Source organism: Lactuca sativa, chromosome 7 (genome assembly GCF_002870075.4).
Source record: "Lactuca sativa cultivar Salinas chromosome 7, Lsat_Salinas_v11, whole genome shotgun sequence".
Lineage (NCBI taxonomy): Eukaryota > Viridiplantae > Streptophyta > Magnoliopsida > Asterales > Asteraceae > Lactuca > Lactuca sativa.
The window spans coordinates 18,295,210-18,358,138 of NC_056629.2; the positions used below are offsets into that span (position 1 = coordinate 18,295,210).

Genomic DNA, 62,929 nt, shown 5'->3' on the forward strand with positions numbered 1-62,929 from the left:
TATGTCAATCCAAACTGCTATGGGTTATCAGAAACCCTGGGACTATCAGCAATCTCGAGGAATATCAGCAGTCCTAGTGTTATCAACAACTCATAAAATACTCACAACAGCCATCAACTACCAACACTCAACTAGTCTAGCATGCACACCACTATGACATTGGTAATATAGGGAGGGATCTCACATTAAACATCACCATAAAATGAACACGAGTCCATTAGGAAGAATCCTAGTAATGAGCTGCTAATATACCACCATGACTTTCCCAGCAGATCAACACTCTGCAACTAGCTAATTCAACCTGTCAGTCACTGAGACACCAGTGACAACACTATACTGATCAAACATCTACATTGCTACACAATTAACAAATCAACACACCGGTCTCTGCTACACCATTGCCATCCCCACTCACAAAAGTGAAATACATGATGACTCAAGGCACGCCGTGACACTATCCAGCCATTGGGGTGAGAAGTTCACGGTTCCTCACCATCCTTTCCATCACCTAACCACAAACATGAAGACTCCCAAACAACATCCAAATGACCGGTAGGAACCCAGTTAACATCCCACACCACACATACCTAACTACAGGAGCCATACCGTTCTAAAACACAAACTCTTTCACAATCCAACTACCACTGACACATTGTCAGGCGAAACATGATCGCGCACAATCAGGAAACAAAATAGATAGACAAACTTCTGCTCCAACTTGTAAACCCAACATGACACACTCCCCAGGAGAAAACATAATTTTCCTCAGGAAAACTGTGTTCCTTCTTAATCGTGACCCTACCCAAAAGATGACATACCTGGGAATCGAACGAAACGACGAACTTCAACCGCTATCAGATACATTCTTCTAGCAACCACATCAAGATCCCACACCTTGAAGAAGTTGAACAAATCCCACTTATGTGCAAAAGACCAACAAACTTCCAATCTAAGGGAGGAACTCCAAAATTATTCTAAAATGCTACCAAAATCCTGGTCGAATCAATTCAAATAACATTCCAGCCGATGTGACCTGCCAAAACCGAACTTGTGTAATACCTAAAAAACTAAACAACGTTGTTCCTATACCCACTCTTCCGATAATTAAGGTCAACTTCCATCTCAAACCCACTGAGAACAACAATTCCATAACCAAGAAATCGAGAAAACACATACATAGAGATCAAGATACAAACTTTACTGAATTTGACTAAGGGTTGAGGCATAAAACGCACTTCGGTTGGTACCGCATGAAACCATCAAATATCCTCAGCAAACTCCGAGGTCGATCAACAATTTCCCATCTCATCCTAAGATAACTAGCTCATATTGTGGCAACCATTCTTTCTATACTCGATGCATGAATAGAGAGGACTACTGACCATAACAAACTCCTTACCCATCAGCTTCCTGTTGTGAGGGCGGCAGACACGGCTAAAGGCAACTTGCTTTGCACCTACGATCTTACCAAACCTTAGATTCTTCGTTTCCATGGAGGACTCCGACGGATCCCTGAGGAACGTAATGAGAACTTCCTAACCACGAACACTTTGATAATATCCCACTTTCTTTTCCCCCATGCAACCATAAACCCTGAACCAAAAAAATCTAACTTTCTTGAACTGCAGATTACTTTGACCCAACATGATGAAATCATAAAAATTAGACCAAAGAATGATCCTCCAAGTAGAATACCCAGTTCTCCCCCATTTAGGATTTGAACCATCATCGACTAAAGCCTGCAACACCAAAGCCTCAGACCAACTTAACCATGATCATAATCGACTTGACTCTCAGAATGCATAAAACAACACAAGATGATCTTTCGAACAAGAAAGCTCTTTCTCAAAGGGAGAATTCGGAGACCTATCTCCCAGCATCACCAACTAAACTTAGTGAAATCGATCAGAAACCATTGGATAGACTAAGCACCTTCCGAGCTGAACTTACGCACATAAAACCTTACACTTGGAGATTTGAGCTACAACTTCATCCTCCTATTGGGACTTCAAAAAACCCTTATAGATGCTCAAACATAGCTCTAAAAAAACCCAACACATCGACAAAACTCTCTTACCCAAAATAGGAACAACTCGATGTCTCCCCGGTGACATCGGATCTTCTCGAATCCGCGATTCGGATTCCAGTTGCGACATGGCCTTCACCTTGGACATCAAACTACAAGAACACTAGAGTCTTAAACATCCCTTTGTTGTGACATAGAGACGATTTACTGCGAACCAAACTTTACATTCTTACAGCAGAATCGTTGAGTAGATTACCATCTCCTATCTTAACCATCAATTGACCCACATCCAATTTCTCCTCCCTCAAGCATAGGAGGAAGCAAAAACACAAACCCAATGCAGAAGGTAACATCCTTTTCCATTGGCTGACTGCTTAACCTCAGGCTGCGATCCATGAGTCAATCATCACTGCGGCTTCATTCTTGAGTATGTCGACTATAGTACTACTTTGAGAAAACTCCTCGAGGTCTCTGAATCAGCTAACTCTCGCAGGTTTGCACCAACCAGACCCAAACTGACACACACACTAAGGCCCAAACGATTATTGGTCTTATTCCGAACAATCATATCCGACATGCCAACAACTTCGGGGACGACTACAATTAACGCTAATGTTATACCATATTATATACAATCTACTAGCTTCTTAGAAACCTTTTTGATCCTTCCTGATCCCCATATGGATCTTGTGCATTCATTAGTACGGGCCAATACTACCTTCCACACATATCCGTACATGTCCAAAGAATTGCCTCAAAGTCCCTAAGTCACTACACAAGACCACTGTCAATCTCTGATACCCGTGCCACCACAGACACACACTATCACTTTTCTTAGACTCTCTCTATGATTCTGCTCACACATGAGAACGCACTAGAACTTCTTTCTAGGAACTCCACCACTGCCAGGTATATCAACACACCCATATGCTTAGAAAATCCACCACAAACTTCCTAGATTCCCAACTTAGACTTCCTCATATGCAAGTGCTCACACCAGAACACTCTAGCATTCCCCCAAGATCACTAGGAATACTCACCCCCACCCTGCTATCAATTGTGGAAGAAACTTCTATCAATTTCAACTAACTATATTACAAATACAATTACATGCAACAATAATTAAACAGTCCTTTGACTTAAAGATCCTGCACTATAACGATTGGACTTAGAAAAGAGTTGTGCAATATGCCAAATCATACATTCTAAAACTATTTAATCCCTGTGGCATGGAACTTAACATATTCGCTTGATATCTAACTAAAACTAATATAGGTTTCACATAGCACAAAGCAAGCAGCATTCAAGCTGAAAAATCAGCAGGCAAAATGGCATCATAATGATGAGGAAATTCTACCATGCAATTCCTAAGAATCCTTAGCCTACACTGTAACATCCTGTTCCAGATTGTTTTGTGATTTAAGGACCGTGGGCTTAATCCGAGTATGAGAAGGTTTTGAGTATTTGAAGGAGAAAGGTTTAGGCCTTTTTGGGATATGGGTAAGGTAGGTTGTGTGATAAATGAGTTCGGTTTGTGCTTTAGAACCCAAATGTATTGTAAAAGGATCTGGTGTGGGCTTTTCATGAATTAGTTCGATTGGGCTTCAGGAGGAATAAATTTTATAGAAGTGTAGGGCTTCTCATTACCTTTTCGTGGATATAAGGATCGTCAGAAACGGATTTATAACAAAGAAGTTATGGCCTTCAGAAGTTTTGAGGTTTGCAGGCTTAGTCGAGTACGCTGGGCATACACAAAGCGTATGTTGGGCGTAATTTTGGAGTACGTTGGGCATACTGACCAGGGGTGGTCGCGAATGTTCTATAGAGTATGTTGGGCATACTATATGAACATTGGGCGTACACCAATCAGACCTGAATGCTATTTTAGGGTCTTGGACCCAATTTAAGCTCCTTATCTCATAAGCTAACCCTAATATCTATGTTCTTCTCTTGTTGGTGCATCTTCCATAGGTAGCAAGTTTTGAATTTGCTTATTGTTGTGCTAGTTTTTATTTTGGGTCAATTTTAGGGTTTTTGGTCCCAAAGCTTGAAGCCTTATGAGTTGTTGAGCTCCAAATCATAATATATGTCCCTTTGAGTATGTTAGGTGGTGTTATGTCACAAAAATCCAATCTTGGACGTTGGAATCAAGCCATGCATGAGATAGGAGGTTTTTGAGATTAGGAAGTGAGTTTTTTGGGTATTTGTGACCTTTCCAGCCAAGCAAAGGCTTAAAGTCACTGAATTTAAGGAGTAAGCGCCATTAGGGAGTCCAGATCTGGGGATTAAGGTAATGTCTTAACTATTTAAGACCAAATGAGTAGAAAGAGTGAATCTGGGGAGTACGCTGAGCGTAATTCCTGTACGCCCCGCGTACCACCCCAGTGTCCCCGATTGCCAATATGGATTTGTGAGTACGCTGAGCGTACCAAGAGGGGTATGCCCCATATAACCTCACTGTGGAGTTTTGGGCTTAGTCTTATTTTGGGCCTTGAGTGTTGGGCCTGGAGTTTGGACTTGTTGCAATAGAGTCTTGGACCAGAGGATTATATATATGTTCTTTGGGCCCTTGAGTTGGGCTTGCCATTAGATGTGAGAGAGTTAGGCCACGAGAGAGCCCATTTATTATTGGGCCTTGGTGGGCCCAATGGGTTTTAGGTCATTGATGGGCTGGTTAGTAGACTACCTTTAGACCTAATGAGTGAGAGTTGAGAACTAGTTCCTAATTGGGATAATTGTGGGTTTGGCATAGAGTTAGAGGTCGGTGCGTGGCAACAACGTTTATAGGGACTATTCATCATCCGAGGTGAGTCTTCTCACTATACTTTACCTAGAGTGGTAATTATGTGTGACCAGAGGGTCTTATGTGCTTGCCTGAGTTATGCATCTGATGTGTGATATGTGATGTGTGCTATATTATGTGATATTTAGACTGGACCGGAGGGTCCAACGAACTATGAGACCGGAGGGTCCTCACTTAGACCGGACCGGAGGGTCCAACGAGTAGTGAGACCAAAGGGTTCTCACCCAGACCGGACTAGAGGGTCCAACGAGCCATGGGACTGGAGGGTCCCACTGAGACACATCGGACCGGAGGGTCCTACGGAGCTATAGCCTCGAGTGGCTAATATGTGTATGTGGTATTTTGAGGAACTCACTAAGCTTCGTGCTTACCGTGTTATGTGTTATGTGTTTCAGGTTCTTATCAGGATCGCGGGAAGGCGGCGGCTCGATTGTACACACAAGAGAAAAGAATCATGAATGAGGATCCTTGATTTTGATAATTACTTTTGAACACTATTATGAAATATGTTATGACATCGACACTTAAGATTTTGAGAATTATTATATGTGATGTTGGTAATTTAAAATCAAAAATTTTGTTTGAAAATTTACGGTGTTACAAGTTGGTATCAGAGCCTTGGTTTGAGGGATTCGGATACACCTTCGTATGCCTGGACTCAAACTGAGGATTTGAGAAAAGTTTTCAAAATGAACGATTTTTCTAAAAATGAGTAAGAGAATTTTAAGAGAAAGAGGAAACGAGCAGTGTGTACAATCAGCCAGCGCCCGAAAGGTGATTTCCCAAAATACCCTTACTTATGTGTTATAAGTTGTTATGAGATATGTTATGTATGCTAGAGAGTAGGCTAGGTATTTCATATTTTAGGACTAGAGTGGCCTGATTTGGGATGCCTTAGCCTGGGAGTTACTGCTATCTGTGATTTGCTTTTGAGTATGTGCAAAGTAAGAGTATCCAGTATGAATCCTTTTTAGAGAGGGATTTGAGTACAAGAGTAATCTAGGAGAGATACCTAGATGAGCATTGAGCAGCCTACTGAGAGAGTAGTCAAATAACCACGAGGGGTGGAGTTGCTTGAGCTCGGTGATACCTTTTGAGTACGAGTATAGCAAGCTGAGTTGTAACCTAAAGTGGTTATACGTGTTGATAGAGAATATTTGATGCCTGAAAGTTGTTTGCTTCGTGCTTTATGGAACTCTTGATGATGGGAGTCAACTACTAAGTGAATATGATGATATTCAGGAGGTAGATGGTTGGCATCATGAGGAGTTCTTCAGCAGCTGATGGCGGATAAGTATGAGAGCCTAGGAAGAGCCTAGGGAGTGACCCTTGTCAGATAAGTATACTGATAGAGGAAGAGTATTTGGAAGGGAGCAACCAGGTATGACGGGATTAATGATTTAGGAGGTTGAGCAGCTACTTAGGAAATATAGAATGATCCATGTGGAAAGTATGGGTAGATGTGGCAGGTAGTATGGGCCCGTACTACTGAAAGCAGAGGACCCATACTCGATACAGGGAAAATTACAGAGGATCTAAGTAGCAGATAAGAGGTGATCACATGGTTCGAGTACCATGATACGTAGCAGATGAGAGGTGGTCGCATGGTTCGAGTACCATGATCTGTAGTAGATGAAGGGTGATAACGTGGTTCGAGTACCATGATTCGTGGCGGTTAGTTCTTATGGTGTTATCAGTTATTCCGTTGTGATTAATTAGATTGAGATCAGATGTGATAGAGTGTGGGGCCAGAGGGCCATGTTGAACGAGTTTCAAGGGGGCACACCTTGAGGGGGAAATCGAGTTGGTTTCCGAGAAAGTTAGATGAGATGACAACTGGAGTTGCAAGACTCGAGAATGAGTAGAGGTGGTGCTTCATGGAGGATTACGGGTTGAGCTACGCAGTCGGCTGATAGTGGGGATGCCACTTCCTGTGATCGTAGTGTGCTATTTTCTGTGAGGAGCAGAAGGGATATGAGTTTCTGAGTTGGAGGTAAACCTTGCGGGGTAGCAAGTGTGGTGACCTTTTCACCAGAGTATGTGGGCAGTATGTTTGCTGCGAGGTATCCTTATACCAGGAAAGATTCATTAGTGGGACTAAGATGGATGAGAACAAGGAGGTGCCTTGTTGTGGAAAAAGTACTTTTATTAGCAGTCTCTAGTGGATAAAAGGGGTATATTGGGGCGGTGGCCCTCGTGATCTATGTTGTGTATGGACAACGAGAATCAGGTCTGTGCTTTTATGATTATTCCCGATTTGGGAGGTGGGTTGAGGATTTAGAGTCAAAGTGCTTGAAAGGACACTATTTCCGAATTAAAGACAGATTGGATTCGGAACAGTGGGGTTTTCGGCGGTGTGTCAGTTTGAGGCCTCAAGATTCCTAGAGGCAGTCGCGTGGGGAGGATTCCAAGATTTTGTCAGGGACGGGATATATGGAGATTGATTGGTTTCCTTTAGGAAAGCCCTGGGATGATTGTGTAATACGTTCAAGAGTCAAGTGTGACATAGCTGGTAAGACAATCTACTGAGTAGATTGTGGATGTGCCAATTAGTGATTGTTCGAACCCTGAGTGAGGGAGAACTGGTTTTCTAGTAAGGGGATCAACGATTCATTCAAGTGCAGTTAGAGAACAATTATCGAGACCTGCAATTCGAATGCATGAGACCAGGGTTATTGGTGGCCGAGGCGAAGTGCAGATCAAGGTAATGCAGGATGTACGTGTTCAGGAAAGGACAAGTGTCCCCACGGCAGGTGGCCATTGGACAGATACCATGTGGTGATTAGAAATTCTTCAAGGTTGTAATGGTAAATTTTGAGGCGATTTAGTCAAAAGGATAGCTTCGGTGGTGAAGAACTTCGGGCTTAGCGTACGGGTTGTTATGTGCATTTTGGGAAAGGGTAGAAGTGGATTGGGCAACCAACTCCAGGGTCGGTATGTGTATATTTGCATGGGTTTGGAGAAATAGAGGAGGAAGTTTCAGATGTTCGTCAACGTGTTCTGAGTCGTTGACGATTCGTCCGTAAGAGTTGGAATATTTCGAAGTTGTGTGCTGTGGGGAAATGAAGATTAGATAAGATATTATTTAAGAATGTGAATTGCAGTGAGAGAAGGAGTTTTGTCATGATGGTAGCCGTCAGGAGTAGTGAGGTTTATTTCTAGATGGGTGTGTGATCATCTTTCTATGATTATCCACAGAACATGGGTTAATGGATGCAGAGTGTGGCGTCGACTGGAGAATGAGACCGGGGGATGGTAAGAGAAAGTACTGTAAGGCTGCAAGAAGCTGCAGCATCCATGAGTTAGTACGAAAGGGTGTGGTGATATTGCGGGGAGTCGTAGTATTCACCAATTAGCGAGAGGGTGTAGTGACACTACGGGGAGTCGTAGTCTTCACCAGTCAGCAAGAGGGTGTGGTGATACTGCGGGCAAGCAGTGAGGGAACATTATGCAACTGCGGGGAGCCGTAGCTTTCACTGGTCAGAGGGAGAGCGTTTTGGAATTACGAGAAGTCGTAGTTTTCACCAGCCAGAGGATGACGCACAAGAGTTCTTAGGTTGGTGTAGCCTCGTCAATTGAGTCTATAGGATCTTGGTGGTTGAACCAAGGGGGAGACCGAGGTCTCCATATTTGTCAGGAATCATTATATTTTGAGTTGAGTCGTGGTTATCGCAACCAAAGGGAATTAGAGAAGTGGTGTATGCGTAGATTGCAAATCTTGGGTCACGAGTTGAGTACCAGATTGGAATTGAGTGGTTCCAATTATGTTGTTGAATTCGACTCTCTAGCTTGAGTCTGGATTCGTTTGTGTGTTTAGTAGGGAAGATGAGGTTTCGGATTCGTAGATGGGTTCATTTTGTGAAGTATTGTTCTCCATTAGATGTAATAGACCAAAGTGAGTTAGTTTGTCGGTATTGGAAGAACCGCAAAACGCATGGAATCAGTGGTTGGTAGACAATAGAGGTCGAAGGTGAAACGATTTCAGATAAGTTGTAGTATTCTCTTGGGGTAAAGCGAACTATGTAACTTATGTGTCGCAATGAGCTGAGATAGCTATTGTGAGTAGGAGGGCTGTAAAGTCATTTTATTGGGTGTGCAAGGGGTAGCCCTTAGAGGTTCAACCATTGGATCGGGAACTGACCTGATACTCAGAATTAGGAGTGTGTTATCCGAGTCTGTTATTCGATGAGTGATTATCAAGGTGATATTCTGCATGGGCGGTCTGTCGGGGAGACAGACCATTATAGTTTCCAATTCAGTAGTGTTAGAGCAGGTACCTTCACGGAAAAAGGGGTCCGTCCTTCTTTGGATTGGGGAATTTGTATTTGGTTTCGGATGTATTGGGAGAAGGATCGTTGAATGTTAAGAGATTTCCCAGTTGTGCTTGTCGGCTTATTTGTTTCGATCTATGCAAAGAAAAGGAACGATTTCGAGGGCAAAATCTAATTTAAGTGGGGGAGAATTATAACATCCTGTTCCAGATTGTTTTGTGATTTAAGGCCCGTGAGCCTTAATCCAAGTATGAGAAGGTTTTGAGGCTTTGAAGGAGATATGTTTAGGCCTTTTTGGGATATGGGTAAAGTAGGTTGTGTGATAAAAAAAGTTTGGTTTGTGCTTTAGAGCCCAAATGTATTGTTAAAGGAGCTGGTGCAGGCTTTTTGATATGAGCATATCTAGTTAAAAATTCATGGATTATCTTAATACTTTATGTTGATTTTATATCATTTAATGAAAAAAAGGTGCTTAATTAGTTTATAATTTCATTTTTCAGCAACAATTACATGCTCGGATGGAAAAGGAAGCGGAATTGGTGATTGGACGCTTGGATCTTGGATTTTGAAGAAAGAAGGATGTTGCTGGACAGCTTGACCCCTCGTCAGTGTTTTGGCCATATCTCATGAACCGTAACTCCGATTGACTAGATTCAAAATGTTCTGAAAACTACACACAAGTTCGGACGACTTTCGTGTTTTGAGAAAATGCTGATTCGAAACGTACTCGGCGAGTAGGCCATCAACTCGCCGAGTTGGTCAGAAGTTTCGCGATTCTGGACGCGCTGACTTGCCGTACACGGGTTTTAAGTGATGGACTCGCCGAGTAGGTCACTGGACTCGCCGAGTAGCCTCTGTTTTGTGAAAATCTATATAAAGGGACTTTCAAATCAATACCCTAGCATATAGATGAACCGTTGGAGGCCAATTGTCGACTAAAGGTGCTGCTGGAGCGTGGGAAGCAAGGGAATCAACCCTACATTCAATTTTAAGGAGAATCAAGTCAAAATCAAGTTTACTCTTACCTAATATCTTGTTTGAACTATGTTTTTACCAATTGATTTCGTTTTTGAGCTTGTTTCTGTTGCAATCATGAGCTAAAACCTTTAAACTTTTGTTTGGGGAGACAAAATTCATACTTTGGTTTTATATATGGTAGGATTGATTTAATATTGGTGATTTTGTTGATTCTAGCTTGTTAAAGAACCTTATGTGTGAATGATAACTATTTTTCTGTTAATAGGAAGATAATTGAGTTGCATGAACATCTCTTAGTTGTTAACCTCACATGTTTATGTGACCACTTTATCATATGTCTAGGATTAATGAACATGAAACTAGAATTAATAAGAAAAATAGGTAAATTCATGTGTGAGCTTGTGTGGTGACCATCAACAAGAGGTTAACTAAAGGACCAAATTAGTTAACCATTACAAGTCTAAATTAACCCGAATAAATAACCTAGTGAATTGAATTAAATTAGACAACTGGCCACTGTTTGAGTTAGTTTGTTCTCTAAGGATTAGTGCAGCAAACGTGAATCTAATCACTTGAATCAGTAGCAAATAAAAGAATTAATCCATTGCACTATTACCATAATATCAACCATAGGATCAATTGAGTTGAACTAAACAGAAGTTCCCTTCGTTATTGAATTTAGTTGAATCTTTGTTTATCTAGTTTTTAGTTTCTTAGTTTAAATTTTAGTTAATTGTTTAAGTTTCTAGTCTTGCAACACTAGAGAAAACCCATTTTCTATTACTTGTTTTATTTAGATAATATTAGCATTTATTTTAATTGTTTACCGTTCCCTGTGTACGATACCCTACTTGCTTGAACTATATTACTAATCGATAGGTACACTTTCTTTCGTGTGTTTATTTTGTGTCTAAGTTATTAGGATTAAAACTAGTTGGTTTTACACACATCAAGTTTTTGGCGCCGTTGCCGGGGAACGGTTCTAAATAGTTAATTTTATTTGCTAATTCTTATCATTTATTTTATTTGTTGATTAATTTTTTATATTTAGTTTAATTTTTATTTTTATTTTTATTTATTATGTATTTTCCAAATCTCGATGCTTTTGATGCTTTTCTTGAGGAAGTAGTATAGGAAATTGAGTAAGAAGATGAGGAGTGTGGATCAGATGAAGATTTGAAGAAATTTGGAAGATGGTTAGATAACATCTCGTCTAACGAACAAGAACAATCTGAGTCACAAGAGCTAGATTTACAAGATGATGAATTTAATCCAGAAAGAGATTTGGAGGAGCTGGAAAGGTTGCTGGCAGAAGGGTCAGATGAAGAACAAGAACAAGCTGAATTGCAGGAACAAGGCAGTGGTTTGACCATTACCATGACATGGTCTGCTGTTTTAGGGTCTTGGACCCTATTTAAGCTCCATATCTCATAACCTAACCCTAATATCTTCAGCTTCCATCCCTCTAAGCCCTAGAAATCGACCCTAAGCCTCTATTTGAGTGATTCTTGAGCATTTTGGTGATTTGGTGAGTTTTTTGGTGCATGTTGTGGAAGAAGGAGTTTCTTGAGGAAGCATTGCTTGGCTTGGAGCTTGTAGATCCAAGCCCTAATCATGTTGATCTAGCTCCAGAAAGAATAAAGTTTGAATCTTGGTGGCTTTCTCATGTGGATCTAGTGGGGTGATCACTTGTTGTCTTTGGCTTTTGAAGAAGGAGCTTTGAAAGAGAATAGCTTGAGCACCTATCTTTTGGATCTATGTTCTTCTCTTGTTGGTGCATCTTCCAGAGGTAGCAAGTTTTGAACTTTCTTATTGTTGTGCTAATTTTTGTTTTGGGTCCATTTTAGGGTTTTTGGTCCCAAAGCTTGAAGCTTTATGAGTTGTTGAACTCCAAATCATAATATATGTCCCTTTGAGTATGTTAGGTGTTGTTATGTCACAAAAATCCAATCTTGGACGTTGGAATCAAGCCATGCATGAGATAGGAGGTTTTTTAGATTAGGAAGTGAGTTTTTTGGGTGTTTGTGACCTTTCCAGCCAAGCAAAGGCTTAAAGTCACTAACTTTATGGAGTAAGTGCCATTAGGGAGTCCAGATCTGGGGATTAAGGTAATGTCTTAACTGTTTAAGACCAAATGAGTAGAAAGAGTGAATCTGCAGAGTATGTTGAGCGTAATTCCTGTACGCCCCGCGTACTGCCCCAGTGTCCCCAATTGCCAATATGGATAATTGTGGGTTTGGCATAGAGTTAGAGGTCGGTATGTGGCAACAACGTTTATAGGGACTGTTCATCATCCGAGGTGAGTCTTATCACTATACTTTACCTAGAGTGGTAATTATGTGTGACTGGAGGGTCTTATATGCTTGCCTAAGTTATCCATTTTATGTGTGATATGTGTTGTGTGCTATATTATGTGATATTTAGACCGGACCGGAGGGTCCAACGAACTGTGATATATTATGACCGGGTCGGAGGGTCCAACGAACTATGAGACCGGAGGGTCCTCACTTAGACCGGACCGGAGGGTCCAATGAGTAGTGAGACCAGAGGGTTCTCACCCAGACCGGACCAGAGGGTCCAACGAGCCATGGGACTGGAGGGTCCCACTGAGACACATCGGACCGGAGGGTCCTACGGAGCTATAGCCTCGAGTGGCTAATATGTGTATGTGGTATTTTGGGGACCTCACTAAGCTTCATTCTTACCGTTTTATGTGTTATGTGTTTCAGGTTCTTATCAGGATTGCGGGAAGGCGGCAGCTCGATTGTACACACAAGAGAAAAGAGTCATGAATGAGGATCCTAGATTTTGATAATTACTTTTGAAAACTATTTTGAAATATGTTATGACATCTACACTTGAGATTTTGAGAATTATTATATTTGATGTTGGTAATTTAAAATCGAAAATTTTGTTTGAAAATTTACGGTGTTACATACACACTATCATGCATCTTTAACAACTCATATATCACAAAAAAGGAATCTCCCCTAAGCAGACACTCTAGCATGCAACCCCGACTAGTTCCTTAGCCTACCCTATAACATGCACATCATAATATAACACATATAACAACAACTCAAATACAACATATACAACAAGTATGAATATTTTGGGAAATTACTTTATGAGCTTCGGATGACTGTACACATCGCATCTTTACTTTTCTTCTCTTGATATGAATTTTTTCCAAAAAGATTTAGTAAACTCTCAATTCCATGGTTTGAGTTTGGAATTCCAAGAGTGTTCATCCAAATCCCTCATAACAGGGCACTGATACCAACTTGAAACATCCCAAAAATCAGGATAAATTTTTCATTTTTAAAATAATAAAACATCCATTTAACAAAATTACATTTAGGACAAGCCATTTGTTCATAAACCGTTATTCAAAAATCAGAGTTAACAAGAAAACAATGCGGAATCTCAAATTATGAATCTGTTGATGTATGTGTACAGTCCTGCCTTCACAATCTGATAAGTACCTAAAAAATGGTTAATCCACAAGTGTAAGCACACATATTAGTGAGTTACCCAAAAACATTGCATACAACAAAACATAATAATCAGCTACAGGATTATCAGCAACCCTAGGAACTATCAGTGGTTCCATTGGGCTAACAACACACCGTGTGGATTAACAACATACCTCACATGTTATCATCAACCCTAGGTACTTTCAACAATCCCATAGGCTTACAGCAGTCTAGGAGTTATCAGCAACTCGGTTCGCATATAACAACAATCAACAAAATAAGACTCAATTGGTCAACAAACATATACTACCACACAAGCAAGTATAGTGAGAAGACTCACCTGACTCACGAAGCCACTTAAACCACAACTCACTGCCTCGCCACCAGTGCTACACCATACCTCTCAAATCATACAAGGTCCAACCTAATCTTATACCCTGAATCTAGAAAATTGACCAAAGGTCAACCATGCAAAAATTCAGCGGTCAAAGTCACACTCAACATCCAACAATACTAATAATTGACCCTTACGTCGTTACCAGTCCTTGCTTATGTCATGAGAACGCACTCATCCCAATTCCAACTCAATCTCGCACCAACTCAGTTAACGTAGTCACAGACAACATAACAACAGACACTACGACGTAAAACTTCCATGGTCACGTCGTGAACACATCTAGAAAAACTAATCGAGGGATCATCCATCGTCACGTCGTGACACTCTCCTGGTTATGACGTGACCACTCTTTGAAGCACATTCTTAATGGTTGAGTCCTTAATCCATTAAGTCTTCCACTTCAACTTTCCAGAAAGATTTAAGGGACACCAAAGGTATATAAAAATGACAACTTTATGGACATACATGCTCCATGCATGTCCTATGCCCAACCCAGGCAAAAAAAGGCAAGAAAATGACTCAAACCCATGCTAGGTTCACAATTCACAAAAAATCCTTAGATCCATATGTTGGATTAGTGTCTAAGTCCATAACTATTTTGGTATGTACTTGACCCGATGGTGCATGGTCCTTTTGGGTTGCCTTCACCAAAGCAACTTGATTGGAGAAATAACTAGAGAGAGAGGTTATTATGATTTATTAATATGTTATAAGAATAATATATTAAAGGAGAAATCATATTTGTTTAATTAATATTGGTCAATAATTAATTAAGAATTAATTTTGTGATCAAGTGTTATTAATTAAACTAGAGGGGCTGAATTGTAATTATGTGATAGTTACATTATAAGGTAAGGATTATCTTATTAATAGGTTGGACGAATTTAAGGTGATAAGGCCTTAGAATTCGACTAGGATAAGGGTTTTCAAGACTTATCTTATGGTTACTTGGTGGGCAAGCAACTAGATAAGGATAAGGACTAAAACCCTAATCTCTACACCTATATAAAGACCCTCAAGGCTCATGAATTCGTCCATGCCTTCCCAAGAGGTCCTAGAGACGAATTCTTATACCTCTCCTCTCTCTTTATACCTTCTCCATTTGCTCTTGGTGTTTGTAAGCCATTAGAGGAGTGACACTTGTGACTCTAAGCCTTCCAAAGTCAATACAAGGAGATTTGGGATTGTTATTGCTACATAACAATCAATGTAACATTATAAACCTATTCTCATGTTAATATGATTATTTGAATGCTAGAGTTAGGGTTTATAGTCTTGGATAACTTGCATGTACAATAGAGAAACCTAGATCCAAGCATTAGGGTTTGTATGAGCACATAGGATGTCTTATGACCAAAACTCATCTGTGGTATCAGAGCCTAGACTGGTTTCTATTGTATTGATGCTTGATATGTATGAAAAATTCAATTGTATGAACTTGACATATTAGGGTTTATTGCCAATAAACCCTAGGAGGCTAAGGTTTTTTTTTTCGAGATTAGGGTTTGCAAACCCTAATTTGCAAGAGTTTGAATAAGATCTTCAAATCCTTTCCTTAAACCCTTAAATTTCGAAATCTAGGGTTTGTTTTAATCCCTTGATTTTCGAAATTAGCCTCCTCCCCAAGATAAGATCCTAAATTTTAGGGATTTGGATTATCTCATATCTTGTAATTATCCTCTAATTGTTAAATATGGTAATTATAGATTTTGCATTATCCTATCCTTATTTTCGAAATCTATAGAGATAATTAAGGGATTAGGATATCTTAAATGTATAAATGGTAATTATCCTCATGATTTAGATAATCCCTTATGATTTAATAATTAAATTAATAGTCTAATTCAAGATACTTATTAAATCAAGAGTTTTAATATTTATTTTTTTTTTTTAATTTAAATGTCATAAATTCGAAAAAAAGTTTAAGAAAGATTAAAACTAAATTGTTTTGAAAAGTTTCAAAACTTGCCCTCAAGTTTTGGAATTTAAATTTTGATTAATTGTTTAATTTTGATGTATATTTAAATTCTAAACCCTAATGTTTTGAAAATGTTTCAAAACTTGCCCTCAAGTTTTGGAATTTAAAAGTTGATTAAAAGTTTAATTAGGAATGTTAAATTCTAAAACCTTATTATAGTTTTGAAAAAATTCAAATCACACCCTTATGGTTTTATTAATTAATTAAGGTGTATAATTAAAAGAGGTTTAATAAATCCATAAAGTTTTTGGTTTAAAATTTAATTGAATTAATAGTATAATTGTTAAATTTGACCACCTAATATTTTAAAAGTGTAAAATACACCCTATACTATATATAACATTAAAAGTCTAACACTATATATATATATATATATATATATATATATATATATATATATATATATATATATATATATGTATGAGTAAAAGTCAGTCTTACCGTTAGTAGGCCTCATTCACGAAGCTAGTCTATAAGGGGTGTTTAAGGAAATTGCCTATAAAATGGCGATTGAATGGATATCCACTCTTACCCACCGCATTCTTGAATAGTGGAGGGTCGTTAGCCGAACGGGTAGGATGGGACAAAACCTTCCATAATAAGTATAATGAATTACTAAAGTAACTAAATGTTTTCATAAAATTCTCAATCTTAGTTACTTAGGCAAAAGTGAATTGATGCAATTCCATGAAATTACACTTTGTGCCCTTGCGAAGACGTTAGTGGAGCGTGTGTGGTTTAGCGGCACACTAAATGGTTCTAAGCAAAGGTAGCAAAGGGTGACTCAATGTTTGTCATAGTTCGGTGGAGCGTGTGTGGTTTACCGGCACATCGAAAAGATGACTGCAACATGTGAGGGCACCGTGTAAGTTTGCATGGTTATTCACACCCGCTTTGTGATCCTCGGCATCCCAGTCACAAACAAGAGGGGCATATCGAGATTTAAACATACCATTGAAAGTTCAATGAATCTCAAAGGATCTAGGAGTTTTCATAGATTTAAAACTTAAATTTCTTTTTCGAATTTCATGGTGGAAATTAGTGAATCGTCATTCACTTACCTTCAAATATTCTGCAATTAGGGTTACGGCATCCCTCTCCCGAGTTGTAGAATATTGTGTTGGGTCCTAGCCTTAGTATCTCATTTGGGTGATTTACTAAGGACTCAATCAATCAACTAACTTGAATTCGTTTTCTCCCGTTTTGTAGATGTCAAATTTCGACAACTATGGTCTTCCTAAATCCCGTGGAACAAGCTTTCCACATGAAGATGATATTCCACGATTCGATCGAGGAACAAGAAATCATGCTTCACTTCCTCCACCTCCTCCAATTATTCTCCCTAACCCACAAGTTCAAAGGCTTGAAAAGTTCAAAATCAATCAAGCCCTTTTGGCAAGTAAACTAAAGAAGGAAAGTCGGTGTGTGCACACGTCCTAGGGATGAAGTCACACATTGATAGGTTAAGAATGATGGGATCCGTTGGTGAGGAGATGGCTGTTGATTGGGTTCTTCAGTCACTTCCTAACTCGTATAGTGAGTTCTTAAGAGAGTACTATATGAGGAACCACGACGTGACCCTTATAGATCTCACCTATATGCTTATTGCTGCTGAATCAGCAATGGTTTGGCGCAATAGAAAAGCAAAGTCGATTGGTGAATCTGCCTTCAAGACCTCTATGGATATAGACAATGGCAACGAAAGACATGCTATGATCGAAAAGTTTGATCATAAGAGAAAGGCAATGTCTGAAGTAGTTTCATGTCATGTTCCAAAAGAGTCAATTTTCTTTTATTGCCAAGAGAAAAAGGGCAATGGAGACGAAGCTGCCCCATTTACCTAAGAGATCTAAGAGATGGGAGAGTCGAAACGTATGGCTCTAATATAGGTAAAATCCATTAACTAACTCTTTTAAGCTTCTATTCTAGATTCTTGAAACATAATGTGAAAAGATTACAATTGATGTTTTGTAAGATCGAAGAAACGAAAGGAAGCTTAAAGGAAGAAGTGAGCAGAATCTAACCGTGAAGGAATGGATTTCGATCGCATTTCTCGAAGATTAGATTCTTGAGCTACTACTTAGAGTTAGAATTAGATTGCTAAGAAAGATCTATTAGCATAGTTTTTCAATGAATTACATTGTAAGGACAAAAAATTTCCGCAATAAAATAAATTTTGATTTTATATTATGAATTTATCCTTGCAATGGCGTATATGAAAAATTGATGTTTGAATGTTTCTATTATTAGAAATAATGGATTTGGTTCTTATTTATGTTATTCATGGAAAGTCGAGAATTTACCACATAGGGAGAGTGTCTCATCGCCCAAGTTTCAATTGGAAAGAAATTTGGAATCACGCAACTTGGTTCCATGATGAATGAGAAATTTCATATTTGGAAATTAGACTAATTCGTTGACAAAGTGTCAAGTGAAGAACTAGGAGATCGAGCACACAAAGTTGCGTATTGATCAAGTTCACCATAAGAGTAACAAGATATTCGTCATGGTTTACTAAAAGTTTAGTAAATATGATTACACTTATAAGATTAAGTGTAATTCGGAATTGATTAAAAAGGTTTAAATCAATAGTAGAATGAATAAGAAGAATCAAGTAGGCAGAAAGATAAAAGTTTCTCCATTCTAAGAAGAAGGGAGAGTACCTTCTATGCTTTATGATGGGTCTTAATGATTAAGAACCATATCTCAATTGATCCTCTAAGTAAATCTTAGCACAATCGTATGTTTAAGAAGAGGAATCAAGGATTGAAGAAATGGTTAAATCAAGAAGTCTATCATACTTCGTTCCAATGACAAGTCTTAAAGTTAAGATTGTGACAATGAGTGAAAAGTATTAAAGGTTTATAACATTCATCAAATGTGGAAAGTTGTGATGTCTTGGATAAGACAAAGACCAACTAGAACCAATTTATGAAGAGTCTTGATAAAAGCTACACTAACTCTTGAATATTTGTTTGTCAAGAAATGTTTATTGACAAAAGGATCCTATATGTCAAGGAGTCAGTGGGAGTCTTAATGGTCTTGAAAAGTTTCAAGAACAAATCAAATAGACCTTATCAATCATCACTAGCACACGAGTTGAGGTTTACGACCTATCGTGTTGACATCATTTTGTTTCTATGCCGTTCCAGTTGAGTTAATTATGCATATGAGTTCTATGAGTTCTCATTTGAATGCATAAAAGGAAAGGACCTTGATCAATGGAAAGTACATTGATAAGAAAAAGTGAGCTGCTTAATTACTTGGAAGACATGGTGGGCAGCTGTGCTACCATAAAGGCAAGAAATCGAGATCAAGAAAGTTCGATCCATATAAGTTTGAATTTGTCGTAAACCTTGGTTTTAACAAATTCACATGGATAGGAACACATACACCGTTTAAATCTAAGTGTCATAAGATTTCCTCCTTCATGAAAATGATCGCGAGAAAATGCTTTCACTAAGAAAGATTTTAAGAAGATAGTAATTGTAAAATTGCATTCTCGAATTCAATTATGGTTACGGTATCCCTTTCCATAATTTGAATTGTGAGGTTTGGCAATTAGTCTTAATTGTTTAGACACACATATGAATTATCGAAGGCAAAGGTGTATAAGTTCAAGAAGCCTTGATAAAGGATTATCATAGCACTAAGTATTAGAAACATAAACTTAAGAAATTCAATAAGTATTGTTTTCTGAAAGTTAAGATGTTTATGAATACATGTCGAAGCTAGTGGGAGCATAAGTGTTATGTTTTATAGTAATCATCATGATAGTGGGAGCATAAAAGTTATGATTGAATGAATATTAAGGAAAGTATTGCAAGGTTAGCAATATTAATTATAGAAAACAAGAGTCATACTTTGCAAAGTTGTAAGAGTTGAAAGGTTGTTTTGCTATAATTAAGGGAGAGAATATTATGCTTCATTTCAAATCTAAAGGATTAGGTTGAGAAATGTTAATAAATTTAGTCAAGGGTACATAGTGTGTTCTTAAAATTTTGATTATGATTACGGCATTCCTCTTCACAATTCGAATTTTGAGAACATAGCAAATAAAACATTATGCGTCATGTCCCATACGCTTCGGGTATAGGATCGATTGCAAATGCTTTAATGTTTGACCATTCTAAAATTTTCCAAATGTCTAGCACATTTAGAGGGAAAAGGGACTAGAATCGGTTTTGACTAAAATAATTAAACAACTATCAAAGGACAATCCAAAGTTTGACGAGAATTGGTCGCTTGTGAGTAGTTGGAAGCATGGTATTGGATGGACCATATCGACATTATTATTATAGAAAAGATTCTATTAAGAATGAGTTGTCATATGGAAATTATGGAAATGTTTCCATATTGGATGGACCATATCGACATCATTACGAATAGATAAGATTCTATTAAGAATGAGTTGTCATATGGAAAATATGGAAGCGTGTCCATATTGGGAATTGAATATTGAAAATCTATGTCTAGATTAGAAACTTTTATGCAAAAGGATGTTCAAAGGAATGTACTTTGAGTGAGAGACATCATATCTAATGAATCGTCTTGTAACAATGTCCGATAGTGGACTTTGTAATATCATTGGCAATAGTCTTTGTGACTTTGGTGCAGTGAAATCACAAAAGGATCATTGCATAAAATGTTAGAATCTAGCATATTCTACAAGTAGCAAGAATTTGATATTCTTTCACTTATGAAAAGGATTTGGAGTTGTGAAATGAGAATGATTGGAAATGTGTTCAATGTGATCTATTTCACAAAGTAAGAACCATAGGTAAACATTGTGTGCATGCTAGGAGCATGGGACAAGTGTTGTAATTCAAGTAAGAAGTTGATTACCCGAAACGACAAATAATGAGTAATCAATATGGTGATAAATAAAAGGCGTTTTATTTATACTCAAAGGTTTGAGGCCATATGGGATTAGTATTATTCTTGTGTTTCACATTTGCATGTTTTGACTTCCAGAATAATTAAGTTTATTAAGAATAATCGAATTATTCGAATGGGCCACAGTCGTTCATATGTTGGAAGTAGATATGAATGAAGACTGTCGTGAATTGGTGTGTGGATTGTCTAAAGAGCATTAGACATAAGCAAATGTTTGCTGCAATGTTCATGAGTGCTTATGAATGTGATTTGAGCATTGGATTAAACCCACGCTCACTTGGATCACTCCATGAATTGTATCACGAGTGATTGGTGAGACGATAACATCTTATATTCTTGAAACCAAGATGTGTGAGTTGTATCTTGCAAATTGGTTGCACATTGATAATATGTAAACGCACTAGTAACTTGGTGTTATAAAACATATTGTTGTGTGTAATTCGGTAAGTGAGTGCAAGCAAGCATTGTATCAAAGTTTATCCGTTCCTTTTATCCAAAGAAGGATAAAAGCGATATCTTTGGGCCCCTCGATGATTTTGTGATGACAAACGTAAATGCTCGGCCGGGCTAGGGCTAATTTGATTTGTTCAATTAGTCAGTCGTCATAAATCGGGAATCGAGATATAGTACAAAGAGAATGATTTGAAATCATATGATATCTAGAATGGAGGAATATATGATCCCTTATCTAAGGACACGCGTATCTGATAGGATCAGAGTTGACAGCGGCTTTGGAAAGCTACGATTGCAGATCAGGATCTGAAGTTATACGCAGAATAGTTATTAGACTTATCCAAGTGGGAGACTGTTGGATTAGTGTCTAAGTCCATAACTATTTTGGTATGTACTTGACCCGATGGTGCATGGTCCTTTTGGGTTGCCTTCACCAAAGCAACTTGATTGGAGAAATAACTAGAGAGAGAGGTTATTATGATTTATTAATATGTTATAAGAATAATATATTAAAGGAGAAATCATATTTGTTTAATTAATATTGGTCAATAATTAATTAAAAATTAATTTTGTGATCAAGTGTAATTAATTAAACTAGAGGGGCTGAATTGTAATTATGTGATAGTTACAAAATAAGGTAAGGATTATCTTATTAATAGGTTGGACGAATTTAAGGTGATAAAGCCTTAGAATTCGACTAGGATAAGGGTTTTCAAGACTTATCTTATGGTTACTTGGTGGGCAAGCAACTAGATAAGGATAAGGACTAAAACCCTAATCTCTACATCTATATAAAGACCCTCAAGGCTCATGAATTCGTCCATACCTTCCCAAGAGGTCCTAGAGACGAATTCTTATACCTCTCCTCTCTCTTTATACCTTCTCCATTTGCTCTTGGTGTTTGTAAGCCATTAGAGGAGTGACACTTGTGACTATAAGCCTTCCAAAGTCAATACAAGGAGATTTGGGATTGTTATTGCTACATAACAATCAAGGTAACATTATAAACCTATTCTCATGTTAATATGATTATTTGAATGCTAGAATTAGGGTTTATAGTCTTGGATAACTTGCATGTACAATAGAGAAACCTAGATCCAAGCATTAGGGTTTGTATGAGCACATAGGATGTCTTATGACCAAAACCCATCACCATAAGATAAGATGCTCTAGGTACTCTGGAGGACCATAAAGTTGCCAACTTTAATCCATCCATTCACTCGAATCAAAACCATGAACCAAAAAGGGACTAAAACAACTTATATCTAAGATACTAGCCAACAAAGGTAGAAGCTTTAGTCAAGACAAATGGGCTAGAAGATGATATCAAAGATGATAAGATGTTGCTTGCTTGATCCTTGCACCAATCCTCCTTCTACTTCCTTCAAAGAGCACCAAAACCACCAAGATTAGCTAGGGTTAGGGTTTGTGAGGTTTGAGAGAGAGATGGAGGCTGATAAATGAACCCTAAATCCAAGTTTAGGGTGATTAAATATGAAGGAAACCCTAAAAGATCATGGGATTGGGCTACAACCCTTTTCATTTTGTGACCAGTTATATGTCACGTCGTGACTGCTCCTCCAGATATGTGTTCTCATTCTTGAATCGTCACGTCGTGACCTACTTATGGTCACATCGTGACTCATGGATTTTACCAAAAACCATGCATTTGACTCGTTAATGCCCTACACTGATCCATTCTGAAAAATGGGTGTTACAATATAGGTGTATAGTACAATCATCTAAAGCATAAAATGTGGTGTATTGCCAAAAACATTGTAACACCCCGATTTCCTGGATGTGGAAACTTGAAGATTTAGTGCAAGTTCAAGGGCCTAATCGACGAGTTGGTTGGCCCTAACTCGTCGTGTAGGAGTTGAGCATGACGCGTGGGTTAGGAAGCCTACTCGTCGAGTTTGAGCGATGGACTCGACGAGTTGAGGTTGTGTGATGAAACCCTAATTTCTCGGATGTGAAGCCTATTTAAAGGACCTTAAGTCCTTTACCCCGCCTCCCTTACCACCTTTCCTGTCCAGAGAACAAACCTAGCAAGCTAAGTGTATGTGTGTGAGGCCAAAAGTGTGTTTTTGGAGCATTCCTTGAAGAGGCTTGAGGACCTAGAGGCTTGGAACAAGGGAAAGCTTGTAGATCCAACATCTACATCGTGTTGGCATCTTGTAGGAGGTAAAAAGTCTCTACCATGGCTTTTCATTCCTTAGATCTCTTCTTATGTGAGTTTGTGGGCTTTTTGGATGCAAAATGAGGGTCATTCTCGAGTTAAGCTTGCCTAGATGGTATGAGTTTCAAATCTAGACTTCCCTAGGTCCCATGTACACTAAGCTTCAAGCTTTATGAAGCTTTAACCCGTCTTCATGTCCTAAACCCCTTCCTGAGCTTAGTTTTGGGTGATTTAGCCTAGGGAGGCCTTGCATGATCGTAAAGTTAGCAACTTTATGTGGTAACTCCATCCTAGGAGGTTGGATCTAGAGTTTGAAGCATTGGAATCGACTGGAATGAGTTTAATGAGAAATGGTTGAGGAACTCGATGAGTTAGGCATCCAACTCGACGAGTTGAGTTGGGTTTTCCCATTTCTGGTTTCAGAGTGAACTCGACGAGTTGATGAGATAACTCGACAAGTGGTTAGGGTTTTTCCCCAGTCTTCTGGACTCTGCATGGACTCGGCGAGTTGACTCGGGTTGTCATGATTTCTAAGTACTGAGGACTCAACGAGTTCATGAGCTGCACTCGACGAGTTAAGTCAACATGGACAGTTGACTTGAATGTTGACTTCCGTTGACTTTTAGGGTTGCATCAAGTTGTGGACTTTGGAGAGAACGGAGGGGTAAAATGGTCTTTCACCCTTTTCGGAGATTTAGTAGAGGCGTTAGCTTAACATTTTATATAATTGTTAAGTAGCGATGATTGCGATATGTGTAGGCGGAGTCTAGACCAGCGGTTTGAGTGTGGGATATATTGCTTTACTCTGTGAGGTGAATCTTCTCACTATACTTACCTGAGTGGTAATCATTGTGTGACTGGAGGGTCTTACGTGCTTATACTGAGTTATGTGATATCATGCATTTTGTCTTTGTGATTTATGATGTATATTACTCTTGTGCCTTATTGAGTTATTCTGTTCTTGTGAGATTGGAGGGTCTTCACTGAGATACAGACTGCAGGGTCCGACCCGAGTTGTGAGACCAGAGGGTCTTCACTGAGAAACATGACTAGCGGGTCCTTATCGAGATATAGCCATGATAGGTTAATTATTTGCGTGTGGTATTTTGGAGAACTCACTAAGCTTCGTGTTTACCGTGTTGTGTGATATGTGTTTCAGGTACTTTTCAGTATCGCGGGAAGACGCCAGCTTGATTGTACATACCAGTTAGAGATCATGATTTTGAGGATTCTAGGATTTTATCAACATTGTTGACTTGTTTTTTGACAACTTATATGGTTTTTGGGAAATGTAATATCGAGTTTATGTGATTTTAAAAATGAAAATTTTATTTGGAAATTTACGATGTTACAAAAAAGTGTGTACAAATCACTACCCATGTGCAATAGTTTAAATATTTGTTAAAATCATATAATGTTAAGATAAAATTATACAGGATTATACAATGAGTTCACTTGGTTTATCAAAATTATCTTATTGAACATACGCATGGTCCATTTGGTTTGAAAATATCGTCGTCTGATTCTTATGGTTTCATTTTATTCTTTAATCGATCTAAAATTACAATTTACTTTTACTTTTATTTTTTATTTCTTTAAAGTTAAATCAACATTTTAAACAAATAGGAAATAACTTATCCTAACCTCAAACCCTTTCCTTTGGCACCTTCATTACCCCAACTAGCAGCCTTCCTTTGTTAACTCCCATCGTTGGTCATAATTGCCACCCCCCATTTTTCTCCGTCGTATTGCTATTCCATCGGCCATAAGTAACTATGTGTTCTTAGTTTGATAAATCATAAATAGATCAGAATATCAAAAGATAGTAAAAAAAAAGTGTGGAATCTCCATAAATATATATCGGAGTAGATGCGGTGCAATGAAGTTGTGGCATTCCCCTTGTCAAAACAACCTGAACATTTTAAACTTAAAACAAAGGGTGAGCATGGGCCGATTTGGGTCGGTTTTGACCTAAAACCGAGCTATCAATTTTGAGAAAATTAGAACTCAACCCAACCCAAAACCAATAGGTTCAGTTTCTCGTCTTTTCTGGGTTCGATTTTGGGTTCATCGGTTTCAAACCAAAAAAATTTAAATTTTGCCAATTAGTCACCATTTAACCAAAGGTTGGGACTAATCCAACTAACAAGAGTATAACAAATATTATATAGAAGAGGAATGTAGGCTTGAGTTTTATCCCACTGGCCGATGTGGAAAGCCTCAAATTTTAGAATGAAAAAGAAGAAAATATTGTAAAATAAGGTTGAGATAGGCTTAAAAAGAAGAAGATATTATAAAATAAGGGTTGAGATAGGCTTTAGTTTGAACCCACCATCTATGTTGGATTACATCTTTAGAGCAAATTTGATGTTTGGAATAAGAAAAGGCAAGGGACATAATTTGAACTTGGAACCTCGAGGTATAAGGTAACACGTTGAACCAGTTTAGCTACATGATGTTTGTGATACCATACTGATACCATACTATGAAATACATACACACACACAACGAAAACAAAAGAAAAGAAATGACGCCAGTTGGCTTCGAATATGAGACCCCAAGAAGGCAATAACAGCGTCTTAACCAGTACACCAAGCTTCATTTTGTGTTTTAAAGCCACCAAATATATATATATATATATATATATATATATATATATATATATAGGTTCAAATGTTTTCACTATCTATTGTGTGCCTGTATGATTGATTCTGGACCAATAATTTTAGTTATTTTAAGAAAGTAATTAATGCTTATTAAACGCTGAAGATGTAATTAATATCTATTATATCTTCAACATGTAATATGCATTAATTACTTTTTTAAAATAACTAAAATGATTGGTCCAAAATCAGTCATACATGCATACAATAGATAATGAAAACAAAATAACCTAACCCTATATATATATATATATATATATATATATATATATATATATATATATATATATGTTCAAATGTTTTTAGCAACTATTGTGTGCATAAATGCACCAATAAGAATTTAGGAATAATAAAATTATTAAAAAATAATATAAGGGTAATTTTGTAACTTTACATCACCTTCATTTAAAATAACATTCCAATTTAAATGTCTATAATCATGGATAAGTAATTGAATCTCCCTTATTTAATCATATCACATATGTTATTTTCTCTGTAACCCTATGTGGCCGTTTGTGTTCATCAACTACACGCCATCGTCACAAAATGATTATGAAAAATTATCATTCTCTAATGAATCTGTAAGTTTTTTTATTGAACTTGTTTTTTTTTTCTTTAATAGATTTTATGCGTTCGATTTTGGATAATTGTTTATTGCAATTAAATTGATTTACGTAAAGATGTATGAATTCTATTCGCAATTTGTACTTAATCGATTTTCTTTTCTTTATCTTCCCGATGTGTTAAAAAAAGGATTTGCAATAGGTTTAGTTTTCATTTATTTGCATATACTAAAAAGGATCAGAAACATATTATATTACTTTTTAGTACATATGATTTTTTAGTGGAATGTTTTTGCCATATTGCTAGCTGGAATCAATACAAATCAGATAAAAGCATCCAAACAATAAAAACTAAATAAACATTATTTGCAGTAAGAATTTGTTCATAGAATAGACTTTTGATTTTGGAATTGTGTTTATTTCACGTAATTATTTGTTATTAGTTTTACTTATTTATAATAAGAATGAATAATGACATATTCAAATAGTTTTAATTAGTTGTAATTATTAATTATTAATAAAAATGATTTGATTAAATTGACAAGTCTAACCAATGCTAACAATGCTAATCTATGACTAATATATAGTTTGATTGTTGTTTTGTTTTTCTAAACCATTTGAATTGAGTAAAATTATATAAAATAAGTAAAAACTTCTGAGTTTTGTAGATAATAAGAAGAAAACAAAAGCTAAAAATTGGTGTGTATTTTTTGTGGTGATGTAAGCAGGAACATGTGTTTCTTTCAAATATTCATGATTCAGATATTCTGTTGCAATTTAATGTATGTTAGGATGATGCAGGAATGATGAGGTAACTTATGAAAAAAAGATATGCGATACTTCATTCTCAAAGAATGAAGAAAAACAACAATATTCTTTCTAAATTTCAGGATTCAATATCCAAAAACAGCAATATTCTTTCAGAATTCAAGAATTCAAGAAGAAAACATGAAGAACGAGAGTATTCTAGTAGAATGTTGTTGTTTTTTAAGAATGTTATTCATTTTTGTTGCTATTCTTTTAGAATATTTATAACTATATTTAAAATGTATAAGACTTTTAGTCTATAACAGTATGTATGAATTTGTATTTAAGTTCAGATGTATAAGAATATATATTAGAATGTTTGTTATTTTTCAACATCTTATTCAATAATTTTGTTTTTCTTCAATAATATTCTATTATAATAAAATTCTGAAAGAGTATATCATTCTAACAAAAAATATTCTGATAGACTAAAATCGGTAAAAATTGAAATTGAATTAATTAAAAAATTCATATTTTTTTAAATTAGGAGAATTAATCATCCCTAAAAATTCAAAAATTTCCTTTTATAAATGTAGTTAATTGTCCAAAATACCCTTTTGCTAAAAATTGTGTGATTATATGGTACATGTTACCCCATTGTAATATCATACACTCTCAAATCATGTCCATTGATTAATTTCATCCGTTGGTCCAGATCTGTGCATTCTGGCACACAATACTTAGTAAAAACAAAATAACCTAACCCTATATATATATATATATATATATATATATATATATATATATATGTATATATATATATATATATATATATATATATATATATATATATATAACCGACCCAATATTTCAGTTTTTATAAAAATCAAACCCAAACCTTCGGTTTCTATTATGGTTTCGTTTTTGTCAGTTTTTCGGTTTTCGGGTTCAGTTTTGCTCACCCCTCCTTAAAATATTAAGCACAAAGCTTAGTAAGTTCTTCAAAATACCACACACAACACAAAATATCCATATGCTAAGATAAATGAGTCTGTTTTAACCCAATATGTCTATTTCAACCTAATGGGCCTCACCCAATGGGTCTATTTCAACTTAATAGGCCTCGCCCAACAAAGCATGTAAGCATACAAGCACCCAGCAAGACCCTACGAGTCTATCATACCATGATACCTAGTGTTCTACACAGTATTATGAGAAGGCACCCCTGATCAAAGAGCTGAATTTAACTACTCAGAGTCTAACAAATCAATTAGACAAACCGCCTAATCAACCATAGCTAAAACCCAGTCTATAACTCAAATCCTCCAATTCACCTTAAGTCAAATTGGTCAAAAAGTCAATAGTCCACGGTTATCAGGTCGCGGCCACACATTGGTCATGCCGTGACAACTTGGCGACAAAATTGTCGTGAAACACTCGAAGTCGTGTAGAGACCACAAGTTAGTCGTGTCGTGAATTCCGTCCTAACAACCACCTTTCACCTAAGGTCTTAATCTAGGGGTGAGCACGGTACGGTTTGGTGCGGTTTTAGGGCCAAACTGAACCGCAAACTGCAAGGTGCGGTTTTTGAATTCTAGAAACCGTTGGGTGCGGTTTTTCCATGGTTCGGTTTTGCGGTTTTTAAGTGCGGTTTCGGTTTGTACCGGTTCGGTGTCGGTTTTAAACCGAGTCAAACATATGGTGCGGTTTTCTATGTTCACCTGTACGATTTTTTTAACCGTGGTGTTCATGTGAAGACTTATGATTGAATGACAAGCTGTCATTTCGTTTCCTCACATTTAGAAGCTGTAATTTTGAGTTTTTTATGTTGTTTACTAGATCACTTCATTTGCAACCTATATTCCCAAACTCATTTTTTTTATTCAATTTGAGGTTAGAAGTTACAAACTTGCAAGTTGTAGCTCACATAGTGTTTATACTTTACACATAATCATTAAGTCACAAACACGAAGTGACAAACTCACATATTAAACGTAATACCTAATTATTAATTACCGTCAAGTTCAATATATAATATATGTATAAATTAGAGTTTATTAGTTTTTTAAATAATATGCATAATTGTATAATATAAATTAGTGATTTGTTTTATTGTTAATAAGCTTGCGGTGCGGTTCGGTTTTGGTGGTCCAGTTTCTAGATAAAAACCGCACCGCACCAATAAATTCGGTTTTTCTAAAAAATAAAATCTGTACCATCGGTTTTTGCGTCGGTTTCGGTTTTTCGGTTGCGGTTTATTCCGGTTTTTTACGGTTTTTCTTTTATCGGTTCGGTTTTTGCTCACCCCTATCTTAATCCTTAAAGATATGAACTCTAACCTTCCATATCCTATCAAAATAAATGGTCTTAATTGATAAATTTCGGAACTTTATCCTTTTCATGTCTTAAAATACCAATATCTCTTAAATATAGGGAAAAAGGGACCAAAAATGAACCCATGACCTTGCATGACACCAAATGAAAGACCATAATCAATTTTAAGTGTCACAAAGGGTCCAGAAGTCCCCAAGACTCAACCTTTGGTTCTGGAGTTTTCCAAACTCCACCCAAACAACAAGAATAGACCAAGAACAAGCTAAATAACCTAGATCTACCATTTAAGAAGCAAAACGTATGGAGCTTGAATACTCATAAAGGTCCAGAAATACTCATAGAGGTCTAGAGCAAGGGAAGAAGGTTGATGCTTCTGAAGCTTTGGCACTCTAGCATCCTAAACTCCTATGTCACCTTCTTTTTTCAGACAACAATACACTAACACTGAAGATATGCTCAAATAGGGATAGGGTTAGAGCAAGGGACATTTGCACGAAATGGAGGCTGTCAAATGAGGCAACCCTAGGGGTATGTGCCTTTAAATAGGGCCAAAAGGCTGAGACTTAGGTTTTTCTCCATTCAGTTAGGTTGCGTCGTGACTTCTATGTGTCATGCCATGATATTCATTATTTGTAGTGTTGTGACCAATCCTAATGCTCACGTCATGAACCCGCCCAAATCACAAATTAATCAAGCAAAAGAATTACATGTCGAGAATCGAGAAACGAGTGTTACAATCTCTTCTAAGATTTGGGTCGACCCATTCCTATCATCTCTAGTGTTAACGCCAAAGAAGGTTCAATGTGAACTGATTTAAAAAGGTTATGGAAGAAATTGATGATAAGGTTGATGGATTTCTTGGGGGTGTTGATTATCTGCTTAATGAAGGGTTCTCTTTGATCAACCTTCAACCATGCTTACATGACACATCGAATACTCCACTATAATTAATTGCTATGTGGTGGCATACCGTTTCCCATCTCTCGTAGTTTTAAGGTAGGGCACCTATTTCAGATTTTCAAGGTAGGGTACCAATTTCGAGTTTATCTTTGAAGCTTTATTCCAAGTTTGTATTTCGGGTTAAGACCCCCCCCCCCCCCCCCCCCCCGCCTAAATGTTTAAATCTCTTGTTACTTATTTTTGATTTGGGATGGTAGGGATGGGTCACACCCTCCATCTATTTTGTTTGCGACATCATATACATATCACATCCACACCATTTCATATTTGCTAGGAAATACCTACCACACCATATTTTAGAGGAAAAAAGGATTAAAAAAATCTAAAATCTAAAAGGTGATTAGTGCAAACCTTCTCCACAAAGAGTTTCCAGGTGTTGAGCTACGTTGCAAGGGTCACGAGCCTTAACACAACATGGAGGCTAGGATGCGTTCTGTAACATCCCGAGTTCAGGGGTGCAAATTCAGGGTTCAAATTGTAAATGTGAAAGAGCAACTCGGCGAGTCCATAGGTGGACTCGGTGAGTAGGGTCGCGATTCTGGTCGCGTGTTAAGTGGCCAACTCGGCGAGTCGGTGGCTGGACTCAGCGAGTTGGTGATGTGTGGAGAAAACCATAATTTCGGAGGATGAGCCCTATATAAAGGACATTATACCCTCTCCCCAACCTCCTCACCCTCTCTTGAAGTCCAGAAAACCCTAAGGAGCGTTTGTGAGTGGCTTGAGAGCATTTGAACCTTGGAGAAGAGATTTTGGAAGAGATCTTAGAGAGTTAAGAGGCTTGGAGCAAGGGGCTTTGCTAGGATTCGGATTTCTCTTCTGTTGGAGTTTCCTCTTGAGGTATTATTTCGTTGCTTGGGCTTTTATTCTTCATTTTGAAGTTTTTGGAAAAGATAGCATGTGGTGTTTGAGTTGGAGGTTAGATATGAGGTTGCTACCTCAGATCTGGAATGGAGAGGGTCTAGAGTGCATTAAAGTCCTTGTTCTTGAGTGATTGGTGAAGCCATCTTGTCCCAAACCCTAACCCTAGAGTTTTATATGCTTATATCTCTTTGGATTCACGTAAAGTTTGCCACTTTACGTGATGGATGGGTTGTAGAAGGGTAGATCTATGGTTTGGATCATTTGCATGGCCTGGAAAGCTTCTGTATGGATTAAGATCTAGAGGTACTCGGCGAGTCACAAAGGTGTACTCGGCGAGTTGCTTGAAGATGGGCAGGAACTCGGCGAGTTGGAAGAACAACTCGGCGAGTTGGTTAAAGATAGCCTTGGACTCGGCGAGTCTGTTCTTGGACTCGGTGAGTCTGGTCATGAGGTCCTAACCTTCTTCTGGTTGAGCCGTGAATCGGTGAGTCAAGGTAGGACTCGGTGAGTTGAGTGGGAGGGGACTCAGAGTTGTGAGACTCGACGAGTTGAGTCGCGGTTTGGGGAAGTTCTGAGCATGGGGACTTGACGAGTCGACGGGTTGACTCGGCGAGTAGGGTCAACCAGGAGGGTTGACTTTGACTGAGGACTTTGACTTTGACCAAGAGTTGACCAGTTGACTTCCAGGAGTATTTTGGTTGTTATTGGTGATTATTGGTTTCGGTGATTCAGTGGTGGAGTTCGTGACGTTGGTCGGAGCAGCGTGGACTGTTCTTCAGTCGGCAGTAGCAGGTGAGTCTTCTCACTATACTTTACCTAGAGTGGTAACAGAGTTATGTGATAGAGATATTATATGCTATCTATGTGATGTGTGGCACCGCATTATTTCTATGTGATTTATGATGTGTGTATATCAGAGTTAGGACCGGAAGGTCCACAGAGCTAGGACCAGAGGGTCTGCAGAGTTAGGGCCCAAGGGCCCATAGAGTTATAGCCTCGAGTGGCTAATATATGTTATATGTAGTATTTTTAGAATTACGTGCCAGTGTATTTGTATGTTATTTATGTGTTGAGATTTATTGTGATATGAGATTCAGAGTTCTCAGAGTTAGGACCTTTGGGTCCATAGAGTTAGGGCCAGAGGGCCCACCGAGAGTTGGGAATGGAGGGTCCCACTGAGACACACTGACCAGAAGGTCAACAGAGTTATAGCCTTGAGTGGCTAATATGTGTTATAGTGGTATTTTGGGGAACTCACTAAGCTTCGTGCTTACAGTGTTTTGTGTTATGTGTTTCAGGTTTTCTCCGGATCACAGGACGGCACCGGCTCGATTGTACACACCAGAGGAAGCGGTTGTTTTGAAGATCCTGGTATATTAATTGATTGAACAAAAGAGTCATGTATTGTAATGTAAACAAAATGGGATTTTTATGAAAAGTGTTAAGGAGAAAAGTAATTTTAAATAAAAAATTTGTTTTGAAAAATTTCGGCGTTACAAGTTGGTATCAAAGCCTTGGTTTGAGGGATTCGGATGCACCTTCGGGTAAATCTTAACTCAAACTGAGGAAGTAAGAAAAGTTTTCAAAGAAATGAAATTCTAATAGTGAATAAGAGTTCAAAGAGAAAGCGAGAAAGAGCAGTGTGTACAATCAGCCAGAGCCCGAACGGTGATTTCCCAAAATACCCTTACTTTTGTGTTATGAGATATTTATGATACATTTTATGAGATATTATGCATGCTAGAGGCAGGCTAGGTATTTCATATCTTAGGACTAGAGTGGCCTGATTTGTGCTGCCTTAGCCTAGGAGTTGCTGTTATATGTGTTGTGCTTTTGAGTATGAGTGAGAGTATTCAGTTGGAATCCTCTTAGGGGATTTGAGTAGAGGAGTAACCTAGGAGAGACGCCTAGATGAGTATTGTGGTGCTTATCGAAAGAATAGTTAGAACCCGCGAGGGGTAGAGTTGCAGAGTTCAGTGGTGCTTTTGAGAATGAGCAGAGCAGGCGGAGTTATCACCCAATGTGAGTTCTATGTATTCTTCAATGCCCGAATGCTGCTTGCTTCGTGTGAAACGACCCAAAAATACGACCCAAAAATTTTTGTTTTAATATAATCAAGACTGTAATCAGAGCATCATATAATAAAACCATACGTGATGTATTCCAAAACATAATAAAATACTATGCGGAGAACTGTATCATACTACATCAGATCAAAACATCTAAATCAATCCCAGGCTAAAACTGAGGCGGTGGTGTGTGCGATGCCATCATCCCGAGCTCTTCCCTTTGCTTGCTGAAGTACCTGAAACCAAAACTGAAACTGTAAGCACGAAGCTTAGTGAGCTCCCCCAAATTACCACATACCATACAATAATATATCAAGCACATACGGGGCCTTGCCCCCTCCATCGGACCGAAGTCCGAAGCTGACTGACCGGGACCTTATCCCCTACATCGGACCGAAGTCCGAAGCTGACATCGGACCGAAGTCCGAAGCTAACTGGGACCTTGTCCCCTTCATCGAGCCGAAGTTCGAAGCTGACATCGAACCGAAGTCCGAAGCTGACTGGGACCCTGTCCCCTACATCGAACCGAAGTTCGAAGCTGACATCGGACCGAAGTCCGAAGCTGACTGATCATAGCATAACATATCACTAACATGGACACACATAATCTTGTCTGAGCCACGAAGGCATCAAACATGCTAACTACTGCATCGGATAACATCCTGATACTACTGCTAGCTAAGCGGGCCGGCATTGTGGCCTTAGACCCATTCCTACTGAAAAGGAACTCACCTCGTAAACTGGCGGCTGAGTGTGTGTGTGTCTGAAAACTACCGGCTGCTGCTCCTGAATCTCCTCGGCTACAAGTCCATGAACACACTCAATCAAATACTAAACACTGCACTTGGGGTAAAATGACTCTTTTATCCTTGGTCAAAGTCAACTTACTGTTGGGGCTGACTCGCCGAGTTGGGCCACCCAACTCGCCGAGTCCTACTCTCACATCTCAGCTCTACATGCTGCTACTCGTCGAGTGTGGCATCGACTCGACGAGTACCCTCTTGATCCAAGAACTCAGATGATCTTCATCCGACTCGCCGAGTCAGATGAACAGACTTGACGAGTTGTTCTTAATCCTTAAGGAGATTGCCTTGGACTCGCCGAGTTGTATGAACAACTCGCCGAGTCCCTCCATTACTGAGTCTACTCTTAACTCGCTGAGTCCACTCCCTAACTCACCTCGTAAACTCGACACTGAAGAAACTGGAGAACTTGGGACTCGCGATCTGACTCGTCGAGTCGTTCTTCCGACTCGCCGAGTCGCCGCCATGCAACATATATTTTACTCAATTTCTCTTGAATCCAACACATGCAAATGATAGATCTAGGCCCATTAAGCTGTTTTACCACGTAAAGTTTCCAACTTTACGTGCACAACCACATGAATGAGGGAAATAAGACTAAAATATGCACAATAAGGGTAGATCCATGGCTTATAAGCAATGTAACTCCAAAAAGACAGTGGATCTGGACTCTTCAACACCCCAACACTCAGATCCAAAGGTATTTCGGCTTAATAACACAATCAAGCAAGCATAAAGCTTGGAACAAGCATCAAATAGCCCTTAAAAGAGCTCTAATGGAAGTTTAAGCATGAAACCAGAAGAGAACTCCGAAAATACCTGAATAAGTTCACACTTGATCTTGGATCTTGGCACTAGAACTCGTTTCCTTGCTTCCTTCTTCTTCTCCTTCTTCACCCCTTCACAAAATGGAACAAGATCACATATAAGCTCACAAGAGGAAGGTTTAGGGTTTCTCACAGTGCTCTCAGGGGAAAGTGACGAGATGGAGGCTATAATGGGGTTTAAATAGTGAGCAAAACCCGGGGAGTTAGGGTTTCACCCAGACGGATGGACTCGCCGAGTCCAGGATATGGACTCGCCGAGTCGCCGGCTCCCGCGTGCACAAGATGCGCGACCCGACTCGGCGAGTCAGGCTATAACTCGCCGAGTCCCTCTTGAAAACTCACAACAATTACCAATAAATTAACATACCGGGAGCGGGTCGTTACAATTCTCCCCCACTTGACTCAGACTTCGTCCTCGAAGTCTGCTACGGCTGGATTTGCAAATAACTCAGGGTAGTGCTCTTTCATCTCCTCCTCAGCCTCCCACGTCCACTCAGACCCCTTCCGGTGCTGCCACTGCACCTTTACTAACTGAATTTCCTTGTTCCTCAAGGTCTTGGTCTTCCGGTCCAAAATCGCGACTGGTCTCTCAATATAATTCAGGCTACTATCAACCTGAATATCCTCTAGGGGAACGACTGCTGATTCATCCACTAAACACTTCCTCAACTGAGACACATGGAAAGTGTTGTGGATCTGACTAAGCTCTTCAGGAAGACCTAATCGATAAGCAACCCGACCCACCCGGGCCAAAACCCTGAAAGGACCAATAAATCTGGGGCCCAATTTGCCCCTCTTCCGGAACCTGATGACTCCTTTCCAAGGTGAGACTTTCAGAAGAACCATGTCTCCCACCTGGAACTCCAAGTCTGAACGCCTCCTGTCGGCGTAGCTCTTCTGCCGACTCTGCGCAGTCTGCAGTCTACTACGGACCTGCTGGATCAGTTCCGTCGTCTTGAGCACCACTTCGGTGCTCCCCATGACCCGCTGACCGACCTCGCCCCAACAAATCGGGGTCCTGCACTTCCTGCCATATAACATCTCAAAAGGAGGTCGATCAATGCTCGCATGGTAGCTGTTGTTATACGAGAATTCCGCTAAGGGAAGATACGTATCCCAACAGCCCCCAAAATCCAGAACACATGCCCTAAGCATGTCCTCGAGAGTCTGAATCGTCCTCTCACTCTGCCCGTCAGTCTGAGGATGGAAAGCGGTGTTGAAATGGAGACGAGTACCCATCTCGTCGTGAAACCGCTTCCAGAATCTGGACGTGAAGCGAACATCTCGGTCCGACACTACCGATACCGGCACTCCATGACGTGCCACAATCTCTCGCACATAGATATCGGCTAACCTTTCCGCCGATATACTTTCCTGGATCGGAATAAAATGGGCACTCTTCGTCAACCGATCCACCACTACCCATATCGAATCTACTCCACGTGCGGTCCTGGGAAGTTTGGTGATAAAATCCATGGTGATGTCCTCCCATTTCCACACGGGAATATCCAACGGCTGCATCTTGCCGTGAGGTCTCTGGTGCTCCGCCTTGACCTTCCGGCAGGTCAAGCACCTCTCAACGTACCAAGCGACGTCCCGCTTCATGCAGGGCCACCAATAATCAGGTCGAAGATCTCGATACATCTTCGTCGCCCCTGGATGGATAGAAAATCGAGACTTATGAGCCTCGTCCATCAATACCTGCCGTACCCCACCCCAGTACGGTACCCACACCCTACCATGAAGCGTCATCAAACCCCGACTGTCGTAGTCGAACGAAGCTACTCGACCCACTATCCTCTCGCACCTCTGCCTTTCCTCCTTGAGACCCTCCATCTGAGCCTCCTTAATCCGCTCCAACAAAGGAGTGATTACCGTCATCCTCATACACAAATCCCTGATGGGGGCCGCCGACACCTTGCGGCTCAGGGCATCGGCCACCACGTTGGCCTTCCCTGGATGATACAGGATCTCACAGTCATAGTCCTTCAGCACGTCCAACCATCTCCTCTGTCTCATATTCAAACTCGGCTGATCCATAAGGTATCGTAAACTCTTGTGGTCCGTGTAGATAGTACAGCGGACCCCATACAGGTAATGCCTCCAAATCTTGAGGGCAAATACAACTTCCCCCAGCTCCAAGTCGTGGGTAGGATAATTAGCCTCGTGGGGCTTCAACTGTCTCGAAGCATAAGCCACCACATGGCCTCGCTGCATCAACACTGCTCCCATACCTGTGATCGAAGCATCACAATAGACCACGAAATCCTCAACACCCTCTGGCAAGGTAAGGATCGGAGCCTCGCACAATCTCCGCCTGAGAGTCTCGAACGCCGCCTGCTGCTCAGGCCCCCAACGAAAAACTACCGACTTCTTGGTTAGTCGGGTGAGCGGCACTGCTATCTTGGAGAAATCCTGAATAAACCTCCGATAATACCCTGCCAATCCTAGGAAGCTCCGAATCTCAGATGGAGACCTCGGGACCTCCCACTGCATCACGGCCTCAATCTTGGCCGGGTCAACCAAAATACCCTGCTGATTAACGAGATGCCCAAGAAACTGCACCTCGCGTAACCAGAACTCGCACTTGGAGAATTTAGCGAACAGTCTCTCCCTCCTCAAAGTCTCCAACACCTCCCGCAGGTGCTCCTCGTGCTGCTCCTGCGTCTTGGAATACACCAAGATGTCATCTATGAACACTATCACTGACCGATCCAGCATCGGCCTACACACGCGGTTCATGAGATCCATGAACGCGGCTGGGGCATTGGTGAGCCCAAATGGCATCACCAGAAACTCGTAATGACCATACCTGGTCCTGAAAGCAGTCTTCTGCACATCCTCATCTCTAACCCGCATCTGATGATATCCGGAGCGTAGATCGATCTTGGAGAACCAAGACGCTCCCTGAAGCTGATCAAACAAATCATCTATCCTCGGGAGTGGGTAACGGTTCTTCACCGTTACCTTATTCAGCTCCCGATAATCAATACACATACGATGCGACCCATCCTTCTTTCTCACAAACAGGATTGGCGCTCCCCAAGGCGAACTGCTCGGTCGAATGAAACCCTTGTCTAACAGCTCCTGCAGCTGTGTAGACAACTCCTGCATCTCAGGGGGAGCTAGTCGATACGGTGCCTTGGCTATCGGAGCCGCACCAGGGACGAGGTCGATCCGGAACTCGACCTGTCTCTCAGGAGGTATCCCCGGCAAATCCTCAGGAAACACATCCGGGTAGTCTCGAACGATAGGAACATCTTCCACTGTCGACTTGCCCTTCTCCCGGGCATCCAAAACGTAGGCTACAAAACCGGCGCAACCCTGCTGAACATAGCGCCTCGCCCTTGCGGCGGAACAAAAGGTCGGTCCTCGCTGTGGCTTCTCGCCCTGAATCACCAACTCCCCCCCCCCACTGGGAGTGCGAACCCTCACTAACTGAAGCTCGCAATCAATCACCACCCCATTGGGGCTTAGCCAATCCATACCCACAATAACCTTATTCCCTCGCAGGGGAATAGGTACCAAATCCACTGAAAACCGCTCATCAAATAACTGAAGAGAACACCCTCTGTGCACTCTGCCGACCCTCACGGTCCTATCATCCGCTATCTCAACCTCTAATGGACAATCCAGCTCCCCTGGAGCTCTACTGAACCTCTTGCTAAGCGCAAGAGATACGAATGATCGGGTAGCCCCCGAATCGAATAATACCAAAGCAGGAATGTCGTTCACAGAGAACGACCCTGAATAAAACATACAACCATAAGCAACATATAATCAATAATAATAAAGAGATAAAAGGGAAGATACATACCCGTCACCACATCAGGAGTCGCTCGCGCCTCCTCTGCTGTCATCTGAAACGCCCTACTCTTCGCCACTGGCGCATCAGCTCGGCCCTGCCGGCCGTCTGTAATCCTCAAGGTAGCAGGGGCAGGTGCAGCCACCTTCCCTGCTGAAGCTAAACTCGGACACTGGGACTTTTTATGTCCCCTCTGATTGCACTGAAAGCAAATCAGGTCTGACGCAGCAACGACAGTAGCAGGAGACGTACAATCCCTACTCAAATGTCCAATCCGACCGCACTTGAAGCAGCCGGAACTCCCTGCCTTGCACGCTCCCTCGTGCACCTTCCCACACCTACCACATCGACCGTAGCTCGGCTGTCCCCTGGACCTATGATCCGAAACCCTGGGCTTTTTGCCCGAACCCCCCGAACCCGAAACCGCCTCCGGTTTCCTCTTCTTCTCCATCTCGAGATCAATCTCCCTCTCCCGAGCTCTAGCAATCATATCTTCCAGCGTTTTACAGCTGGACCGACTCACAAACTGGCGGATATCGCTCCGCAACATCTCATGATAGCGGGCCTTCTTCATTTCCTCATCAGCTACATACTGAGGAACGAGAAGAGCCCTCTCCCTGAACTTGGCGGTGATCTCCGCCACTGTCTCTGTAGTCTGGGTGAGGTCCTGAAACTCCCTAGCTAGCTGTTGCACCTCAATGACCGGTGCAAACTCCGCCCTGAACCTGGTAGAGAAGTCAACCCAGGTCATAGCGTCCAATGCTGCATCGTCCCCAATAGCATGCCCGACCTCCTCCCACCAATCTCGTGCCCTGTCCTTCAGAAGACAGGACGCCAATCTGACCTTGTCCCCCTCGGGACATCTGCTAGAACGGAAAGCGTTGGCCACATCTGCCAACCATCTGGTGCTCGCTATGGGGTCCCGCGCCCCATGATAGTCCGGGGCTCCACATGCCCTGAACTCCCTGAAGGTAAGGGTGCGCGACCCCATCATGGCCGCCACCTCAGCACAGAAGGTGCCCAGTCTCTCATCCATCAACTCTAGAATCCCCTCCTTGATCGAACCGAAGATCACAGGAGTCTGCTCTATAATGATGCGCGTAATCTCCGAAGAAAGAAACTCTCGGGTCTGCTCATCCATGCGCTCATCCCCTGAGCCTGAACCTGATCCCTCCCCGGCACCTCCGCTGCCGGCTGCTGGTCTCGAACGCAAAACCACCATTCTGAAACACATCACAATCACATCAGAAAACAGAAATATCTTGAGGGATCATTGATACTACAACTAGCTTCCTGGTCTTGTCTCAGCCTCTCTTGATTCGAGTACGGATCCTCTGCTTCCAGTAGTACGGGCCCATACTACCTTCCACATCTATCTGTACTTTCTTCAAGAACTGCCCTGACTCCACCAAGTCGCTTCTACTACTACTGATCTCTGCTACTTTCATCCTAGGCTTGCCCCAGGGAAACCTCAGACTTAACTCAACTAGTCCTCAGCTGCTGCAGGTCTCCTTATAATGCTAATTAACCATCACCTGAACACCATCACATGTGACGAAGATCAGATAATTCTTCAAGCAAAAGACCCGTCCCTATAACGGTTGGACTCAAACAAGAGCTGCGCAATAGGGTCAGTTCCAGCACTCTGGGATTATTCAACCCTGATCACATGTGGTGTATCGTGTTCACCTAATGGCTAACTTCCATCACCCAGAATTCCCACAAAGCACGAAGCAGGCAGCATTCGGATAAAGGAAACATACTCAGACAAAACTATTCTCAAAATGAGAAACTGATCTAGCATACAGTGCTAAGCTCATACTATCAGGCATAACCTAAACAGGCTATCCTACTGCTGTCTACTCAATACTAGCATGCAATACTCATAAAGCTGTAACACATAAAGCAGGCACATAAGGCATCCTCCTAGATCCTTAGTCCTATACAAGCATGCTATTCAACTGAAACTGAAACTGAAACTGAACAAATAACTTGTATGGATGATTTGGGAGTACTTACTTGAGCTCGGCTGACCGCATGCACACACCTCTATCTTGTTGAAAATTCTTCCTTTCTAAGTGCTTTCAAAAATTCTTTTAGAAAACATTTTACCTTAGAAATCTTTTTATTTCCCCTTAGTTTGAGTTCAGATACACCCGGAAGTGTATCCGAATCCCTCAAACCAGGGCTCTGATACCAACTTGAAACGACCCAAAAATACGACCCAAAAATTTTTGTTTTAATATAATCAAGACTGTAATCAGAGCATCATATAATAAAACCATAAGTGATGTATTCCAAAACATAATAAAATACTATGCGGAGAACTGTATCATACTACATCAGATCAAAACATCTAAATCAATCCCAGGCTAAAACTGAGGCGGTGGTGTGTGCGATGCCATCATCCCGAGCTCTTCCCTTTGCTTGCTGAAGTACCTGAAACCAAAACTGAAACTGTAAGCACGAAGCTTAGTGAGCTCCCCCAAATTACCACATACCATACAATAATATATCAAGCACATACGGGGCCTTGCCCCCTCCATCGGACCGAAGTCCGAAGCTGACTGACCGGGACCTTATCCCCTACATCGGACCGAAGTCCGAAGCTGACATCGGACCGAAGTCCGAAGCTAACTGGGACCTTGTCCCCTTCATCGAGCCGAAGTTCGAAGCTGACATCGAACCGAAGTCCGAAGCTGACTGGGACCCTGTCCCCTACATCGAACCGAAGTTCGAAGCTGACATCGGACCGAAGTCCGAAGCTGACTGATCATAGCATAACATATCACTAACATGGACACACATAATCTTGTCTGAGCCACGAAGGCATCAAACATGCTAACTACTGCATCGGATAACATCCTGATACTACTGCTAGCTAAGCGGGCCGGCATTGTGGCCTTAGACCCATTCCTACTGAAAAGGAACTCACCTCGTAAACTGGCGGCTGAGTGTGTGTGTGTCTGAAAACTACCGGCTGCTGCTCCTGAATCTCCTCGGCTACAAGTCCATGAACACACTCAATCAAATACTAAACACTGCACTTGGGGTAAAATGACTCTTTTATCCTTGGTCAAAGTCAACTTACTGTTGGGGCTGACTCGCCGAGTTGGGCCACCCAACTCGCCGAGTCCTACTCTCACATCTCAGCTCTACATGCTGCTACTCGTCGAGTGTGGCATCGACTCGACGAGTACCCTCTTGATCCAAGAACTCAGATGATCTTCATCCGACTCGCCGAGTCAGATGAACAGACTCGACGAGTTGTTCTTAATCCTTAAGGAGATTGCCTTGGACTCGCCGAGTTGTATGAACAACTCGCCGAGTCCCTCCATTACTGAGTCTACTCTTAACTCGCTGAGTCCACTCCCTAACTCACCTCGTAAACTCGACACTGAAGAAACTGGAGAACTTGGGACTCGCGATCTGACTCGTCGAGTCGTTCTTCCGACTCGCCGAGTCGCCGCCATGCAACATATATTTTACTCAATTTCTCTTGAATCCAACACATGCAAATGATAGATCTAGGCCCATTAAGCTGTTTTACCACGTAAAGTTTCCAACTTTACGTGCACAACCACATGAATGAGGGAAATAAGACTAAAATATGCACAATAAGGGTAGATCCATGGCTTATAAGCAATGTAACTCCAAAAAGACAGTGGATCTGGACTCTTCAACACCCCAACACTCAGATCCAAAGGTATTTCGGCTTAATAACACAATCAAGCAAGCATAAAGCTTGGAACAAGCATCAAATAGCCCTTAAAAGAGCTCTAATGGAAGTTTAAGCATGAAACCAGAAGAGAACTCCGAAAATACCTGAATAAGTTCACACTTGATCTTGGATCTTGGCACTAGAACTCGTTTCCTTGCTTCCTTCTTCTTCTCCTTCTTCACCCCTTCACAAAATGGAACAAGATCACATATAAGCTCACAAGAGGAAGGTTTAGGGTTTCTCACAGTGCTCTCAGGGGAAAGTGACGAGATGGAGGCTATAATGGGGTTTAAATAGTGAGCAAAACCCGGGGAGTTAGGGTTTCACCCAGACGGATGGACTCGCCGAGTCCAGGATATGGACTCGCCGAGTCGCCGGCTCCCGCGTGCACAAGATGCGCGACCCGACTCGGCGAGTCAGGCTATAACTCGCCGAGTCCCTCTTGAAAACTCACAACAATTACCAATAAATTAACATACCGGGAGCGGGTCGTTACATCGTGCTTTATGGAACTCTCGATGATGGGAGTCATCTACCAAGTGAATATGACGATATTCAGGAGGTAGATGGCTAGCATCATTAGGAGCTCTTCAGCAGCTGATGGCGGAGAAGTGGGAGTGACCTTAGCCAGATGAGTACGCTGGCGGAGTAGAGCATTTCACTGAGGAGTAAGCACGCGTGGCAGAATTAGTGAACGAGAAGGTTGAGCAGCTACTTAGGGACTCTGGAATGGTCCGTGTGGAAAGTATGGGTAGATGTGGCAGGTAGTATGGGCCCGTACTACCGAAAACAGAGGACCCATACTCGATACAGGGAGTATTCTGAAGGTTCTAAGTGGCAGACTGAGGAGTGATGTTATGGTTCGAGTACCATACATCGGAGCAAATTGCGGAGTAATTTCATGGATCGGGTTCCATGATTGGTAGCTGATTGAGAGGTGATTCCATGGTTTGAATACCATGATTTGCATCAGATCGAGAGGTGATGTAGTGGTTCGAGTACCATGACCCGTGACAATTAGTGTTATTGGCTCTACCAGTTACCCGTGGTGATTGGTTAGACCGAGATCGGAGGTGAAAGAGTATGGGGCTAGAGGGCCATGATGGACGAGTTTTAGTGAAGTATCCCGTAATGAGGAAATCGAGTTAGCCCCAAGGGATTGTTGATGAGATGCCAATTGGAGTCGCAAGACTCAGGAAGGAGTAGAGATGGCAGTTATAGAGGATTACAGCCTGAGTTGAGCAACCAGCCGATAGAAGAGATGTCACCTTCTGTGATCTAAGTGGTGCTATTTCCGTTCCTAGTGAGAAACATAAGGGGTGTGAGATTTCGGTTTTGGGGTTTAGGAGTAAAACCCTGCGGATTAACATTTATGTCGATTTTCCTCCAGTGTATCAGGCAGCTTGTCTGCCGCGAGGTAAGGATATATCGTGAGCATGTAGTCGGTTGGGACTGAGGTGGTCAAGGACCACGTTGCACCCTATTTGAGTATAGTAGGGCATGTGGTAGCAGTATCAGTGGGCAATCCAGTTGAGTATATCAGGGCGGCGGCTCTTCTGTCTATGATGGATATTGAGTATGGGAGTGGAGTCCCAGTTATTGTGAGGATTCAAGTGATGGAACTTGGGTGGAGTAGTCGAGAGCGAGGAGTACGCTGAGTTATGGTTTCAGTCTAAGAGTCAGTGATCTTACTGGACAGTTGAGGTATTCGGTATTGGAATGGTATGAGGCTTCGAATGGCTAGAGACAGTCGCGATGAGAATCCCTGAGGATTTCTTTGGAGATTTAGGGTATTTAAAGTTTCTTGATCTCTAAGTGGGGGAGATCATTGGACGACGTGTGGCACCTTCCGAGGGCAGGTGTGATATTGCTAATGGAAACAGTCTGTGGGATGGTTGTGCGTCATTTGGTGTTGGTTCAAACCCTAAGTGGGGGAGAACCGGGTATTTTATTGAGGGAACCAGAGATTGTGCAAGAGAGGTTAGGGGTTGGATACAGGAATCTGGTGGTGACCAAGTCCGTTTCAAGGGGAAGACTCGTAATGGTGGTGCGGGCAGTTAAGAATTTCTGGGTCGAAGTATGGATTGCATATGTCCCTATTTGGATGGATAGGGGATTATCGAGCGGCCAATTTCTAGGCTGGTGTGTGTATTTCTTGCGTGGATTTTGAGCAGTAAGGGAAAAGGGTTTCGGAGGATCACCAGTGTATTCTGAAGCGTTAGCGCTTTCTTGGTTTCCAATTGAGTGTTTGGGTACACTGAGGTTGCACATTGGGTAACGGAGAATTATTTATGGAGTTCAGAGGAAATGAATTGTTGTATTTGTATGGTGCTGGGAGTAGGAGAGCAGTGTTTGAGGCAGGATATCGTGATGTCCGTAATGGTGATCCGTGGTGGCCGGGAATAATGTCCCGATTTCAGAGTTATTTAGAGCCTTGAGTTTGAGACGACCAATGGTATATCATGTATCTACGGTTCCAGTGGGAGCCCTTCGAGTATTGACAGAAAGAGGGATTATTTTAAAAGATGGATCTCCACAGAGGTAAGTAATTTTGTTACAGTGGTTGCCGCCAGAGTCTGTGTTGCATATGTGGGACAAGTGTGTGTATGTGTAGCTATCTATGATAATCTACGGGCATGAGTGAGTGGCCATAGTGTGGCGTTGGGATGAGTTGAGAGTATGGGGTGAAGCTACGGGGAGCCGTAGTATTCACTAGTCAGAGGGTGTTGTGATGCTACGAGGAGCCGTAGTATTCACAAGTTAGAGAGAGGGAGTCGTGGTACTACGGGGAGCCGTAGTACCCACTTAACAGTTGGTGTTGTGGTGCTACGGGGAGCCGTAGTACTCACTAGTCAGAGGTCGTCGTGTTATTGCGAGGAGCCATAATACTCACTAGACGGCAAGAGAGTGTGATGTTGGGGTGTTCCCCTATCAGTGTTTGATGCAGAAGAGTTTTAGGCTTGAGCAGCCTTAGTATAGAGTTTTGGAGCCTGGTGGTTGAACCAAGGGCGGAACTGGGGGTCAGAGTTGAGTCGATCCTCGGTTGGATTGTATTTTTTTTTCATATGAGGAAAAGAGAATTTCGTGACTTGTGAGTCACTGGGCCGGGATTATGGTCACGGGGAGGAAGCTAGTGAGATATTTTGGATCACGTTATAGGTGATCTTTGGGGGTTCAGCTGTGGAGTCAAAAGCTGAACTGGTACTCAGTATCGAAGTGGGAGATGAGAAATGAGCTAGAGTTTGTCATGGTGATATCTGAGGACACTTCAGAGTGAGCGGACGATTCAGACGCTCGAGGACATGCTTCAGGCATGTGTATTAAATTCGGAGGGAGTTGGGGCACGTATTTACTCTTGGCCGAGTTTTCTATACAATAGCCATCATTCGAGCATTGGTATGCCACCTTTTGAGCTGATGTATAGGAGGAGGTGTCGGACCCCCCCCCCCCCATTTGCTGGGGTGAGGTAGCGAATGGACCCAAGAGTCCTTACGAGCAGATCCAGAACATGTGTGATACATGGAGTAGTGGTAAGGTTGACAAGTAGATTTCCTTGGGTAAGGAAAGAGAAAGGTATGTAACCCCGGGAGGGAGTGTTAGTTCACGGAAGTGAAAGCAGTAGTGAGAATGGATGATTTGGAGTATGGTGGTTGAACACTGTGTCTGTGCCAGTGGTATGGAAGCACATCCGGGTTGGGTATCTGTTGAGGTTGCGGAAGAATCTCCGATGGTTTATAACCAGAGGAGTTCGGAAGGAGATGCAAGAATAGAGCCTTGGATTTAAGTATGTTTGTGATCTTGAGGTTATGTTTATAGTGGTAATTCATCCTGGGGATGTCCGATGGTATCGTCAGTGTGTCGGGTTTTTCCAAACCAAGGATGTAGAGCAGGCTCAACATGTGTATGCTATTTCGATGGAGAGCTCATAGGAGTTGCTCAAGGCTGCAAGGTGTGTCATCCTGTCAGCACGGAAGGAAAAGAGTTAGATTCTGAAAGGAAGTGGGATAAGTCCCAGCAGTCGACACCGGGTCAGGATCTGGTGGTTCAGGGGGATATCTAGCTTGGTAAGGGCTTAATGATTGTTGTGATTTGGAGTGATGAAAGTATCATCGGGTAATCATTTGGCTAATAAGGGTTGTAATAAGAGAAAGAAGCTGATTGCCAGCTTGATTCGATTGTCGCGACTCTGTGAGAAGGAGTCAGACCTTATAGGGGTTTGGTAACAATGTTTGAAGGAACCTGGTTTGGTTAATGCCAGGAGGTGCATTGCGAGAGTAGTTCTGGAGTTGTGTGCCGCAAGCTTCGAGGACGAAGCCTAATTTAAGTGGGGGGAGAATTGTAACATCCCGAGTTCAGGAGTGCAAATTCAGGGTTCAAAGTGTAAATGTGAAAGAGCAACTCGGCGAGTCCATGGGTGGACTCAGCGAGTAGGGTCGCGATTCTGGTCGCGTGTTAAGTGGCCAACTCGGCGAGTCGGTGGCTAGACTCAACGAGTTGGTGCTGTGTGGAGAAAAACCTAATTTCGGAGGATGAGCCCTATATAAAGGACATTATACCCTCTCCCCAGCCTCCTTACCCTCTCTTGAAGTCCAGAAAACCCTAAGGAGCATTTGTGAGTGGTTTGAGAGCATTTGAACCTTGGAGAAGAGATTTTGGAAGAGATCTTGGAGAGTTAAGAGGCTTGGAGCAAGGGGCTTTGCTAGGATTCAGATTTCTCTTCTGTTGGAGTTTCCTCTTGAGGTATTATTTCGTTGCTTGGGCTTTTATTCTTCATTTTGAAGTTTTTGGAAAAGATAGCATGTGGTGTTTGAGTTGGAGGTTAGATCTGAGGTTGCTACCTCAGATCTGGAATGGAGAGGGTCTAGAGTGCATTAAAGTCCTTGTTCTTGAGTGATTGGTGAAGCCATCTTGTCCCAAACCCTAACCCTCGAGTTTTATATGCTTATATCTCTTTGGATTCACATAAAGTTTGCCACTTTACGTGATGGATGGGTTGTAGAAGGGTAGATCTATGGTTTGGATCATTTTCATGGCCTGGAAAGCTTCTGTATGGATTAAGATCTAGAGGTACTCAGCGAGTCACAAAGGTGTACTCGGCAAGTTGCTTGAAGATGGGCAGGAACTCGGCGAGTTGGAAGAACAACTCGGCGAGTTGGTTGAAGATAGCCTTGGACTCGGCGAGTCTGTTCTTGGACTCGGCGAGTCTGGTCGTGAGGTCCTAACCTTCTTCTGGTTGAGCCGTGAATCGGTGAGTCAAGGGAGGACTCGGTGAGTTGAGTGGGAGGGGACTCAGAGTTGTGAGACTCGGCGAGTTGAGTCGCGGTTTGGGGAAGTTCTGAGCATGGGGACTTGACGAGTCAACGGGTTGACTCGGCGAGTAGGGTCAACCAGGAGGGTTGACTTTGACTGAGGACTTTGACTTTGACCAAGAGTTGACCAGTTGACTTCCAGGAGTATTTTGGTTGTTATTGGTGATTATTGGTTTCGGTGATTCAGTGGTGGAGTTTGTGACGTTGGTCGGAGCAGCGTGGACTGTTCTTCAGTCGGCAGTAGCAGGTGAGTCTTCTCACTATACTTTACCTAGAGTGGTAACAAAGTTATGTGATAGAGATATTATATGCTATCTATGTGATGTGTGGCATCGCATTATTTCTATGTGATTTATGATGTGTGTATATCAGAGTTAGGACCGGAAGGTCCACAGAGCTAGGACCAGAGGGTCCGCAGAGTTAGGGCCCAAGGGCCCATAGAGTTATAGCCTCGAGTGGCTAATATATGTTATATGTAGTATTTTTAGAATTATGTGCCAGTGTATTTGTATGTTATTTATGTGTTGAGATTTATTATGATATGTGATTCAGAGTTCTCAGAGTTAGGACCTTTGGGTCCATAGAGTTAGGGCCAAAGGGCCCACCGAGAGTTGGGATGGAGGGTCCCACTGAGACACACTGACCAGAAGGTCAACAGAGTTATAGCCTTGAGTGGCTAATATGTGTTATAGTGGTATTTTGGGGAACTCACTAAGCTTCGTGCTTACATTGTTTTGTGTTATGTGTTTCAGGTTTTCTCCGAATCACGGGACGACACCGGCTCGATTGTACACACCAGAGGAAGCGGTTGTTTTGAAGATCCTGGTTTATTAATTGATTGAACAAAAGAGTCATGTATTGTAATGTAAACAAAATGGGATTTTTATGAAAAGTGTTAAGGAGAAAAGTAATTTTAAATAAAAAATTTGTTTTGAAAAATTTCGGGGTTACACGTTCCACTCTCCTTAACGGGGTGGAGGAGTGACAACTTAGGTGTTGTTTGTTTTTTTAGAGGTAAAACGTCTGCAGTCTACGGACCATATCTGCAGGCATCTGTAGAAGAAGAGATGGACCAAACATCTGCAGTCTGTTAGAAAAAGACTGTTTGTTTTTTTTTAATGTCTGCAGGATGTTAAAAGAAACTAGAATTTAAATAAATCGTTTTTTAAACTTAAAAGGATTTTTCATTTTCTCAATCACTCTTTTCAATAATTGCAAATTCAAAACAATAGTCATACATAAATAAAAATAAATAATTGATTCGATCTGTTTTTAAATTACAAAAATACTATATCACTATACAAAATGGTTTTGCAAAAAAAACTTATAAAATTAAAAACCAAACATATGTGAAGCTTTCATAATAAAGATACAAAAATGCAAAAAGGTTGTTCTCTTCGTGTCATCTTCGTTTTTTTTAGCCTTGGATTTGTGAAGCTTTTCATGATGATTCCTACATACCCAATAGGCTTTTTAGCCTTGGATTTGTGAAGCTTTTCATGATGATTCCTACATACCCAATAGGCTTTTCATTTGTACTAATCTTTTGAGGATGAGAGGATGAAATATGTACAGAGAAACAACTAGAAGTTAACAACACATGTTTTCTTATAACTTGAAAAGCAACTTCATCAAACTTGATGCAACTAATATTTGTGTCAAATAAGCATGAAATCCATCAGTTTTGTAATTAAAAATCAACGGTTTCAACATCAATAGACAATTGATCCTTTGAATCAAATAATTTGTCTTTAATTTAAAAAAGAACATTTCATTCTAGCATTTCTTCAAAAACTTTCTATGCATGTAAAAGTACAAACAAATTGAAATAGATTCAAATTTGGAGAAACACCTTCAATTAAATACCACCACTGACATTTCATTCTAGCCAAAAACACCTTCAATTAAATACCACTGACAATTTAATCGAGCAAATTTGGAGAAAACAACAGTCAAGTTTTATCAGGAAGGAATGAAAAAAAAAAAACCTTGGTTGAATCATTAAAGAACGAAATTAAACCAAGAAATTATTCATCCTTATGATTGAATCATTCAAAAATGAAATTAAACAAAAAAAAAGGATTTTGGAACCTAGCAGCAAGAAATATGGAGCAGGAAATTAGAAAGAAACAACCCTAGCAGCCAATTTCTGACCTTGGCAGCAAGAAGATGGAGATGCTTACATGTGGGGAAAAGGAGAAGGAGAAGAGAAGTGTTACCTGAAGTCGACGGGAGAAGATCTGGACGACACAAGTTCTGGTCGTTGATGGTTATAGATGGTAGTTGTTCTGGTCGTCGGCGAAAGGAAGAGGAGGACGGAGACGGAAGAAAGGGTAGGAAGAAGACGATGAATGATGAAGAAGGGAGGCGGTGATAGTTGAGAACGAGAGAAGCGACGATTTATTGAGAGCGTATCATTTTTTTTTTGGTTTTTAGGTTTTGTTTAGGCGTGAAGAGGTGAGAAGACATAAGGCCAAGTCTGCACCAAGAAGACCACGTGCGGACGTTTTTATGTCTGCGGACTTCTAAAAAACAAACACACTGCAAAGTCCTATGTCTGCGCGTGATCTGCACAGCGCAGACAGAAGAGCTCACGCAGATCTGCAGATAAAAAACAAACAGCACCTTAGCCTTCTCCACCCTCTTAAGGACCCATACTCACTAGTCTTATGGATATATTTGGTTTGAGTTCATGTTTTGCAATATTCTTAATATTTATTTCTTTAATATTGGTTGTAATAAATGTAAATGAGTGTTGATGTATGGAAGCTGATGTTTTACTTATAAATAGGGATGACTGGCAGAGGAAGAGGATATGTAGTCATTTGATTATAGTAGATAATGGTGTTGGTGGAGGAGGAAGTGAGTGAAAAGAATATGAAATAGGTGTGGGTGGTCCTTCCGTTTAAATATTAATTGTAAATACAAAAGAGAAAAAGATAAATGATATTATAAGAGTTATAAATGTCATTATACGTGTGTATAGGACCATACATGCAATGTTTTCAAACCACGGCATAAAAATTTTGATAGTTGTCCCAGCCAACTAATTTTACTAAAACACATAAAACAATCATACAATTTTGACTAATATTAATATATGAATAATTTTGTCTAATATTAATATATGAACTTATCGTAATAATGAAGTTATTATTTTACATAGAGTGTGTTTGGCAAAACTAACTGGTAGCTTGTAACTGAAAGTTGGTAGCAGGTAGCTGGAAGCTGATAACAGATAACTGACTAACTGGTAGGTGGTAGTTGGAAGCTATAGTTTTTATTTGTTATATAAATGTTTGGTAAAAGGAGATGGAAACTTTTAAAATATGTAATATTATAAAAGACAAGTGTTTAAAAAATATAAATATACAAAGAGCAATTATAGAAATTAATTAAAAGAACTCAATAATTTTATCTTAAAACGTTAGATGAAGTAATTTCCAGATTTAGATTATTATATTTAAACTAAAAACTAAATGATGGTACTTTGAAACAAAACTTTTTGTTTAAATCATATTTTTTTATTAAAAATTAAGCGCTAACAAAACATCTTCGTAATAAGTTATTAGATTTATATAATAGATTGTTACTAAGGTAAGGTCATTGAATAACCGTTGACCACGTCCATTCATATAGAATATGCATGACAATTATATGTTGTCTATGTATATTTTGTAATTTAAACTGAACATAAAATCTAGAAATATTATCATAATGAATACATTAGCTAAAAAGATACTATATAATAACCATCTCTTTTTATATATATACAGTAACCACTTAGTCTCGTGTTGGGAGTCTATTGAGGAATTTAATTACATACATGATAACATGAGGTCAATGTTTCAAACCTTATCATACTCAAAATATTAGTATTATTGTTCTTTATTGAACTCCCATGTGAATCTTGGTGTGGGTTAATGTGATCCGATTAGATGGTGTAGTTTATCATTCTTAAATAACTAACGACTTCGAAAATCGGGATTTCGAAACTCCTATAAAATTTCAAAGTCCGACATAAAAGCATGTTCGAGAATTGCTACTTCATAGTTTTCGAACTACTTTAGTTTTTTTTTTTTTTTTAATTTCTTTCTATTATGATTTTTTGATATATATATATATATATATATATATATATATATATATATATATATATATATATATATATATATATATATATATATATATATATATATATATATATGTTTTTCATTAAAGAGAAATTTTATACTAAGATTTTTGAGATAGTGTTTGTTTCTAATAAATAGTGTAACTTTGAGTTCAAACGTATGAAAATCTCCATTTTTGAACTAAATTAGGATTTTACCCGTCGCGTGTTGCGGCGACAGTAATGAATTTAGGTAAAGAAACTCTTTCAGTAGCAATAGAAATTTAGGAGGACTTAAGTTGTCAAATCACAAAAGTCAGGGACTATAGTCATGCATAGAAACTTAAGAGGACTTAAGTTGCTAAAGCACATATGTCAGGGACCAAAGTCATGTCAAATAAAATGCTTAAAAATAAGCGCAAAAAAACATCGAAATATAGACAAACTCAAAGCACGAAAACTTAAATACAATTTATGTCGAAACGTAAACAAACTCGAAATTTATCGACACGTACATAAAAAAAACAAGTAACTTTTTTCTAATTAATGAATCAAAATTCTAAATTTACGTTGAAACATTGATCGTCTCGAATTTATACTAATACATGCAGACAAATAAAAACGTGATAAATTTGTTATTTTTAACATAACGAATTTTACAAAGTTCAAAGTTGATGAAGACAAAGTGATACTTTACAAATTCGATGGGTGTTAATTGTAGGAGAATCAGATTAAGTATACTACAGAGGGTAAACACATAAGTGTAGAATATGAAGGGGTGAAAGTGATATTTTAGAAAATTCAAAGTTGATGAGGGGGTGGTAACAGCAACATTTTAAAAAGTAGAGGGGTGAAAATGATATTTTATAAAGTTTAAAGTTAAGGGAGTCACATTTACAAAATATAAGGGTGGAAAACATCATTTTATAAAATAGATCGGGAGAAAAATATCGATGACTATAAAATAGAAAGGTTGAAAAATAGGTGGAAAACTCTTTTTTTTAGTATAAATACTAGGTGTAAGACATGTGTATTATATGAATTGATTAAAAAATATTAAATATCAAATTATAAACCGTATGTATTTTGTAAAATAAAATTTTAAAATAAAAAATAAAAAAACGCATTAATTACAATTTACTATCATATTTATTAAATTTAATGTTATACATATATAAATAAAGGTATTATGCAACTTTTTAATTTTTAAAATTGAAAAAATCTAGAAATTAACATGTGGATGTTATCTTTTTCAAAAATATCACAAAATGACAAATATCAAAACTAATGAGAAATTAACAAGTGGCAAATTAGATATTCATTTATTGTAGTAGATTATGACAATTTGTTTTTTTAAACGTTTAGTCATCTTGAAATATTACTTTACAAAATGTGGTCCTCGAAATGAATATCTCTTAAATTAAAAGAGTAATATTTTGAATAAATTCATGTGTTTATAGATAAGTGTAGATGGGAATGAATAAATGTTGTATTTATGACTTCATTAACCCTTAAGTTGCATTTATGATGTGTGGGGATGATGGATTCGTCAAGGATGGTTTTGAATGTATATTCGATGGGTAGTGATCCGTACAAGACAATTTTTCTCCATGTACAACAACTTATGCTTTGTATAATACAAAATTTTAAAACACATATTGTTGTGTATGGAGAAAAATTATTGTGTACGAATCAATTTCCATACTCAATTTAAAAGTGTTTAGTTTATTTTAGAACAATATGAATTTTATTAGAAAATGCTAGCAAAAAAGTTGGACAAAAACAACAATTACATAATGGTTAATTTGGAGGTTTGAAGCCAACATATCCGGTTAATCCTAGCTTCTTTCATCTTGTGGTTAACCAAAAATAATCATGGGACACTATACTATCAAAAGTCAAAATGTAGGGTCTTCCTCGGTCGAGTCTACCAAATAAAAATGGTTACGAAAATGGCAAACATGCCACCACATAACATAGAACACAACTTCCATAAACTCCCTTAGCAATTTTGTGCATCCTAAATGACTCAAACCAATAAAGCCAATCTCCATTGGAAAAAAATGGAAACCAACACATCCCCGAAGACGAATACGCCCCAAAAGATCGGAGCCAATAAAGCAAGAAAAAAAAAGATTGGTTGACTCCATATCTCAATCACACATCGGGCAAGAAACTAATGAAATATCAAAACCTCGTTTAATGAGATTAATATGAGAAAGAAGCTTGTCCAACTCCAATTGTCAAACAAATATATAGGGGTTGGTGTCACATCATCACCACACTCTCTACCACTAACCATGAGATACCTACCACTAAACACACCACTCTACCTTCTTTTTTTAAATTAAATTTAATTCAAAAATACATTAAAAATATAGATTTTTTTTAAGTATTATTAAGTGATTTAATGGTCAAGTAATTAGTTATACAAATAAGTGATTTAATAATAATAATAATAATAATAATAATAATTTGAATAAATCAAATTACTTAATTAATTAGGAAATATAAATCCAAGGTTTAATTTATCATTTTAGAAACTATCTACGTTAAATAATTTCTGGTTAGCACTCCTTTCTGCCAATGGATTGTATTTCAAGGATCGAAGTTGCCAAGATTTGAGAAGTTATATCTTCTTCACCAACAAAATGACGTAGCTCGCATGAGCTCTTTTTCTCAATTTCGGTCCTTTAAATCATTATTCATTCGAAAGCAAATTTATTTTAACCGCAAATTCTAAAAAGTTCTTTTGATACAAAAAAAAGAAAGCAGGATGTGATCCTTCTCCAAGAGCTCTTCAACAGTTAAAATGAACAATCCAACCTCATTGGTCGTTTAGTTTTATGATGCGCACCATTGGAGACTATGACCACGACGAACCAGAATGCTCCGGACTAGTGTGCACGAGCAACGGTCATGGCCAGCTAAACCACAAGACCCAATGTGGTTTGTATATCATATAGTATTATACTAATTTACAGTGATGTCATCATTTAATTGGGTATGAGGATTTATAGGAACAAAAGTAGGAAGAAATTTTCTCTTGTCACACCACAATTACCAAATGAACAAATTAAATAGCAGAAAAAACAAAGTAACGACACATTAATGACGCCAATAAGCATTTATGGACTTTTAAAGACTTGTTATTTCAAAATCCATTAATAAATGCTTGAACCCCATCGTGCTTCCTCTCTTTAACTCAGTTCTTTAAAGTAGATTTCAGTGATTAATCTATATACCACACTTCGTTAAGTAATTTTATTAAATTTATTTTATGCAAAGTACTATTAAAATCCATATTGGTTGGCCATCAATATCAATATCGATAGCTCTATAAACACTCTTAGGTTTTAACTAGGGGTGTTTTAACTTTTAACATTAGTCAATAAAGTGGTTAGTATCAAATTAGGTGCGGTGTATATATATATATATATATATATATATATATATATATATATATATATATATATATATATATATATATATATATATATATATATATATATATATATATATATATATATATATATATATAGGTTCAGGTTCATTTGAGACCATTCTAATTTTATGAGACCGTGAGACCAAATCTAAAAATAATTTTAAAATCCAAAATAAATGGAAAAATCCAAAAATTCTTTTTTTAAATGTTATTTTCGGAACTTGAATTAACTAAAAAAAATATAAAAAAAATAAAAAAATAAAAAAAAAATCCGTTTTTTTTTTTGAAAAATACGTGAAATATTCTAAATAGAATATTTCACTGACATATTCTAAAAAATAATTTTAAAATGCAAAATAAATGGAAAAATCTAAAAATTCTTTTTTTAAATATTATTTTCGGAACTTGAATTAACTAAAAAAAATTAAAAAAAATAAAAAAAAAATTCTATTTTTTTTGAAAAATACGTGGAATATTCTAAATAGAATATTACACTGTACATATTCTAAAAATAATTTTAAAATGCAAAATAAATGGAAAAATCAAAAAATTCTTTTTTTAAATATTATTTTCGGAACATGAATTAACTAAAAAAAATAAAAAAAAATAAACAAATGCGTCTCACGGTCTCACAAAATATAAGTGGTCTCAAATGAACCTAACCCTATATATATATATATATATATATATATATATATATATATATATATATATATATATATATATATATATATATATACTAGTCGTTTATCCGCGCCAAGCGATGGGTGCAAATAGTTTTTCATAAATTATTTTCTACATTTGTTTACCTTACACTTGTAATCTATGCAGTCTACTCTCTCGGCACTATTAGTTTTATTTCGGCGAATATTTTCGTTTTAGTGATTAAAGCTTGCGTTGGGGATTGATTATGTGAATAGCTTATATGCATTATTGTGATAGCCATGCAATAGAGAGTGATAGACAAATGATTAAAGGAATTGCAACATATGTAATGGAGGTACATATGAATCCGAAAATAAGATAGACAATTAATAGTTTTGTTCGGTGAATAGTTGCATGCCAGGAAATAGTTTGCTTTCATCATTTATTGTTTTTTTTTCTTTTTTAGAAATATGTTGTTTTTTTTGGAAAACATTCAATGTGATGTATTGTTTCAATTTTGATCGAAAATATATGGTGATTATTTATATTTCTCGTATTTTTTATTTCATAATTTTATGTTTTTATAATCTCATTGAAAAAAATGGTTGGACTTGAATTTCTCTTATAAATTGATATATAATAAAAATATAATATTTTATCAAGAAATGTTACTATTTTTTAAATTTCATGTGTAAATTGAGTTATATAACTTAAATGGTAATATTAAATCCATTGTCATGTTTAATGATACATAATTTCTAAATTGTATGTGTAAAGTAAAAAATGCAAATATACATATTCCCATTTATTATTTTACATTCATGTTTCCAAGTCAAAATTTGAGGACTATGAAACATATTTATGTTTTCATTATATGAAGATATTTCATAGACATTTTGTTTTAACTCTATAAACTGGAAGCCATGCTTTGTCATTCTTATTAGAAAAAAAAATTGTATTTATCTATTTGTTTCAATTTAAAAGCTATGCTAATTAGATATGACTAATCGATGAACGATTGTGATCCTATTACATACGTGATTATAATGTATAAGTAATAAACTAACGTATACATCAAATATTTAAAAAAAAATACTTTCACAAATAACACGTATTACTAACAATACTTAATAAACAAAACATGAAAACAAAAAATCAATATAAAACAAAATGCTCACATTATCTTTTTCTGTTACATTCAGTGACAACTTACCCAAAAGAAACATGATTTTGACAATGTTCTATTCTCTTCTTCCAATATAATTTAATATTGAGTAATAAACAACAAAAACACACATAAAATGAAAAGAAAATTAAATACATTATTGTTATATCACATATCTACACAATGATTAATAGGAAACCTGACCCCAACAACAGTTAAGTAAAAGAATATTAGACCTCGTTTAACCAACTAATAGAGAAACCAATTCCACCCGATGTTCCATTTGCAAGGGATCTATTTTCCATAGGAAATTTTTATGGTCTATGTTCAACCAATCAACCTAAAAAGTGAAAATGCACGGTATATGATTAAGCTGAAAAGTCAAAAGCCAAAGGTTAAATTCAATAATTAATATCACTTTCATTAGTTTTATCATTATAGCGCCCTACTTTTATTTCTTGTTATTGCAACCGTTTAGAAGATCTAGCCACACGTAACTTCATCCATATACAAAACATTTAGTGATGCTATATTTGGGTAGATTTTTCAAAGTATAATGTCCAAATAAGAAAAGAACTAAAACTACAATGTTAATGCTAAGTAGATTCTTTTACATGTGTAGTGTAAATAAGAAAAGAATTGAGAGTACATGTTATTTTGACCTAAAATGTTGGTGTTTTTATCCACAATGTGGAAGCATGACAGTCTTTTAATCCAAAGTACATGCTCTTAAATATTTAAAGGAAGTACCAAGTTTATTAGGAAATACCTTGTAGCTGATGTAAGAAATACATTGATCCAAAATTTCTTGTAGCCAAGAAAACATCGGTTTTAGGTAACTATCCTGCATTGTACCTGTTTATAGTAACATATATCACATGAATAACCTTTAAAATGTACCTTTTTATTATTGTCATGTTAAGAGACTACAAGATTTGCATCATCCTATAAAGAAAAGACCTGATAATTAACAATTTTAAGCCAAGATCAAAATCCATTAATCATGTTTTAGCCGACATGGTTAGATTGTTGGAAGGGTTTATGAGTATCAAGTGTAGATTTTGAAAACAATAATGCTATAATTCACAAGCACCCAAAAATGTAAAAAGATAAATGAGAAGCTCATAACCTGATAACCCTATACCTATATAACAAAAAGCAAATGATAGGATTGTAATAGATAATCTCTTCAATTTTCTAATTGCATATGTACTACAAGTGTTTCTTGATCTAGCAGCCATCCTCGACTCTTTAAAAGAGTACTCTATTAAAAAACAACAAAACATAGAGCTATATTAACATTTGTTTTTGAAATAAAAAATGATATATCACAAAATATGGATTAGAATGAAACAAATAACCAAAAAAATGCCAAAAACAAACCAAAAATATATAAAAGAATCTCACAATCTTTATGATTCTAGAAAAGTTAAAACACATCCTGTGGAAACTCTATCGATTTACCTTCACTCAGAGAAATTACACCACCACTTAGACCATGCTTTTGTATCGTCTTTTTAAATATTTCTGTAAAAAAGAGCCTGTGACAAATCACAAAAGTCAAAATGAACCAGATCCCAACATCATCTCTTGAACTATAGCATATAAAACTAAGGAAAAACAGTAAAAAATTCCATTCAACCATAACTAACAAATTAGTTTTTAATTTTTCCCAAACAAAATACAATTAGTAAGTGCTTCAAACTTAAAATCTGATTTACTTAACCTGAAATTGAAAATAAATGAACAAACAGCTACTTGCACAAAAATGAAAAAAAAAAACCCAAATACATCTCATGTTCATCTGTTGACAAAGACCTGTTTCAAGATCGACGTATGTGTGTTTCACACAGACACTCGCAATGTAGAATAACCTGATAAGAAAATACCAATTATCACATAAAAATAAGAAAACTATAAAAAAAATAGAAATAAAGAGAAACATTAGAGTGGGTTGTTTCTACCTACATAGAAAACAGAACTCACAAAAACCCTAGATGAAGAAGAAAGCCTAGGAATAGAAAGGATGATGAAGAAAGCGCATCTTTTTTGTAAGGTTATATTGAAAAGCCTGCAAAAAACATATGAGCATACGTAAACAACATTACATTTTAGTTATATCAACACATTTAATCAAAATTGTTAAATCCTATGGAGCCTAATAAGAAAGACAATCCTACATATCAGAGTCTACAATATAAATCATACATTCAAATATAGGAAAGCTATATTACCTTCAGTCAAAGCTAAAGAACCAGATATAAAAATAAAAATCGAAGCTATATTACCAATATTCAAAAATCCAAATAAAAGGTTAGGGCTCTTCGTTTTTAGCACATCAATGGTGTGGAGATAAGGATGTAATCGATGGTGAAAGTGTTTGTGGAGACATCAATTTTGAGACATTAGATGCACGCCTTAATCACCGCCAACCACAATCCTCCACTACTGAAAATCGCAATCTATTACAGCCTCCTTAAACTACCGATGTCACCTCCGTGAACCTCACTTTCCAGCCGATGAACACCGTAGCACCATCGAGAACCAAAACCATAACCTTTATCAGACCAACAAAGAAGAAAATAAGAAGAAGTAGGCGTCTGTTTTTTTCTTTGTGTTTGGCTGCAAAAGAAAACACACCAAAGTCCTAGTGGTTTTGATCCGATGGTGATGTAAAAGTCCTAGAGGGTTCAGATCGAGTTTTATCTACTTCTTCTTAGAGAAAGAGAAAGTGAAGGATAAGAGAGTACTGAAGTTGTTAGTAGTTCAAATCTAGAGTGGCGATGGGATCGAAAGAAAAAAAAAACGTCTCCACATGTTTGATCGGTCTCCCTTTTAACCCCCATAAAAGTCATAACCTTCTGGTAGTGGAATGGGTAACCCTCCGAGCATCAATTGCATAAGAAATCGGTATTATTTCTTTGAATTGAAAAGAAATCAATGGATCAGGATGAGTTACGACACATGTGTTGTCTTTAAAGACAATTCGAAGAAGTGATCCATGGATGAGAGTGGCCGGTAAGGATGGTGTCGGCGATGATGAAAGGGGTTAGGTTTACAGAGTGTTGAATGAGTTTGGAGAGAGTATATTTTCAGTTTATGGAATTCAAATTTCCATTCTCCAATGTTCTGTGTATTATAAACTACAAATTGGGCGAATAAAGGGGAAAGAAAAGGTAAAAGATGAGAAGAGAAAGGAAATAGATAGATGAGCCAGTTGGGTCAAACGTTTGACCGATTCAATTTGCCACAAAATAGTTTGATAGTTTGAGGTATTTAAATAAGATGTTGACGGAACTATTTTTAATGCATAAAGTTATTGTACATATTGTATAAAATTTTGTACCTTTTAAAATTCAGCAAAATGTTGTAAATGCTTATTAAGGTATAAAGATATATATATATATATATATATATATATATATATATATATATATATATATATATATATATATATATATATATATAGTTAGGTTCAAATGTTTTCACTATCTATTGTGTGCATTTATGATTGATTCTGGACCAATCATTTTAGTTATTTTAAGAAAGTAATTAATATCCATTATATCATCAACATGCAATATGCATTAATTACTTTTTTAAAATAACTAAAGTGATTGGTCCAGAATCAATCATACATGCACACAATAGATAGTAAAAACAAAATAACCTAACCCTATATATATATATATATATATATATATATATATATATATATATATATATATATATATATATATATATATATATATATAACACAAAATTGTAAAAATGATCATGTGGTATGCATTTTTTTTGGGGTTTTAGTCTAAACCACAACTTTTTTGGATTAATGGTCCTTTTGAGTTAATTTCATTGCATTTTTGGTCCCTGTGAATAGTGAAATGACTGTAATACCCTTGGGTTATTTATTTTTCATTCTTTCATTTTTTTTAAATCTAAATATTTATTTATTTAGTTAACTAATTAAAAAAATAAAACTCTCTCTCCCCAGTCCTCTCTCTCTCTCTCTCTCTCTCTCTCTCCCCACCGTATACCCCCACCTCCTTCTCCTTTTTCTTTTTACCCAAGATGAACACTTCTTCTTTTTCATCTCTTCCTTCTTAATCAAAATTCCACATCTACCTACCAAGTTATCATCTACAAAAATTTGTTACATTCGATGTTGGTAATACCAACAAAATTGGATTTCATGAACTCAATATGGGTTCCCCTGTTTCCCCCTTACGACCTGGACCAGTGGTAATCGACCCACCTACATCGATCCACCATTGTCACTATCTTCATAGCAGCAAGAAACCAACCCTCACTCTCGGTTTCTTTCACTTACAGATCTACAAAGCTCGATTTCACTTTCAGTGGACCTTGGTCATGGATTTTGAAGATTGTTCTCTGGAGGTGACAATAAAGATTAATTAAGATCGATAAAGTAAGGCACCAATGTTGAAGGATCAAACTCAATCCCATTCACAACCTCTAATTAAAGCACTAAAACTCAATCTCATTCAAAATTCTTCACCTGTAAGAACCCATTTAATAGAATTCTCCATCGATTGAAGGCTCAAAGAAAACACCTTGAGAAAGCATAGGATAGGTGTAACGAGCGTCTATATCGGTTCCAAAAAGAACATTAGACTGTCGGTTGTTAAACGTCAAATAGGCGACGACCATTGAGGTGCCGACGGCGAGGATTATGGGCTAGATTTGGGAGGCAGTGAAGCACAAATGGGAGGATTGAGATGGGATTGGTAAAAGTTTGGAGACAATTGTATTGATGTTTTCAGTTTCAATTACTAGTTTCTTGAGAGATGGAGATGGACAGATTATGCACAGTCCTTCCTTGAAGAACAACAACCAAATAAGCGTTTGAAAACCCATTATCCAGAAGCATTTTATAGATTCAAAAATCGATTTCAATTTTAGAAACAAATCTGGAAAATCAATCGTTCACCAGGTTAAGCAAAGAGATATGTGGGATAGGGTGGATGAGATGAAGGTGGTTGGCAGCGGATGGTGGTGGCGGTGAACAGTGATGGACGGTAGAGATGGAGGCGGAGGTGTTCTTGATAGTGTCAAGTGTGTGTTTTGGAGAGAGAGAGAGAGAGAGAGGTGGGCCTCATAATTTTTATTAATAAAATTTTAAATTAAATAGCAAAAACCATAAAAAAAAAAAAAATGTATTAGAAGGGCATTTTTATCTTTTCAATTTTCTAAGAGAGCAAAAACGCAACGAAACTAAGTCAAAAGGATCACCAATCCAAAAAAAAAATCGTGGTTTGGATTAAAACGTCAAAAAAATGCATACCACAGGGACCATTTTTGCAATTTTGTCTATAAATAAAACGGTAGACTTAGAAATAAAATTAGTGAATATTTATAAATCATTCTATACAAAAAATGAGTTAATGTCATAAAAAAGTAACCAACTATCTAAAATGTTTAAA

General features: G+C 38.5%; 2 protein-coding genes across 19 annotated transcripts; both read right to left on the reverse strand.

The window, feature by feature from the left end:
• Window positions 1–33,683: 33,683 nt before the first annotated feature.
• LOC128127135 (uncharacterized) lies at window positions 33,684–50,980 on the reverse strand. Of its 4 annotated transcripts, XM_052765509.1 has the most exons (6): window positions 50,339–50,980; window positions 43,290–48,941; window positions 42,915–42,994; window positions 42,025–42,092; window positions 39,102–40,312; window positions 33,684–33,890 (listed from the first exon to the last, which is right to left on the reverse strand). In XM_052765509.1, exons 5-6 carry the CDS (start codon window positions 40,309–40,311, stop codon window positions 33,856–33,858), a joined length of 1,245 nt encoding a protein of 414 aa, XP_052621469.1. In that variant the 5' UTR covers window position 40,312; window positions 42,025–42,092; window positions 42,915–42,994; window positions 43,290–48,941; window positions 50,339–50,980; the 3' UTR covers window positions 33,684–33,855. The 4 variants fall into 4 exon arrangements, 3 of the variants coding, with proteins under 3 accessions (XP_052621469.1, XP_052621468.1, XP_052621470.1); XM_052765508.1 differs by lacking the exon at window positions 43,290–48,941; XM_052765510.1 differs by lacking the exons at window positions 42,025–42,092; window positions 43,290–48,941.
• A 6,473-nt stretch (window positions 50,981–57,453) lies between these two features.
• LOC111891011 (uncharacterized) lies at window positions 57,454–60,723 on the reverse strand. Of its 15 annotated transcripts, none has more exons than XM_042896431.1 (6): window positions 59,774–60,723; window positions 59,472–59,556; window positions 58,950–59,359; window positions 58,615–58,749; window positions 58,255–58,340; window positions 57,454–57,825 (listed from the first exon to the last, which is right to left on the reverse strand). In XM_042896431.1, exons 3-6 carry the CDS (start codon window positions 59,128–59,130, stop codon window positions 57,727–57,729), a joined length of 501 nt encoding a protein of 166 aa, XP_042752365.1. In that variant the 5' UTR covers window positions 59,131–59,359; window positions 59,472–59,556; window positions 59,774–60,723; the 3' UTR covers window positions 57,454–57,726. The 15 variants fall into 15 exon arrangements, 9 of the variants coding, with proteins under 9 accessions (XP_042752365.1, XP_042752361.1, XP_042752364.1 ...); XM_042896427.1 differs by having other exon boundaries at window positions 59,454–59,556; XM_042896430.1 differs by having other exon boundaries at window positions 59,450–59,556.
• Window positions 60,724–62,929: the final 2,206 nt, after the last annotated feature.

Excerpts from the sequence above, each read along its gene's own strand:
- LOC128127135 (XM_052765510.1), bottom strand. The coding sequence starts at position 40,311 with ATGGTGGTTTTGCGTTCGAGACCAGCAGCCGGCAGCGGAGGTGCCGGG. Across the intron at positions 33,891-39,101 it reads GACTCCTGATGTGGTGACGG|GTACTTCAGCAAGCAAAGGG; the intron begins GTATGTATCTTC and ends TTTTGGTTTCAG.
- LOC111891011 (XM_042896431.1), bottom strand. The coding sequence starts at position 59,130 with ATGGTTGAATGGAATTTTTTACTGTTTTTCCTTAGTTTTATATGCTAT. Across the intron at positions 58,750-58,949 it reads TGTAATTTCTCTGAGTGAAG|AGTACTCTTTTAAAGAGTCG; the intron begins GTAAATCGATAG and ends GTTTTTTAATAG. Across the intron at positions 58,341-58,614 it reads TATAGGTATAGGGTTATCAG|GTACAATGCAGGATAGTTAC; the intron begins GTTATGAGCTTC and ends TACTATAAACAG.